Here is a 72,089-nt window from a genome sequence, read left to right on the forward strand (position 1 = left end):
TTCCAATTTCTCAATTCTCATTCATTTCTCAATCCACTGTAAACTGTCCTCCAGTCTCACCATCCCACTGAAAGTTCTGTTGCTAAATTCACCTCCTGCTTGCCAGACATTATTTCACTTGTCTTTCTGTAGAACTTAAAAATATTGGCTAATCTCTCCTCATTTGAAATTATTTTACCCCTTGAATGTCTTCATTTTATTCTTTATTGGTTTTCTTCCTGCTTTTTTTTTGCATTTTCTTGTTTCATTCCTCAAACCTTAAATCTTATCCTAACCAGAGTTTCATTCTCTTCTTACTCTCCAAATATGCATTCTTATCTTGTGTGATTGCATCAACTGTCAAAATTTAAATAATCATTTATATTCTAATAGTCTCCAGGTTTATATCTATAGCTCTAAGTACTCTGAACTACAGACTCATACAGTCAGTGCTGCTGTTAGGCATCCTTACCTAAATGTTCAAAGCTACATTAACAGCTTCCCCCTAAACCTGATTTACCTCTTTCCCGTATTTCCTGTCTTTTTATATGTTTCTTTACTTATTATGTCAGGCAGTGGCACCACTAACACCCCAAATTTATAAGTTAGTGACCATCAACTCGCCTTTCCTCCTCTTCTTCTCTGTATCGAATTCGTCACCACTTAGTTATATAACTTGGGGAAAATGCTTTAGTTTAGTTTTGTCATAACTTAAATATGTGTTAATAATACTTGCTGAGAAGACAATTCACATAAAGCACTTGGAACAGTGGCATCTATCATCTTAAATAAATTTAGCTTTTGTATTATTTATCTATGGAGGTTATAAACCATTTCTCGATTGAGGTATAAGCCACGCCATAACTTCACGGCTTAAAGCAATAGTCATTTATTTTGTTCATGAATCTGTAAATCGAGCAGGGCAAAGTAGAGGACATCTCATCTTTGTTCCATGCAGCATCAGGCTGGAAGGTACTTTCAAGAGGGCTCACCCAAAAGGTTGGCAAATGGGTGTTTGCTATGGCTGAGCTCAGCTTGGGTTGTGGCCCAGAGATCTACATTGTTCTCCAATCTGCACCTCTCTGTCAGTTGGGCTTCCTCACAGAAGGAGAAATGAGCACCATGAGGCAGGAAGTGAATTCGAAGAACAAGCATCCTGCAGGACAGAAAGCAGAAGCCATTTACTATATGGCAGGCACTGTTCTGGTCCCAGAAACTGACACTGTCACTTCCACTATATTCTGTTTTTCAAGCAGTCACAGAAGCCAGATTCAAGGAGAGGGGACAAAACACTTCTCAATGGGAAGACTGTCAATTTCTGGCTAAGTTACAAACCACCCCGGCTCTTTCCCTACATATCCCCACCATTCTCTCCATAACCACCTCCAGTACTTTGCATTTAGCCTTTAGTAAGTTCCTGAAGTGTTGTCATGAACTACTAACTTATCTCCTTGCCTCTTGTTTTACGTTCCTCCAGTAACTTCCCCACACTGATATTTCTAAGATTATGCTATGTTTACTTCCTTTAAAACCCTTTAATGGCTCCCTATAATATGAATAATACCCAAATTCTTTAGCATAGTACCCACAATTCCCAAACTGTTCACCAAATCGAATCAAACTCACAGTTGTGTGGTAGGATATTTAAAAGTTTTGAGGAAAAACAAAAGACATCTGTTAAGACACTGTGAGTTCTGTTACAGGCTTTCATAGATTGGGGACATTAACAGGTTCAATAACAGATCTAGATATATTTCTTTATATCTCTGCAAACCTGGGCTTGGGGTGATTTCTATGGTTAAATAAAAAGGTACTATGTGAAAATCAGTATGGAACAGGAAATGAGGATGATAGTATACAATCTAAATCTGGGATTCTAGAAGGTGCTCAGTGCCCAATAGCCATACACATTTCCTTAGTAAATATGATTTTAAAATACAATAGGAATATTGGCTTTTTTCAATTTACATATATTATTTTTCAAACAGCTAGCAAATTGTTAGAACATAACTACTTAATAAATTATTTGGGCCTATGTACTTAATAAACAGAATTGTTAAATAGCTTTTTTATTCTATAAATACTACGAAAGAATTTACAGAGTCACTAAGGACAATAAGAAGGTTTGGAAAAATTGTGCCATAATGTATGCAACAAAAATTTCAGAAAAGATACTTAAAAAAAAAGTGTTGGCCGTCTTCTCTTTTTAAAATATCTCCTCCAGCCACTGAGGTGTCTAGTGAGGAGGAAAGATGTTTGCTTGAGTTTGTCGGGATTACCTTAGTCTATGCCTCACATTCTATTTCCTCCATCTTTACCCAAAATGTCAACGCCTTTGGCCAACTTCATTCTTTAGTTTTCTATCTCGTAATGCTTTATGCTTTTCTCTAATCCAGATTCTCCCTTCTCACTTTTCATTGTACCCTCTGGAACTTCCTCCACCACCTAATCACTCTTCCATATCCTGAATGTTTTCACAGGGCACTTTAACCAAAATAAATTCCTCCCTAGAGTACGTGGCCAATGGAAGCTCTTGATTTTTTACTATAATGAATATTCCCTCATATATTGTCCTAGTGACTGACTTGCTTTTCAAAGGCAATACTAGATCTTTACTTTCTAGTCTTTTGAAACACTTGTGTTCTGGTGAGACCTGCCACCAGGTTATGTCTCCTCTTTCACCCCAGCCCCTTTCTGTCATGAAGAGCCTTTTGCTCCTCACCCCTCATGGTACCTTCCCCCATTCTTTAGTGGCTTTGCCCTCTGGCTCCAGACCTCTTTCTCCACCCTGTCTGGTCTCCATCCTGAGTGACCTCAGCAACTATTTGAATGAGTCACTCCACACCCAGGCCTCCTTGGTCTCCTCAGCTCCAATTACTGGTTCTTCCACTCCACATTAGCCGGCCCAGAGTCACAATCTAGCCCAGAGTTCTCAAAGTGTGGTCCAGGGACTGGCCGTGTCAGACTGATACTGGCTGTATCAGGCTAGGAGGCTTGGAAACCGCAGATTTCAAGGCCAATTACCCAGTGCTGTTGAATCGCTTTTTTTTTTTGATCGAAAGTCCTGAGAATGTAAATTTTAACAAGCTTCCCAGGTGATTCTTAGGTAAAGTAAACTTTGAAATTTACTGTGTAAGTGTAGTTATTTATCCTTAAAAACAACTCCACAGTTTAACTGAATAACTTAGAAATCATAGCCTTTAATGAGAATCTCCTATCTTTCTGCATTATAACTGCTTTTGATGTAATGTGGCCTCTCCCTTTGGATTGTTTTGTTTTTTAAGACAGGTTTGCTCTGTCACCCATGCTGCAGTTCAGTGGCACAATCTCAGTTCACTGCAACCTCCGCCTCCTGGGTTCAAGCAATTCTCCTGCCTCAGCCTCCTGAGTAGCTGGGACCACAGGTGCCCACCACCATGCCTGCCTAGGTTTTGAATTTTTAGTAGAGGCGTTCTCTCCTGATTTTACATCTCTCTGTTTTTTAGCTTAGATCTTAAAATTAATAATAATAATAATAATAATAATAATAATAAACTTTTCCTGAGCATTGACTATATGACAGGCACTATTCTAAGTCCTTTACTATATTACATATTAATTCATTTAATCCTCACAAGAACTCAGAAAGGCCAATACTCTTTGTAATCTCTCTGTTTTTCTTGCCAAAATGTTCAATTCCCTTGCCTCTCTGTATTTTTTTTGCTTCCATCTGGCAATACACCAACCCAAGATCTACATTCCAATGAATGCTCTCTCCCAGTCTTCAAACCTCCAATCCCAACCTCTCCTTTCCTTTCAACAGCAAACTTCCACTTTGACTTCTTATAGAATAGAAACTCTTGGATAAAAAGGATCTAAACTGAGCATCATCATATTGCAAAAACATCTACATTAGTACTCAAGCTTCTTTTATTTCCTCACATATTTAACATATAGTTATCAAGGGCTTACCACGTATGTACCATGCTGTACAGATTTCAAGGAGGAGAGACCTGGCCTTTCACTTGTACTTGTTACTCTGAGTCTCAGGTCCTTCTCCCTTCCCATACTCATGCCCAGTTGATGGTCTGCTTTTCCACAATTTCAGCATAATTACTTTTCAGACTTCTCATGTCATAACAAGACAAAAGCAGAAAACCTCACTCCCTTACTCTCACTTCTGTCTCCAGAGCCTAATTTCTCATGAAAAAAATATCATCTAGCCTTCTTTACTTACCTCCCACTTTCTCTTTAATTCGTGCCAACTTTGTTTTTGTCTCAACAACTGCTCAAGCATGATTTTTACTATGGCCATCAATCACATCATGTGACTAAATCTAGCGGCCATTTTGTTGGATCTCCCAGCAGCATTCATACAGCTAATCACTCATACTTTGTTAATGTCTCTTTTCTTCTTGGCTTCAACCACCCTATCCCCTCTGAGAATCCCCCATCCTGGCCTTTCCTGTTCTACCTAAACTTCAAATGCTGGACTGTCTCAGGTCTCTGTCCTACACATTCTTTCTTCTTCTCTACATTCTGTTCATAAGTAATGTCACCTGTTTTCAATTTCCATTTGCTTGCTGATTAAACCACATACTAGGCTGAGTGGTGGCTCATGCCTGTAATCCCAGTACTTTGGCAGAGGTGGGTGGATCATTTGAGGCCAGGGGTTCAAAACCAGCCTGGCCAATATGGTGAAACCCGCCTCTACTAAAAATTCAAAACCTAGGCAGGCATGGTGGTGGGCACCTGTAGTCCCAGCTACTCGGGAGGCTGAGGCAGGAGAATTGCTTGAACCCAGGAGGTGGAGGTTACAGCGAACCGAGATTGTGCCACTGAACTCCAGCATGGGTGACAGAGCAAACCTGTCTCAAAAAAACAAAACAAAACAAAACAAACAAAAAAACTAGCTGACACCCTGGGCAAGTCACTAAATTGAATTAATTTTCTACAGAATATCTACTTTTTAGCAGGCACTATCCTAGGCACGACAAATACAGACTAACCAAGGGATACTTTTTGCACTCAAGAAGATCAGTCTCATTTTTTTCTGAATGTTTTCCTTACTTAGGTAACAGGGGAAAAATACTATAAGGTTAGTAATAATTCTTAAAAATATATATATATAACAATGAAGGAGAAACATTTAATTTTCATAACCATGTCTGATAGACCACTATATCCCATTTCTCAAGGTCCCTTCAGAAAAAGCCACACATAACCTATTTCTCCTGAAGCTAAAACTAGAGGTTGGAAACAGCTTTGTTGATGCTGGGGAAATCTATTCACTTTCTCTTCCTGTCATTGAGAATTTAAGACCAAATTCCAACTCAGCCTGAATCTTGTAGCTTACTTATCTGTATTCTTTTTCTTTTTGGCATTAACTACCTTTTGTTTCCCCTCTATTGGTCCAGATGCTTTAAATTTTTGCATGTGTTTTCAGTAAGTTGATTTGGATTTTTTTTTTTTTAACAAGATCTGGTACAATCAGCGATAAATGTATATGAAACACTTGTAAACCATAAGTGTAAATGTGTAAACATAGGGAAATAAACACAAGAGTCGTAGTCTTCTTAACAACTGCCTTGTAGTCCAGATACGTTTCTCTCAGATATGGTGAAGTAGAAATTTGAAGAACTAGATAGAGTCCTGCAAGTCCTCACAACATTCAAAGGAAGGGAGGACCTACAGAAATGAAGTGTTCAATGTTCAGCAATTCAGAAAAAAAATGGAATTCCTCATTCATTAAGTGCTTATTCTTTAAAAAATTAGTTTACTACTCTCATATAGAAAGACTTCTGTTCTGAGGATTTTTCTCCAAATAACCAGCTTCATTTGATGTGTCTATAGGTTGTTAAAAAATAATATGTGCCTCTGTACAATTGACTGCTCATAATTTTGAAATGACCAAGTGCAGAGTTACATATTTACTTATACAAATTATATAGTCACAAAGAAAACAGTATAAAATAATACTTTGTTTTTTAAAAAGAAATTTAAAGTGGCATTAAATCAACTACCAAATATTTACTGAGTGCTGACATTCTACAGCAGGCACAGTTATAGGGACACTGAGAAAAACACAGGCAAGGCCTCTGTGACCTATAAGCGGGATCAACATTTTGCTCAAGTCCAAATATATTCCTGTTTTAGAAGGATGTATCCCATTTGAAAATTAGCTTATGTACATAGACTTATGTATTTAAAAGGATTTGTCTAGTAAGTATGTGTGTGACAAGAAAATGCTGTTAATATTATTAAAGAATAACTAATGCCTTTCAGTGACGTGTGAGATTCTCTACTAATATTCCTACTGGGTAGCTCAGTTTTGCCATGTGGATCATTGAGAATTTCCCTCAGTTATTTTTATTTTCTCAAAGGTATACAGGATAAGTTATTGAAATAAATCTGCTTTAAAGAATCAATCAATATTTAAATAGAAAGCATATGAGACTTTTTTGAAACTGAAGTTTTCTTTTTAAATGGCTTATATGAATAAAGGATTGTGTAGACTTGGAAACACTTGGGAGTGTTAAGATCACACATGACTATAAACTAGCTGCAAGAAGAAAAGAAGAGAGAACAAGTCTAGAAAATATTTCAGATGCAAGACAAGAGAACATATTTCCTTTAAATACAGAATAAAGAAAACAAGTATGCTTCAGCCACCTTTATCTGAACCACACAGTTTACTCCTTAGAAGTTTTGCTACTCTATTTCGTTTTTCTTTTTCTTTTTTTTTTTTAATTTTACTTTAAGTTCTCTGATACATGTGCAGAGATGTACATGTATACAGGATTGTTACACAGGTATACACATGCCATGGTGGTTTGCTGCCTCCATCCCCCCATTCCTATACATCTAAGTCATTTTTCTAATTTGACTTCATAGTCTTTTCTCTTTTTGATTTTTAGAACTTATTCCCTGACAAAATAAATAATTAAACTATAGATGAACTGTCAAAAGGGAACATTATTTTAGTGCAGCATTAACATTTTCATAATTAACATGGAAGTTAATGCTTTTAGCAGATGTAACAACATTAGACTTGTAAATTTTAATTAAAGTTAATGGTTCATGATAGCTGTAGGGAGTAGGCATCCTCTCTAGATACTGAAAACATGTCTAATATGATTAGAAATACTAATTTTAGAAAAAGGATAGTACTGGCAATGATGATGCTTCATTTTCTTACAAAATCAGTGACTTGAAAACCCTTTAAAATGAGGAATCTGGCAAGCAAATAGAAGTTAACAGAAGAGGTGGTAATAATATTTAAGGAACTGAATAAAAAAGCACCAACTGTTTATGTCTACTTCCCTTTCTCTACGTTGCTACCTGAGATATTTCTAAGAAAAGCAAGGAAGTTATTTAGTAATTTTAGACTACGGACTAATGTTTCATCTCAAATTTTCTCTGGAAAATGTTCTCTGTGAAAATCTTTAATTTTTGGAGAGTTGCCCTCCAAAACTGTATGCACATGGCTCAGTCTAGATTTCTTAAAACAGGAGAGTGAATTGCTTTGAACAGAAACAAACAACTTCTACATAAAAATGTTACTAAAATGATGAAAATGATGGCTTTATAGGTAGCCACATGTATTAGCCAGCAGAAAGTCTATGCAACTTTTAAATTCAGTGCCAATGATAGATGCCAAGTGCCTGTTTATTTACAAATAGGCATCAACATTCTTTTAATACTTTCCCAAGTATCTTCATTTCCACTAAGGTCTTATTAAGGCCACTAATTCTAAACAATTCAGTTAAAGGTTACTGTATTTCTTCAATTCTAAAACACATCTAAGGCACATCTAAGATACATCTATTTTCTAGAATGTGAGCTCCTTATCTATCTTGTTAATAAAATAACTCTTAAAGCAGTATTTGGCAAAAGTAGGAACTTAGTAAATACTAGCTGAATGGATAAACTTAACTTGATGAAATTAGAATAAATGTATAATTAATATATGCATTTAATAGTGTTTATTAATTACATATTACATATAGCATATATTTTACATGTAATTAATATTGTCTTGTTGTCTTAAAAGACAACCAAATGCTTTCTTAAAATCCCTAGTGTCTTATAATGGGTGGTAGAGTAGATTCAAGAAAATGTAGAAAGGTAAATGCTTCTATCACCTAAATATTTTTTTTGAGAATAAACTGAACTCTACAAATAATAAATTATGCTCTGTATTCAGATAGTTCTGAGCAAAAGGTTTTTGCAGATCTTCACTGAGAGTACAAAATGCAGGAGGCTCAAGCAGGATGAGCTTTAAATACCAGAGACTTTGGATGCTGGCACTCAACTACAGAAATCGCAGAGACTTCAGAGCTCACTTGTCACTGTCAAATTCCTCATAGTGTAAGGCATGGAACTGGTCATTGCTAAAAAAAATTCTTTCTCATTCTTTACTCGTAACAGTGGTGTGGTCTGTACTATAGAAATTATGGATTAAATAGAGGCCATTTCGACTTCTTTTAACTGTCAATTCTTGGCTTGGTTTCCAACCTGGATGTAGACAAGCTAATTTGCAGGCCTAGTGAAAAGTGGTAGTCCTGAGGTTTATTGTATATTATAAACCTAATGGAATGTTGAGAATTAAAACTTGCTTCCCAATTGGTTACTCTAGTAAACTTTCTAACTGGTTACTTTTTAAACTACTTACAAAAAAATCATGAGAACTACAAGCAGCACGGAATCTGCTGGCAAACGACAATTCAACGTCTCATGTTTCAACATATAAAACATTGATTATGTAATATTTTTGTTATGAATTTTGAGCTGCTTTCAATAATAACAGTGACCCATAGGTCAGGCATTTTCTGGTAATTAGTAACTAACCCAGTTAGGAGTCCAGGCCTCATAAAATATTGTTAAGACAATTTTATGTTTTATAATTTAGAAAGGTCAATCAGTAAAGTTAAGTAGTTCTCTGGCTATTTTCTAGTGCTAAATATGAACTTATATCTCAATATCACTCTTGTTTTATAAAACATAGACTTAATATCACTAGGGATAGAAACATAATTATAGAAATTAGAACTTTAAAACACAGAGAAGGTAAATAATAAATTTACTGGTGAGCAAGAATTTTAATTCAAAACATGATCTGTTACCCAATCTAGTATAAGCATAGTAAGTTTTTCCAACCATCAATGTTCAGGTATCTCCTAGCTTTAAAAAGAATGATAACAATATCTCATCCCAGCAAATAATTTTACATTCCAGTTGCCAGATTTAGCGAATTAAAAAATAGATACCCAATTAAATTTGAATTTCAAGCCAAACATGGTGGTTCACACTTGTAATCCTAGCACTTTGGGAGGCTGAGAGGGGTCGATCACTTGAGGCAAGGAGTTCAAGACCAGCCTGGCCAACATGGTAAAACCCCGTCTCTACTAAAAATACAAAAATTAGCAAGGCGTGGTGGCACACATTTGTAATCCCAGCTACTTGGGAGGCTGATGCATGAGAATCATTTGAACCTAGGAGGTAGAGACTGCAGTGAGCCAAGATCACACACCGTCTAGCCTGAGTGACAGAGCAAGACTGTCTCAAAAACAAAATTGAATTTCAAATAAACAACAAAGAACATTTTAATATACCTATGTCTTATGCAATACTCATATTTTAAAAACTGTTCTTTAACTAAAATTCATATTTAACTGATCATCCTGTATTTTACATGACAACCCTACCCGTTTTTCCAGATTTTAGGCTTCTTTCCCGCTGATTCTCTCTTCACTTGCTAGTTCCCCAAGGGTCAGAGTTGGGGGAGGGTGACTAGTGGCAGGTGTGGGAAGTGTGGAAGATGTATGCATGGCAGTCTCAACACCTCTCCTCCCAGGCCAGCAATACTGCTATTTTACTGGTTTGTCCCATGCTAACACAAAACACTTTGAGGTTCTTCCCAGAGCCCCAGACAGGAAGTAAGAACAAGCCCCTGTGTTCCAAGACACAAAATTGATCCGTGGTCTCTAATAGTACCCTTTCTTAGCATTTTCAACTGTGGGGCAGAAGGGAGTTCAGAATTCTTGATCCGCACACTCTACCCGCCATCCTCTTCCCTCTTTCTCCCTTTATCTTCCCTCTATCTCCTTTTTATCTCCCCTCTATCTCCAGGCTCCCATTCCCAACTCAGGAAGGACATTTCCCTCTTGTGAGGCAGTGCAGAAGTCCCCCATCAAGATTTGATTCACTTTGTGTCATAAACTACCTTGCTCTTGAATTGAAAAATCTGGACTTTCCATCTATTGTTCCTGATAGACTCCAGAGACATATTTTTAATAGAAAGACTGAAAATTGATGGCTATTTATTTTCACCTTTAATCTACCCTGAGGCAAAGGTAATGTGTGGTTAAATGGGGGAGAAAATTGCTATACAAAAAAGGACAAAAAAGTAAAAAAAATACACGATTGTGTTATTTCACAGTATTGTGTAGCTACTCTTAGAAGGTCACCGTGGCTGAATGTTTTGCTCAAAACTACTCCCTTATTTTCAGATTGAGCTAGTGGTCATATTTGTGAACTTACAAGTCCTTTAGTTATCTGAGTGATCTTATAAAAGTAGCTTACCTTTCTAGTTCTACCTTTTCTTCCTTATTCAAAAAATAAATTATGTTGGGGGAGACTTTAATATTTAATCAGGTGACCATTATTTGTTAGGCAATATGAAGTATATCATGATACACAATGCCAAATACAATTATTCCTAATCTACAAAAACATAACACTGCAAGATATGCATTTGAAATATAATGAATGGATACAGTATGTCCAAGGTCATTTCTTTTTTTTTTAAAATATATTTATATATATTATTGAATTTTATGTTCTGGGGTACATGTAGAGAAAGTGCAGGATTGTTGCATAGGTACATATGCAGCAATGTGGTTTGCTGCCTCCATCCCCATCACCGATATCTGGCATTTCTCCCCATGTTATCCCTCCCCAACTCCCTACCCCACACTGCCCTTCCCTAGTCCCCCACCACAGATCTCAGGATGTGACGCTACCCTCCCTGTGTCCATGTGTTCTCATTGTTCAACACCCATCTATGAGTGACAAAATGCAGTGTTTGATTTTCTGTTCTTGTGTCAGTTTACTGAGAATGATGGTTTCCAGAATCATCCATGACTCTGCAAAGGACACAAACTCATCATTTTTTATGGCTGCATAGTATTCCATGGTGTATATGTGCCACATTTTCCTTGTCCAGTCTATCATCAATGGGCATTTGGATTGGTTCCAGGTCTTTGCTATTGTAAAGTGCCACAATGAGCATATGTGTGCATGTGTCCTTATAATAGAATGATTTATAAGCCTTTGGATATACACCCAGTAATGGGATTGCTGGGCCAAATGGAATTTCTATTTCTAGGTCCTTGAGGAATCGCCATACTGTCTTCCACAATAGTTGAACTAATTTACACTCCCACCAACAGTGTAAATGTGTTCCTATTTCTCCATATCCTCTCCAGCATCTGTTGTCTCCAGATTTTTTAATGATCACCATTCTAATCGGTGTGAGATATTATCTCAATGTGGTTTTGATTCGCATTTCTCTAATGACCAGTGATAATGAGCATTTTTTCATATGTTTCTTAGCCTCATATATGTCTTTATTTGAAAAGCATCTGTTCATATCTTTGTCCATTTTTAAATAGGTTTGTTTGTTTCTTGTAAATCTGCTTTAGATCTTTGTAGATTTTGGTATAAGTCTTTTGTCAGATATGTAGATTGCAAAAATTTTTTCCCATTCTGTTGGTTGCTGGTTCATTATAATAATTGTTTCTTTTGCTGTGCAGAAGCTCTGGAGTTTAATTAGATCCCATTTGTCTATTTTGGCTTTTGTTGCCAATGCTTTTGGTGTTTTAGTCATGAAGTCCTTGCCTATGTCTATGTCCTGAATGGTTTTGCCTAGGTTTTCTTCTAAGGTTTTTTTTGGTGTTAAGTCTTATTTTTAAATCTTTAATCCATCTGGAGTTAATTTTAGTTTAAGGTGTCAGGAAGGGGCCTGGTTTCTGCGTTCTGCACATGGCTAGCCAGTTTTCCCAGGACCACTTATTGAACAGGAAATCCTTTCCCCATTGCTTGTTTTTGTCAGGTTTGTCAAAGTTCAGATGGTTGTAGATGTGTGGCGTTGCCTCTGAGGCCTGTGTTCTGTTCCATTGGTCTATATCTCTGTTTTGGTACCAGTACCATGCTTTTTTGATTACTGTAGCCTTGTAGTATAGTTTGAAGTCAGATAGTGTGATGTCTCCAGCTTTGTTCTTTTTGCTTGGGATTGTCTTGGCTATGTGGGTTTTTTTTTGGTTCCATATGAAGTTTAAGGTGGTTTTTTCCAGATCTGTGAAGAAGGTCATTGGTAGCTTGATGGGGATATCGTTGATTCTGTAAATTACTTTGGGCAGTATGGCCATTTTCACGATATTGATTCTTCCTAACCATGAACATGGAATGTTTCTCCATCTGTTTGTGTCCTCTCTTATTTCCTTGAGCAGTGGTTCATAGTTCTCCTTGAACAGGTCCTTTACATTCCTTATTGGTTGTATTCCTAGGTATTTTATTCTCTTTGTAGCGATTGTGAATGGGAGTTAGCTCTGTGATTTGGCTCTCTTTACGTCTGTTATTGATGTATAGGAAAGCTTGTAATTTTTGCACATTGATTTTGTATCCTGAGACTTGCTGAAGTTGCTTATCAGTTTAAGGAGATTTTGGGCTGAGATGATAAGGTCTTCTAAATATACAATCATGTTGTCTGCAAATGGAGACAATTTGACTTCCTCCTTTCCTAATTGAATACCCTTTATTTCTTTCTCTTGCCTGATTCCTCTGGCTAGAACTTCCAATAGTATATTGAATAGGAGTGGTGAGAGAGGGAATCCTTCTCTAGTGCCAGATTTCAAAGGGAATGCTTCCAGCTTTTGCCCATTCAGTATGATATTGGCTGTGGGTTTGTCATAAATAGCTTTTATTATTTTGACATATGTTCTGTCAGTACCGATTTTATTGAGAGTTTTTAGCATAAAGCGCTGTTGAATTTTGTGGAAGGCTTTCTCTGCGTCTTTTGAGATAATCATGTGGTTTTTGTCTTTGGTTCTGTTTATGTGGTGGATTACGTTTATAGACTTGCATATGTTGAACCAGCCTTGCATTACAGGAATGAAGCCTACTTGATCATGATGGATAAGCTTTTTGATGTGCTGTTGCAATCGGTTTGCCAGTATTTTATTGAAGAGTTTTGCATCTATGTTCATTATGGATATTGGCCTGAAGTTTTTTTTTCTTGTTGAGTCTTTGCCGGGTTTTGGTATCAGGGTGATGTTGGTTTTATAAAAAGATTTGGTGAGGATTCCCTCTTTTTCGATTGTTTGGAATAGTTTCAGAAGGAGTGGTACCAGTTCCTCTATGTATGTTTGGTAAAATTAGGCTGTGAACCCACCTGGACTTGGGCTTTCTTTTGGTTGGTAGGCTCTCAATTGCTGCCTCAACATCAGCCCTTGTTATTGGTTTATTCAGGGTTTCGACTTCTTCCTGATTTAGGCTTGGAAGGATGTAAGTGTCCAAGAATTCATCCATTTCTTCCAGGCTTACTGGTTTTTGTGCATAGAGCTGTTTGTAGTAATCTCTGATGGCGGTTTGTGTTTCTGTGGAATCTGTGGTGATATCCCCTTTATCATTTTTTATTGCATCTATTTGATAATTATTTCTTTTCTTTTTTATTAATCTGGCTAGTGGTCTATTTTGTTGATCTTTTCAAAAAACCAGCTCCTGAATTTATTGATTTTTTTGAAGGGGTTTTTGTGTCTCTCTCTCCTTTAGTTCTACTCTGATCTTGGTTATTTCTTGTCTTCTGCTAGCCTTTGAGTTTTTTTGATCTTGCTCCTCTAGCTCTTTTAAGTTTGATGATAGGGTGTTGATTTTAGATGTTTCCTTGCTTCTCATGTGGGCATTTATTGATATAAATTTTCCTCTAGACACTGCTTTAAATGTCTTCAAGAGATTTTGGTACGTTGTGTCTTCATTCTCATTGGTTTTGAAGAACATCTTTATTTCTGCCTTCATTTCATTGTTTATCCAGTCAACATTCAAGAGCCAGTTGTTCAGTTTCCATGAAGTTGTGCAGTTCTGAGTTAGTTTCTGAATTCTGAGTTCTCACTGTGGTCTGAGAGACTGTTATGATTTCCATTGTATTGCATTTGCTGAGGAGTGATTTACTTACAATTATGTGGTCAGTTTTAGAGTAGGTGTGATGTGGTGCTGAGAAGAATGTATATTCTGTGGATTTGGGGTGGAGGGTTCTATAAGTATCTATTAGGTTTGCTTGGTCCAGGTCTGAATTCAAGTCCTGTATATCCTTGTTAATTTTCTATCTTGTTGATATCTCTAATATTGACAGTGGAGTGTTAAAATCTCCCACTATTATTGTGTAGAAGTCTAAGTCTCTTTGTAGATCATTAAGAACTTGCTTTATGTATCTGGGTGCTCCTGTATTGGGTGCGTATATATTTAGGATCATTAGCTCTTCTTGTTGCATTGATCCTTTTACCATTATGTAATGCCCATTTGTCTCTTTTGATCTTTGTTGGTTTGAAGTCCATTTTATCAGAGACTAGGAATGCAACTCCTGGGTTTTTTTTGCTCTCCATTTGCTTGGTAAATCTTCCTTCCTCCCTTTATTTTGAGCCTATATGTGTCCTTGCATGTGAGATGGGTTTCCTGGATACAGCATATTGAAGGGTTTGAATCTTTATCCAATTTGCCAGTCTGTTTCTTTTGATTGGGGAATTTAGCCCATTTACATTTAAGGTTAATATTGTTATGTGTGAATTTGATCCTGCCATTTTGATGCTAGCTGGTTGTTTTGCCCATTTTTTGACACAGTTTCTTCATTGTGTCAATGCTTTTTACCATTTGGTACATTTTTGGAGTGGCTAGTACTTGTTGTTTCTTTCTATGTTTAGTTCTCCTTTTAGTAGCTCTTTCAAAGCAGGCCTGATGGTGATGAAATCTCTGAGCAATTGCTTTTTCATAAAGGATTTTATTTCTCCTTCACTTACGAAGCTTAGTTTGGCAGGATATGAAATTCTGGGTTGAAAGTCCTTTTCTTTAAGGATGTTGAATATTGGACCCCACTCTCTTCTGGCTTGTAGGGTTTCTCCTGAGTGATCCACTGTGAGTCTGATGGACTTCCCTTTGTGAGTAACCCAACCTTTCTCTAGCTGCCCTTAGCATTTTTTCCTTCATTTCGTCCCTGGTGAATCTGACGATTATGCGCCTTGGGGTTGCTCTTCTTGAGGAATATCTTTGTGGTGTTCTCTGTATTTCCTGGACTTGAATGTCGGCCTGCCTTGCTAGGTTGGCAAAATTCTTGTGGATAATCTGAAGAGTGTTTTCTGGCTCGGATTCATTCTCTCAGTCACATTCAGGCACACCTATCAAACATAGACTAGTTTTTTCACATAATCCTATATTTCTTGGAGTCTTTGTTCATTTCTTTTTACTCTTTTTCTCTAATCTTGCCTTCTCTTTTTACTTCATTGAGTTGATCTTCATTCTCTGATATCCTTTCTTCTACTTGGTTGATTTGGCTATTAAAACTTGTGTATGCTTTGTGAAGTCCTCACGTTGTGTTTTTCAGTTCTATCAATTCATTTATATTCCTCTCTAAGTTGTTTATTTTAGTTCGCATTTCATGAAACCTTTTTTCAGAGTTCTTGGTTTCTTTGTATTGGGTTAGAACATGATATTTTTGCTCAGATAAGTTTGTTATTACTCACCTTCTGAAGCCTGTTTCTGTCAATTCATCAGACTCATTGTCCATCCAGCCTTGTTCCCTTGCTGGTGAGTTGTGATCCCTCAGTGGAGGAGAGGCATTCTGGTTTTGTGTATTTGCATCCTTTTTGCACTGGTTTCTTCCCATCTTTGTGAATTTATCTATCTGTGGTCTTTGTGGTTGGTGATTTTCAGATGGGGTCTCTGAATGAATATCCTTTTTGTTGCTGATGAAGTTATTTCTTTCTGTTTCTTAGTTTTCCTTCTAATAGTCAGGCCCCCTGCTATAGAACTGCTGAGGTCCACTCAGATTCTGCTTGCCTGGGGATCACCTGCATTGGCTGCAGAACAGTAAGGGTTGCTGCCAGTTTCTTCTTCTGTAATCTTTGTCCCAGAAGTACACCTGCCCAATGTCAGCCTGAGCTCTCCTTTATTAGGTGACTCTTTGGATATACAGGGGTCAGGGAGCTGCTTGCAGAGACAGTCTGTTCCTTATAGGAGCTCAAGTGCTGAGCTGTGAGCTCTGTTGTTCTGTTCAGAGCTGCTGGGCAGGTACGTTTAAGTCTGCTGCAGTGGAACTCATAACTGCCTTTTTTCCCCAGGTGCTCTGTCCTGTGAAGATGGGGCTTTATTTATAAGTTCCTGTTATTCTGCTGCCTTTTTTCAGTGATGCCCTTCCCAAAAAGGAGGTAGCCTAGTCACAGTGTGAGCTGCTGTGGGCTCTGCCCAGCTGCTGTGTGGACTTCCTTGCAGTTTTTTAATAGGGGTATAGTTAGAACTGCCTTGGTAATTGTGGTCTGCTTCAGTAATGACAGACTGTCTCTATAATGGCGGATTGCCTTGGTCATGGCGGATTGTTTCAGTAATGGCAGACCACCTCAGTAATGTCAGACAACCTTGATAATGGCAGAATGCCTCTGTAGTGGTGGACTCCTTCAGTAATGGTAGACACTCTTCCCCCCACAGAGCTAGACTGTCCTCCTGGGTCCAGCTGTGCTTGCTGTGAAACTCTCAATCCAGAACATTTCAGATTGCTGGTCTTTGTGATCACCTGGCTCCCTGTTTCGGTCCCCTTATTTTCAGTTGAGTGGGCAACTCTGTCTCCCAGGCATTCCAGTCACCAGTTGAAACAGCACCCGGATTTGTGTGAGTTTTTAATGCGGAGACCTGCTGCACCATCTGAAACAGCCACACTGGAGACTCATGGTGCTTTTCTGTCCACGAATCTCCTGGTCTGTGGGCAGTAAAAATTTGGAAATGTGGTGATCACTCACCCTCTGCATTTTTGCTGGGATCTGCAATCCAGAGCTATTCCTATTTGGCCATCTTGGTTCCTGTCCCTCCAACATCATTTCTTATTATAAAGTGTATGATTCTATGTGGTAATGTGATTACATTATTTTGTGAGTGAATCACAGGGTTTCAAAGTTACAAGCATTCTTAGATTGCTTATTTAATCAAATTTCCTAATTTCATAAAAGTACAACTGCCTTTTTCCATTAATAGATGTGGTCAGGAAGTTTTAGAAATAGTTCCGCTGTCCTTTGAAATGTGTATCTTTACATTTCACATTCATCACACTTACCATTTCATATCTGTCTTGTCAGTAGAATGTGTTACCTTTTAGATGGATAACTTTAAATAAAAAAATTATTTATCTGAGGTTGAATTTATCTTTACCAGGTACTTATACTCATGCTCATTTCTCTCTTAGCTCAGAACAATTTAAAAAACAGAACTGGAACAGATGATTCTATGGTAAAAATGCATATTAATTATTGATAAACAAGTATACAATTTTACAAGCAATCAAAGAACTACAAATGAAAACAATTATAATCTTTTTTCCTTTTAAACTGCCAATACTTATAACAATTAGGATATTCTGTGTACATTGAAAAATATTAAAGTGAATCAGAAAAATAAGCCTTGCTCTAAAATGTTGGCATTCTTCAATGGGATTATCCTATTCCTGCTTCTCTCTTTCCCTTAGCAATGTTGTCCACTCTCCTGGCTTTATTTGCCATCTTTACACCTATATTTTATAATCAGTATCACCTATATGTTGTTAAATAAAATTTATAGGAGGTCCTTTGTTTGGACTGAGCTTTTGCACTAGGCCCAACAGGTCAAACCAAAATGGCTAAATGGAGTCACTAATTCTGTAATTCCAGGACACCAACGTGGAACTAAGTTATTCTAAGGAATCAGGAGAGAGATAATGACCAACTCTCCTAACAGATCAGTTTTAGCTGGGATGATATGGAAGTCTCCTCTGCTTTAACCTTTACAAGGAAAGTAACTTTGAACCAACCAATCCACATTTTGTTCCATTTCTGCTTTTTCAGTTCTTTTCTGCCTATAAAGCCAAATCTCCTCTGCTTGTCTCATCAAATGAATCACGAATAAAAGCCAATTGGATCTTTAAGCTAAATTTGTTGTAATTTTGTTTTTGACAATATTCAGACTGCATATTCAATGAGTTACTTGATAGCAACTTGGAGAGCTCACAGGTACCTCAAACTTCGAACAACAGTGTTGTCAGTCATTGTCCTACACTTTTTATAATATTTTATTGTGTTTTTTCATGATGGTACATTTATATCATTAAAAAATCATATCTCAATCTGTCTATTTTCTCTCTCCATTCTCACTGTTAATGCTGTAGTTCAGGCTGTCATCACATGTAGCCTGGATTGTTGCTAAGTCTTCCTTACTGGTCTCCTTGTATCCACTCTTGGCTATTCTCAATCTATTTTTTTTCTTTTTTCTAATTAGTCAAAGTTATCTTTTAAAAACATGAAATTTAGATCTTTTAAGTTTTAGCTGTATGACCTGAAAGACCTAGTTGTCCCTGGAAAAAAGTTTAAGTTTTATTCCAAATGAAAAGGAAAGCCATTAAACAGTTTTGGGGGTAAGGAAGTTACATCCAAAGACTCACACTTTCAAGATTTCCCTGACTGTTGTGTGGAAAATGGATTGTAGGGGAGCATGAGTGGAATCAGAGAGACTAATGAGAAAGCTTTAGTGGTGGTGCCAGGGGGAGGTGATGGAGGCTTGGACTGAGGTAATAGCAGTGATGAGAAGTGGATGAATTTTAGAAATATCTTGTAGGTTTAATTAACAAGACTTGCTGATGGATTACATGTAGAAAGTGAGGAAAAGAGAATAATAGAGAATTATGGATAGTGGGGAAAGAAATTAGTTTAAGAAAGCAATCAGAAATTTCATTTTGTGTATGTTAATTTTGAGATGCCTTCAATACATTCAAGTAGAAAATCATAAGTAGACACTTGGATAAATCAATCTGGAGCTTAGCAAAAGAGTTTAGTATAAAGAAAGAAACTTGAGATTCAGCAGGATATTTCTAGCATAAAAATGGAAGAAGGAGATAATATAGGTAGAGAAATGGACACAGGAATGAGTCTAAGGAACGTCTACATTTAGAGACTGAGTAATGGAGGAGAAGCCAGCAAAGTAAACTAAGCAGGAATTATCAGGGAAGTAGGAGAAAAACCAGGAGAATGAGGTATTACAGAAGTCAAGAAATGACAGTGTTTTAAGAAAGAGGAGGTGCTGCTAATAGGTTAAGTAAATATGACAGAAAGTACTGTTAGACCTGGCAACCCAGAAGTCAAGGGTAATTTTGATATGTGGTGTTATTACTATTATTTACCAATCATTACACATAAGCCACCTGCTTAAAACCATTCAGTGGGCTTCCTTTGGCCTTATAATGCTGTTCAAATACTTCCTGGCCGGGCGTGGTGGCTCAAGCCTGTAATCCCAGCACTTTGGGAGGCCGAGGCGGGTGGATCACGAGGTCAACAGATCGAGACCATCCTGGTCAACATGGCGAAACCCCGTCTCTACTAAAAATTACAAAAAATTAGCTGGGCATGGTGGCGCGTGCCTGTAATCCCAGCTACTCAGGAGGCTGAGGCAGGAGAATTGCCTGAACACAGGAGGCGGAGGTTGTGGTGAGCCGAGATTGCGCCATTACACTCCAGCCTGGGTAACAAGAGTGAAACTCCATCTCAAAAAAAAAAAAAAAAAAAACTTCCTATGCTTTGTAAACCACTCTACCTTGTGCCTAGTGCCTTGTCTCCTGACATCTATCTCTGCAGTTCTGGAAACATGCTATGCTCTCTCCTCTCAATGTTCTCACACAGGTTTGAACCAACAGTAACTTACAACTGTATGATGTATGAGAAGCAGCATAGTGTGGTGGTTAGAAATGCAGTCTCTGGAGCCAGACTGCCTGGGTTTAAATTCTAGCTTTTGCTTTTATGTATGTACAATCTTAGGCAAGTTCCTTTTTCTGCTTTCACTTTTCTCATTTATAAAAATAGGGACATAAGAATACCTATCTCACAGGATTATTATTATAGGAAAAAAATGTTACATTTGAAAGAATGAAAATTACAAGGTGTCAGACAATAGATGCTAAAAGGTAACTGAATAATGCCTTCAAAATCATGAAGGAAAATTACTTATTATCTACATTTCTATATCTGGAAAAAATCAATACTAAGGACAAAATAAAAATATCTTTTCAGACATGTAAACATTTAGAAAATTATGTTGTACATCACCTTTCTTAGGAAATTATTTGAGTATGTATTCTTAAAAATAAGGGAATTAAACAAAAAAGGCAGGGCCAAGGAATGCAAGAATTAGTGATTATGACAATAAAAAGTGATAAAGGGAAATCTGAAAAACAGCTGTGGCTTAGACGACAATTAGTCCTGTTTGGAACCAGAAAACAGAAAACTTTGAAAAGTTCCTAGGAAAAAATATGGAATCCAGAGATTTGATCATATTCTGAGACTTAAGCTGTTGGCTGATTGAAACTGTGAAATAAATGCTGACAGTGCAAAAATTAAACATTGGTAATAAGACCCTCTGGGATAAACAAAAAAGGTATATAATATAGTTATGCTATACTAGCTGAATTTGAAATAAATCGGATTTATATGGTTAAATCATAGTTTAAATTTAATTGACTATTTTTACTTCTAGAATTATAGACAAAGCATACAAGATTTGGTTTTGATTATAGGATTAAATATAAGTGCCATTGTTATGGGCTGAATGTTTGGGTTATGTGATGAAATTGTAACCCTCAATTTGAAGGTATTAGGAGTTGGAGCCTTTGGGAGGTTATTAAGTCAAGAGGGAGTGGAGCTTTCATGAATGGGATTACTGCCCTTATAAAGAGACCCTAGAGATCATGCTGATATGGTTTGTCTGTGTCCCTGGCCAAATCTCACCTTGAATTGTAGCTCTCATAATTCCTACATGTTGTAGGAAGGACCCAGTGGGAGATAATTGAATCATAGTGGTGGTTTCCTTCATACTATTCTTGTGGTACTGAATAAGTCTCACAAGATCTGATGGTTTTATAAGGGGAAACCACTTTTGCTTGGCTCTCATTCTCTCTCACCTGCCACCATGTAAGACATGCCTTTGCCTCCCACCATGATTGTGATGCTTCTCCAGCCACGTGGAACTGTGAATCCATTAAAATGTCTTTTTCTTTATAAATTTCTCAGTCATAGGTATGTCTTTATCAGTAGTGTAAAAATGGACTAATACATTCTCTTTGCTTTCTGCCATTTGAGGGCACAAGGAAAGTCTGCAATCTACAACCTGGAAAAACGTTCTCACGAGACCCAGCCATGCTGGCACTTGGATCTCAGACGTCCAGACTCCAGAACTGTGAGAAATAAATTTCTGTTGTTTAAAAGTCACCCCGTATGGTATTTTGTTATAGTACCCTGAGCTAAGACAGAATCAACCATTTATTCTCTAAAATTTCAATTTTAGATTGTTGATGTTGGAAGAGAATAAAACTGATGGTAAAGACAGAGACACCAGCATCCTTATCCAACAAATGCAGAATAAAAAGATACTGCTATGATTTGAATATGTCCTCCAAAATTCCTGTGTTGGAAAGTTAATGTTCAGTCTAACTGCGTCTTCTGAAGGGTTTAGATTACGAGAGTGGAGTCCTTTTGAATTGAGTCTCACTATAAAAAGGGCTTTCAGGAGTGGGTTGGCTCCTTCTGCTTTTCTGTCATGTTTGGACTCAACATTCCTCCTCTCCAGAGGTGTGGCAACACGGTGCCATCTTTGAACCAGAGTCCAAACCTGCCAGTGTCTTGATATTGAACTTCCCAGCCTCTGGAACCATGAGAAATAAATTTCTGTTCTTCATAAATTACCCAGTCTGTTGTATTTTGTTATAGTCGCACAACATGTACTAAGATGGAGACTGTCTCTAGTTGCTGGCATTCATCAAGGGTGTTAGTTGCAAGCAATGGAAGGTGACTTCGACTTTATTATGTAGAAAGAAGACTACCAGAATTAGATTGGAAAGCTAGCAATAGGAGTTGAGCTATAGCAGAGCTATCGAAAAACAAGTTCAAGGCTGAGTCTAAGAATAACACCCAAAAGCATGTTGCAGAACAGGTCTTGGTTGCTTTCTACTGACCACTAGAAGAAATGACCTCTGCTGCCCAAGCAGTTACACTTATGTGCCTAGAACTTGATCTTGTAACACTGGGAAACCATTATCAGTATTGTTGCTACCACCAAAAGTCTCACACCCACTGCCACCCACACACCTGTACAAGTGGAATTTCCAGAGAAGCCTGTTTCTTTTCCTTCATGTTCTTGTATGAATGAAACTTTGCATAGATTGCTGGAAACTAGGTCACATGCTTCTGTTATAGATGAAAGGGAAATGGGACTTGGAGTCTGACTCAAATTGGGGAGGAAGGAGTCACATTAGGTTTTCCCCAAATATGATACTCAATATGTTACTTAGAGGCAATGACAGATGTCTACTACAACAATTCATAAAAGTATATTATTTAAAGTTACAAGAATAATTAAAAGAGAGACTAAAATTATTGCATTACCATTTACTCCTTCCTCTTTCTGACAACTTGAATCCAATTTATCAGGAAATTCTGTCGGCTTTAATTTCAAAATATATTTAGCAAATGACTCCTCAATGCTTCTACTGCTTTCACGTTCATCCAACTACTGTAGTCTCTGCCCTAAATTATTGCAATAGCTTCCCAGCTCGTCCCTCTGCTTCATGCTTTGTCCATTTACAGAATATTCAAACTCAGGAGCAAGAGAGATCTTTTTAAGATGTAAGAAAGATCCTGTCATGTCTCCTCAAACCATGCAACGATTTCACAGATGACTCAAGAGTAGAAACCTAAAGCGTTTTAAGAGCTTGCCATGACTTCATGGTCCTTTTTGTCTCCCACTGTAAGCTCACCTGCCCCTTCACTAGCTGTTCTCACCAATGTGGCCCCTTGTTGTTCATAAAACATGAGTGGTAAACTTTGTCCCTTACATTGGTTGGTTGCTCTGGGGAAGAGCACTCTTCTCCCAGATAGTAGCATGGCTATTCGCTCATACCTCCAAGAGCTTACTATTTAATACCATTCACCTTGCCCTTAGCACTCCCAGTCTCACCTGCTGCTTTATCTTTTTTCTATAACACACATCACCCCTATAACATACTATAATATAATTTACTTAATTATCATGCTGATTTTCTGTCTCAAGAATGGGAATGATTTTGTCTTTTTTATTAGTTGGTATATCCAGGCACACAGAAAGCTCCCTGGAATAGGAAAATAATAAGTAATTGTTAAATGAACGAATGGATGGATGAGTGGATAACTGATATAAACATTTCTAGAGAAGAGTAGAGAAAGTTAGTTTACTTAAATCCTTGTTTATTGGAGCAGAAAGCTAATAGATAGAGTCTAAAATTGATCAAAATATATCAACTTATTATTTAGAATTATAGTACTAACTGCCAGAAGAGCTAAAAACAGAAATATTGTAAGATGATTACATCTGTTTTTAATGAGTCTGTGAAGGAAGAAGTAGGGCAGAAGACTGAGGTTTTTTTTTACTGTAAACCTTTCTGAACTTTGATTTATAAAGCCATGTGTATGCAATACTTCGATAAAAACTTACTGTGTTTTCAATATAATCAATTAACAACGAAAATATAGTGGATTATGTAAACATTTAAAATACAAAATAAAAATTTTATTGTATTTTTCCTTATTGGTAGGAGACAGAATTTACAATGAGAAATGGAAATTATGAATAATGAAAATAATACAATGACTTAGATATTCTTTTAAAAAAACCTTGCTAAATTTATTGATTTTTGTAGTGACAGATTTCAAGCTAAGAATGCTTTGCCTATATACATAGGCATACCTCTTAGCTTTGTCAAATCTTAACATTAAACTTATTCTTAGGTTCCTATTCTTTGGTTTCCCCTTTGGATGATGTGACTCCCAAGCATGATACAGTTGATTCATGAGCTGAGAGGTTTGCTTTTGAAATATTGACAGATTGCTCTACAAATTCTTAAAAAATATATATATTATATACGTATATATATTTTTTCAGCAATTAGCATATGCCTATATATATATATCTATATATATACACCTATGTATATATAGGAATTATATATAATATATTAATTATAATTATTTAATATTATATATACATAATCAATTATAATTATGTATGTGTGTATTATAAATTAATATATATTTATTATTATTATTTTCTAATTTTTTATTGAATTTTAGGTTTTGGGGTACATGTGCAAAACATGCAAGACAGTTGCATAGGTACATACATGGCAGTGTGTTTTACTTCCTTTCTCCCGTTCACCCACATTTGGCATTTCTCCCCAGGCTATCCCTCCCCAGCTCCCCCACCCCCGACTGGCCCTCCCCTTTTCCCCCCAATAAACCCCAGTGTTTAGTACTCCCTCCCGTGTCCATGTGTTCTCATTTTTCATCACCCGCCTATGAGTGAGAATATGCGGTATTTCATTTTCTGTTCTTGTGTCAGTTTGCTGAGAATGATGTCCTCCAGATTCATCCATGTCCCTAAAAACAACACGAACTCATCATTTCTGATTGCTGCATAATACTCCATGGTGTATATGTGCCACATTTTGCCAATCCAGTCTATCATCGGTGGGCATTTGGGTTGGTTCCAGGTCTTTGCTATTGTAAACAGTGCTGCAATGAACATTCGTGTGCATGTGTCCTTATAGTAGAATGATTTATAGTCCTTTGGATATATACCCAGTAATGGGATTGCTGGGTCAAATGGAATTTCTATTTCTAAGGCCTTGAGGAATCGCCACACTGTCTTCCACAATGGTTGAACTAATTTACACTGCCACCAACAGTGTAAAAGTGTTCCTTTTTCTCCACAGCCTCTCCAGCATCTGTTGTCTCCAGATATTTTAATGATCACCATTCTAACTGGCGTGAGATGGTATCTCAATGTGGTTTTGATTTGCATCTCTCTAATGACCAGTGATGATGAGCATTTTTCCATATGATTGTTGGCCTCATATATGTCTTCTTTTGTAAAGTGTCTGTTCATATCCTTTGCCCATTTTTGAATGGGCTTGTTTGTTTCTTTCCTGTAAATCTGGTTGAGTTCTTTGTAAATTCTGAATATCAGCCCTTCGTCAGATGGGTAAACTGCAAAATTTTTTTCCCATTCTGTTGGTTGCCGATTCACTCTGTGACTGTTTCTTTTGCTGTGCAGAAGCTGTGGAGTTTCATTAGGTCCCATTTGTCTATTTTGTCTTTTGTTGCCAATGCTTTTGGTGTTTTGTTCATGAAATCCTTGCCTACTCCTATGTCCTGAATGGTTTTGCCTAGATTTTCTTCTAGGGCTTTTATGGTGCCAGGTCTTATGTTTAAGTCTTTAATCCATCTGGAGTTAATTTTAGTGTAAGGTGTCAGGAAGGGGTCCAGTTTCTGCTTTCTGCACATGGCTAACCAGTTTTCCCAACACCATTTGTTAAACAGGGAATCCTTTCCCCATTGCTTGTTTTTGTCAGGTTTATCAAAGATTGTATGGTTGTAGATATGTTGTGTTGCCTCCAATGCCTCTGTTTTGTTCCATTGGTCTATATCTCTGTTTTGGTACCAGTACCATGCTGTTTTGATTACTGTAGCCTTGTAGTATAGTTTGAAATCTGGTAGTGTGATGCCCCCCACTGTGTTCTTTTTGCTTAGAATTGACTTGGCTATGCAGGCTCTCTTTTGGTTCCATATGAAGTTCATGGTGGTTTTTTCCAGTTCTGTGAAGAAAGTCAACGGTAGCTTGATGGGGATAGCATTCATTCTGTAAATGACTTTGGGCAGTGTAGCCATTTTCACGATATTAATTCTTCCTAACCATGAACATGGAATATTTCTCCATCTGTGTGTGTCCTCTCTTATTTCGTTGAGCAGTGGTTTGTAGTTTTCCTTGAAGAGGTCCCTTACGTTCCTTGTGAGTTGTATTCCAAGGTATTTTATTCTTTTTGTAGTAATTTTGAATGGCGGTTCGTTCCTGATTTGGCTTTCCTTAAGTCTGTTATTGGTATAGAAGAATGCTTATGATTTTTGCACATTGATTTAATATCCTAAGACTTTGCTGAAGATGCTTATCAGTTTCAGGAGTTTTGGGGCTGAGGCGATGGGGTCTTCTAGGTATACTATCATGTCGTCTGCAAATAGAGACAATTTGGCTTCCACCTTTCCTATTTGAATACCCTTTATTTCTTTTTCTTGCCTGATTGCTGTGGCTAGAACTTCCAGTACTATATTGAATAGGAGTGGTGAGAGAAGGCATCCTTGTCTAGTGCCGGATTTCAAAGGGAATGCTTCCAGTTTTTGCCCATTCAGTATGATAGTGGCTGTTGGTTTGTCATAAATAGCTTTTATTACTTTGAGATATGTTCCATCGATACCGAGTTTATTGAGGGTTTTTAGCATAAAGGCCTGTTGAATTTTGTCAAATGCCTTCTCTGCGTCAATTGAGATAATCATGTGGTTTTTGTTTTTGGTTCTGTTTATGTGGTGAATTACGTTGATAGACTTGCATATGTTAAACCAGCCTTGCATCCCCGGGATGAATCCTACTTAATCATGATGGATAAGTTTTTTGATTTGCTGTTGCAATCGGCTTGCCAATATTTTATTGAAGATTTTTGCATCTATGTTCATCATGGATATTGGCCTGAAGTTTTCTTTTCTTGTTGGGTCTCTGCCAGGTTTTGGTATCAGGATGATGTTGGTCTCATAAAATGATTTGGGAAGGATTCCCTCTTTTTGGATTATTTGGAATAGTTTCAGAAGGAATGGTACCAGCTCCTCTTTGTGTGTCTGGTAGAATTCGGCTGTGAACCCATCTGGACCTGGGCTTTTTTTGTGTGGTAGGCTCTTAATTGCTGCCTCAACTTCTGACCTTGTTATTGGTCTATTCATAGTTTCAGCTTCCTCCTGGTTTAGGTTTGGGAGGACACAGGAGTCCAGGAATTTATCCATTTCTTCTAGGTTTACTAGTTTATGTGCATAGAGTTGTTTATAATATTCTCTGATGATGGTCTGAATTTCTGTGGAATCTGTGGTGATTTCCCCTTTATCATTTTTTATTGCATCTATTTGGTTGTTCTCTCTTTTCTTTTTTATCAATCTGGCTATTGGTTTGTCTATTTTGTTGATCTTTTCAAAAAATCAGCTCTTGGATTTATTGATTTTTTTGAAGGGTTTTTCGTGTCTCAATCTCCTTCAGTTCAGCTCTGATCTTAGTTATTTCTTGTCTGCCCTTAGTATTTTCTCCTTTATTTCAACCCCGGTGAATCTGACGATTATGTGCCTTGGGGTTGCTCTTCTTGCAGAATATCTTTGTGGTGTTCTCTGTATTTCCTGCATTTGAGTGTTGGCCTGTCTTGCTAGGTGGGGGAAATTTTCCTGGATAATATCCTGAAAAGTATTTTCCAGGTTGGATTCATTCTCTTCATCACATTCTGGTACACCTATCAAACATAGGTTAGGTCTCTTCACACAGTCCCACATTTCTTGGAGACTTTGTTCATTCCTTTTTGCGCTTCTTTCTCTAATCTTCGTTTCTCGTTTTATTTCATCGAGTTGATCTTTGACTTCTGATATTCTTTCTTCTGCTTGGTCAATTCGGCTGTTAAAACTTGTGCATGCTTCGCGAAGTTCTCGTGTTGTGTTTTTCAGCTCCTTCAATTCATTCACATTCCTCTCTAAGTTATCCATTCTTGTTATCATTTCCTCGAATCGTTTTTCAAATCTTTTCTCAAGGTTCTTAGTTTCTTTGCATTGATTTAAAACATGTTCTTTTAGTTCACAAAAGTTTCTCATTATCCACCTTCTGAAGTCTAATTCCGTCATTTCGTCACAGTCATTCTCCGTCCAGCTTTGTTCCCTTGCTGGTGAGGAGTTTTGGTCCTTTGTAGGAGGCGAGGTGTTCTGGTTTCGGGTGTTTTCCTCCTTTTTGTGCTGGTTTCTCCCCATCTTTGTGGATTTACCCACCTGTCGTCTGAGTAGTTGCTGACTTTTCGATTGGGTCTCTGAGTGGACGCCCAGATTATTGATGATGAAGTATTTTTGTTACTTGGTTTCCCTTCTACCAGTCTAGCCCCTCCACTGTATGACTGCTGAAGTCCACTCCAGGCCTTGCTTATCTGGAGTGCACCTATAGCAGCTGTGGAACAGTGAGGGATGCTACCAGTTTCTTTTTCTGCTATCTTTGTCCCAGAATGATGCCTGCCAAATGTCAGTCTTCTGGATATAGAGGGGTCAGGGAGCTGCTTGAGGAGACAGTCTGTACTTTATAGCAGCTCAAGTGCTGAGCTGTGAGCTCTGTTGTTCATTCAGGGCTGTGAGGCTGCTACGTTTAATTATGCTGCAGCAGAAGTCATTAAAAAACCTTTTTTTCTCAGATGCTCTGTCTCGGGGGGGTTGGGGCTTTCTTTATGAGTGTCCATTGTGCTGTCCTGCCCAGCTAGGAGGCAGGCTAGTCACTATTTGCCTGCCGAGGCTCCGCCCTGCTGGTGTGAGGTCTGCCCTGTTGCTGCAGGCTCTGCCCTGCTGCTGCGGTCTCCGCCCTGCTGCCACGGGCTACACCCTGTGGCGGAGTCTTTCTGTTGTGGTGGGTTGCCTCAGCAATGGCAGGCTGCGTCGGCAATGGGAGTTTACCTCAGTAGGTGCGGATTGCCTTGGTAATGGTGGATGCCCCTCCCCCATTGAGTTGCACCATCCTGGGTTCAGCTGTGCCTGCAGTGAAACTCTCCACCTGGAGCATTTGGAATCACCATTTTGTTTGTCGCACTGCGCTGGCCCAAACGCCATTTCCCTGGAATCTCCTGACCTGGCTCACTGTCCATGTCCCTTTCAATTAGATGGATATGCCAATCTGCCCTCTCAAGTCTCAGATTGCCAGTTCAACAGGGCACCTGGACCTGTGCGCTTTGTGCGGAGCACTGTAGAGCACTGCTGCTGAGCTGCAGTGCCGGCCGCTGGCTGCACCAGCCGCCGGCTGCGCTGCGCTGGCGCCCCGCATCTCTTTTATACCTGGGAATTTCCCCGTTCTGTGGGCAACAAAGATCCATCTGGAAATGCGGCCCTGACTCACCCTCCGCACATTCACTGAGAGCTTCAATCCTGGGTTATTCTCACCACGCCATCTTGAGTCCGTCCTCCTAATATATATTATATAAATTATGATTATATTAATATTATAAACATATACGCACCTATATATATATAAAATATATAAATTAGCATACACCTGTGTGTGTACACACACACACACACAAACACACAGGTGTATGCTAATTTCTGAAATCTCATAGTATAGGTTTTCACTTTTTGAAAATTACTTTTAAATTCTTTTTTATTTTCATAGGTTTTTGGGGAACAGGTGGTGTTTGGTTTCATGAATAAGTTATTTAGTCTTTAGTGGTGATTACTGAGATTTTGGTGCACTCATAACTCAAGCGGTATACACTTTACCCAATGTGCAGTCTTATATGCCTCACCCTGCGCCCACCCATTCCCCTGACTTCCAAAAGTCTTAGGCCTTCGCATCATTTATATACATATATATGATGAGATACATAATTGTGAGATATATGTATCTTATAATTTTTTTATCCACTAATTGATTGATGGGCATTTGGGAGCTGGGTCCATATTTTTGCAATTGTAAATTGTGCTGCTACAAACATGTATGCAAGTATCTTTTTTGCATAATGAATCCTTTTCCTCTAGGTAGACAACCAGTAGTGGGATTGCTGGATCAACTGGTCGTTCTACTTTCAGTTCTTTAAGGAATCTCCACACTGTTTTCCATAGTGGTTGTACTAGTTTACATTCCCACCAGCAGTGTAAAAGTATTCCCTTTTCATTACAGCCCCACCAACATCTATTAGCTTCTGATTTTTGGATTATGGCCATGCTTGCGGGATTAAGGTGGTATCACATTGGGCTTTTCATTTGCATTTCACTGATCATTATCGATGTTGAACATTTTTTCATGTTTGTTGACCATTTGTATATCTTCTTTTGACAACGGTCTTTTCATATCCTTAGCACACTTTTTTTTGATGGGATTGTTTTCTTTTTGCTTATTTGTTTGAGTTCCTTGTAGATTCTGGATATTAGTCATTTGTTGGATGTATAAATGGTGAATATTTTGCCCACTCTGTGGGTTGTCTGTTTACTCTGCTGATTGTTTCTTTTGCTGTGCAGAAGATTTTTAGTTGAATCAAATCCCATCTATTTCTCTTTGTTTTTGCTGCATTAGCTTTTGGGTACTTGATCATAAAGCCTTTGCCTAAGCCAATGTCTAGAAGGGTTTTTCCAAAGTTATCTTCTAGAATTTTTATGGTTTCAGGCCTTAAATTTAAGTCCTTGATCCATCTTGTATTGATTTTTGTATAAGATTGATTGATGAGGATCTAATTTCATTCTCTACATGTGGCTTGCCAATTATCCCAGCACTATTTGTTAGTGTGTCCCTTCCCCACTTTATGTTTTTGTTTCCTTTGCTGAAGGTAAGTAGGTTGTAAGTATTTGGCTTTATTTCTGGGTTCTTTATTCTGTCCAGTTGGTCTATGTGCCTATTTTTATACCAGTACCATGCTGTTTTGGAGACTATGGCCTTATAGTATAGTTTGATGTCAGGTTATAGTATAGTTTGATGTCTGGATTTTTTTCCCCCTTAGTCTTGCTTTTGCTATGTGGGCTCTTTTTTGGTTCCATAGGAATTTTAGATTTTTTTTTCTAGTTCTGTGAAGAATGCTGGTGCTATTTTGATAAGAATTGTATTGAATTTATAGATTGCTTTTGGCAGTATGGTCATTTTCACAATAACAATGCCACCAATCCATGAGGATGGGATGTGTTTCCATTTGTGATGTCTATGAATTCTTTCTGCAGTGTTTTACAGTTTTCCTTGTAGAAGTCTTTCACCTCCTTAGGTAGGTACATTCCTAAGTATTTTATTTTTTGGCAGCTATTGTAAAAGAGTTTGAGTTCTTTATTTGATTCTCAGCTTGGTTGCTTTTGGTGCATAGCAAAGCTACTGATTAGTGTCCATTAATTTTGTATTCTGACACTTTGCTGAATTCATTTATCAGTTCTAGAAGCTTTTTTGGAGGAATCTTTATGGTTTTCTAGGTATATAATCATATCATCTGCAAACAGTGACAGTTTGACTTCCTCTTTACTGATCTGGATGCCCTTTATTTCTTTCTGTTGTCTGACTGCTCTGGCTAGGAATTCCAGTACTTTGCTGAATAGAAGTGGTCAAAGTGGACATCCTTGTCTTATTTCAGTTCTTAGGGGGAATGCTTTCAACTTTTCCATGTTCAGTATTATGATGACTGTGGGTTTCTCATAGATGGTTTTATTAGATTAAAGTATGTCTCTTCTATGCTGATTTGGCTGAGGGTGTTAATTATAAAGGGATTCCGATTTTGTTAAATGCTTTTTCTGTGTCTATTGAGATAATCATGTGATTTTTATTTTCAATTCTGTTTATGTGCTGCATCAAATTTATTGACTTGTATATTTTAAACCATCCATTCTGCATCCCTGGTATAAAACTCATTGGATCATGGCGGATTATCTTTTTAATATGCTATTGGATTTGGTTAGCTATTATTTTGTTGAGGATTTTTGCATCTATGTTCATCAGGGATGTTGATGTATACTTTCTTTTTTTTTTTTGTCACATCCTTTCCTGGTTTTGTATTAGGGTGATACTGGCTTCATAGGATGATTTAGGGAGGATTCTCTCTTTATCTTGTGAAATAGTGTCAATAGGATTGGTACCCATTTTTCTTTGAATGTCTGAAAGAATTCAGCTGTGAATCTGGCTGGTCCTTTTTTGTGGGGTGGCAATTTTTAAATTGCCATTTCACCCTCACTGCTTGTTATTGGTCTGTTCAGAGTTTCTATTTCTTCCTGGTTTAATCTAGGAGTGTTGTATATTTCCAGGATTTTATCCATCTCTTCCAGTTTTTCTAGTTTATGCATGTAAAGGTGTTCATAGTAGCCTTGTAGGATCTTTTGTATTTCTGTGGTATTGATTGCAGTATCTCGCATTTCGTTTCTAATTGAGCTTATTTGGATCTTCTCTCTTCTTTTCTTGGTTAATCTCACTAATGGTCTATCAATTTTATTTATCTTTAAAGAACTAGCTTTTTTGTTTCATTTATCTTTTGTATTTTGTTTGTTTGTTTGTTTCAATTTCTTCTAGTCCTTCTCTGATCTTTGTTATTTCTCTTCTTCTGCTGGGTTTGGGTTTGGTTTGTTCTTTTTTATCCAGTTCCTTGAGATGTGACCTTAGATTGTCTATTTGTGCTCTTTCAGACTTTTCAATGTAGCCATTTAAGGATATGAACTTTCCTGTTAGCACTGCCTTTACTGTATCCCAGAGGCTTTGATTGGTTATGTCTCTATTATCATTCACTTCAAAGAATTTTTAAATTTCCACCTTGATTTCATTGTTTACCCAATGATCATTCAGGAGCAGGTTACTTAATTTCCATGGGTTTTCTGGGTTCCTTTTGGAGTTGATTTCCAATTTTATTCCACTGTGTTCTTAGAGAGTACTTGATATAATTTCAATTTTCTTAAATTTATTGAGATGTGTTTTGTGCCCTTTTATGTTCTTCTTTGGAGAATGTTCCAGGTACTAATGAATAAAATGGAGTTATTGCATAGAATGTTCTGTAAGTATCTGTTAAGTCCATTTGTTCTAGAGTATAGTTTAAATCCATTGTTTCTTTGTTGACTTTATCTTGATGACCTAATGCTGTCAGTGGAGTACTGAATTCCCCCACTATTATTGTGTTGCTGTCTCTTATTTCCTAGGTCTAGTAATAATTGTTTTATGAATTTAGGAGCTCCAGTGTTGGGCGCATAAATATTTAGGACAGTCATATTTTCCTGTTGGACAATTCCTTTTATCATTATGTAATATATTTTATATATAATATTAATATTTAATATTTGTCTTTTTAATTGCTGTTGCATTAAAGTTTGTTTTGTCTGATATAAAAATACCTGGTCTGGCTCACTTTTGGTGTCCATTTGCATGGAATAGCTTTTCCCACCCCCCTTACCTTAAGTTTATGTGAGTCCTTATGTGTTAAATGAGTCTCTGTCAGTTGTTGAATTATTATCCATTCTGCCATATGTATATTTTAAAGTGGAGCATTTAGGCCATTTATATTTAACATTATTATTGAAATGGTTTCTATACACTCTTGATACAAGAGTAAAGGTAACGGCACATGTGCTGCTCTGGAAGGTATCTTATAAATTACAAGTGAAATAATTTTGCTGAATTTGGATAGGCAAAATAATGGTTCATATTTGTATTTGTGGAGATTTTTACACAATAAGACATAGCAGTTGAATCCTAAAGACAATTTTTTTCTGATAACTCCAAAATATGCATAGAATTGTGTGTGTGTGTGTGTGTGTGTGTGTGTGTGTGTGTCAAAGAGTAAGATCTGAACATTCTTTTATGATGCTATGTACTCTTGTGCATAAGTGAAACTCAACTTAGGACTCTGAAAATCTGTCGAGTTCATCCTTTGAGTAATAAATCTCAGTTGTTTCCATTGAAATTTGCAACTGTATCTCTAATCTGTGATGTAGAATGCCATTTTGGTAAGAAATATGTAATAATCCTATTCTCACTTTACGGTAAGTTTCAAATTGCTCTCTAATGACTTTTAAAAGCACTTCTCTTACCTGGTTATAATTTACCACTCAGTGAAGACAGTGAGTGTCAGGTGACTGACTTGAGGAAGAAGAAAGCCATATCACTCTTGAATCTGTCCTACTCACCAAATTAATGAGCTGTACTACCACCTGCCGCGGGGAAGAGTGTGTGATCAGCTCTCCTATTCCTGATGATGCTGTCATGGTGATGAATGGCTGAGAGATAGATTTTGGGGAAAGAAATCTAGTTTAGTCATAAAAGAAGAGCACAGCCTGTTTTAATAAGAAAAAAATTAGTATTAACACCCTTAACCATTTTGACCAACTGTAATTCTTAAAAGTATTAACAGGAAAATCTTAACAAGTTAACTCTTTCTACATGTTTTTTCGTCCTTGCTAATGACTGATTCTGAGAGACAGCCAGGTTTCAAGCTGCCAGTCAAATATAGAATCTATATAAACAAAGAAGGTAGTTACTAAGCACAGTCATCCTGTAGACTCTCCTGTGAGCTCTCAGCAGAAAAGTATTAACATAATATTATTGGGACTCAAGATTTTACTAAAGTTATATTAGGAACCAAAATTTGGTTACAGAAATGAGAAAACATTTATTTTCTTCATGTGGAATCCTTAATGCTTAATAGTCACGTTAATGTGAACATAATATTTTTAATATTTACATTTTTTTTGCCAATTACAAAGTACAAACTTTAGGAATTATTTTTATTGAAATGGATGTAAGCACTCCATAGACAAAGATCTATAAAGATGTTTTCTTTTCTAAGCATTTCATTTCCTGAGGAGAACACCAAGAAATCAATCAGAATTAATATGAACATAAGTTTTGTAAATATACATTGGTTTAAGAGCACATTTTGCAATACTAGGTTCAAATTTCAACTTGTTAACAATGGTAAATTCTGCTTATTCCAATTACCTTGTAGGTACACACACACACACACACACTCTCTCTCTTTCTCTTCCTCATCTTTCTTTTCCTTCTCTCCTCCCTCCTGCTTTTGTCATTTTCCTGATAACTCAAGAATTCAAAGTTCAGTTAGAGAATAATGGAGAAAAATAGGAGCAGATGTTTTAAACAGTATAAGGCTTTTTTTCCAGTATTTTTCTTTAAGTCCAAATCTGTCTCATTGAAAAAAATCACAATGAATTTTGTAATGGTACAAAACTTCCAGCTAGAAATGTTGACATATTTGAGGGCCTGAATTTTTTCAGTGCCCCCTTGGCAAGTGTTCACAGTGGCATTGTATTTCTGGCTATTAGGTTAAGTATAAGATAATAGTTTCTAAAACTACTTTAAAATTTCTTATATTAAAATTTTATCAATTTACTCAGGTATTTGTGGTCTCCCTGTTCAAAATACAAGAAGTATTATTCAGTTTTTAAAAAAGAAAAAACGAATAGAACTTTCCCATGACTTTATTATCCTGTGGGATAGATTGTTTCAGAAGTTAAATTCTCCTTCCTTGTTTCCCAATACATCCAGGGGGATCTCTCTTAAAGGTGAGGTGACTAATCTTTTACCCTTGAAGGAAAATGATCATGTTAGTGAATGCTGACTCTGCCGTTCAGTTTCTTAGCCACAAATGTCATTTTGCTACTGTGTCTGAAGCTATTGCTCTGACAGCTTCAAACTGTCTAGTACAGTGCATAGGAAGTTTTCTTGAATTATTGATAAATCTGCATAATTTGGAGAAGTAGAAAATGGCAACTCAGGAGAATTAATAGTTGTTCTAATTCTTTATTCAGGGATATGGCATTTTTACATGTGTTGCAGAGAAGGAAGATCTCATAACTAAATAGCTAATTTTGTAAAAGAATATTTATATAGGGAGATATAAAGGACATTTGGAAGGGAAATCTTATTCATCAGTGTATGCCCTGGATACTCTGTACTTTATAGTGAATATTCAACAAATGTTTATTGACCCCTATAAAGTACATTTGTTGAAGAATCTCTCTCTCTCTCTATATATATATATATATATACACACACACACACACACACACACACACATATATATATATATATATATATACATACATACATATATATATTTGGGCACTACATAACTTCCCAAAATTCAGAATCACACTGAACACATCCATCTCATTTCTGGTTTGAAGCTGGTTTCCTCATGATACTTGCTTTCAATCTCAGCAGTTCCCTAAAATTCAGTTTCATGATATGATGTCAACAAAAAGAATGTAGCTTGATCTAATGTTAAAACTGTAAACTACCTCAAGGTAGTAGTTCATAAGATGTCTGAAACAATTATTACAATAATTCCTTCAAATATTTAAAATATTATAAAATATTCCTACGTGAGGCCCTTTTGGCAATCTCATTCACAGTTTGAGCAAATAATGTGTTAACGGTGAGACTACTGAAGTGTTAGTCTGTTTCCACATTGCTATAAAGATACTACCTGAGACTGTGGTATAAAGGAAAGAGGTTTAATTGACTCATAGTTCCACATGGATGGGGAGGCCTCAGGAAACTTTCAGTCATGGTGGAAGGTGAAGAGGCAGCAAGGGCCTTCTTCACATGGTGGCAGGAGAGAGAAGTGTAAAAATGCAGTGAAAACTGCCATTCATAAAACCAGTAGACCTCCTGAGAACTCCCTCACTATCATGAGAATAGCATGGGGAAACGACTCCCATGATCGAGTCACCTCCCACGGGGACCCTCCCTCCACATGTGACAATTAAAACTCTAGATGATATTTGAGTGGGGACATAGAGCCAAACCATATCATGAAGGCACTAATAATTTTCTTAAGAATAACAGATATGTTAAGTTATATTTTAGAATAACATCTATCACTCATTCACTTTCTGATATGTTTTTTGGAGTTGGAGGAAAAGCGATGGCTGTAACAACTGGGATATGGGAATTGAACATAACCAAAGCTTATCTAATCTGTGCCCCAGATAGTCTGAAAATGACTATCACTCATATGTTTGGCAATTATGACTTAAGGCACTATTTCTGTCACAGGAAAATTTATGTATGTGTGCATTTCAGTATCCGGATATACTATTACTCTCTTCCCTTATGTCACAAAGGTGGGCATCATCCCCAGAAGGGGAAATAAATTGGTCAAGACAGTGGGTTTGAACTTTTCTGTATATTATAACCACCTGGGAACTCATTAAAAATGTAGATTTCTGGAATCCTAGGACCAATCTCTGAAATTGTACAGTCTTGGGATTTGGCAATGATAGTTTTAAAAAGTTCTTCCAATGATCTGATACAGACCATCTTTTGAGAACACGGATACAGGGGACTACTTGTTTGTACAGTGAAAGAAGTAACAATATAAAGTCTCAATCTTTTATATATGTCTTATCAATGTGCTGTTTGGCATGTGTGTATGCATACAGAAGGTTCACATGCATTCTTCTAATACCTAAAGATGATGTTATTAATCCAATACCAGTTGCACAAGCACTTAGCATGACAGTGGTAGAACTGATGGTGATTCAAAATCGTATTATTGAACGTTCTTTATATATTTTATTTTTTATATCCCCAGAGGACTTAACTTTATGCCCCTTAGCCCTTTATATCACCTGGAGTAGTTCATACGAAGTGTTAGCCATAAGTAAAAACTCAATAAATATTAATTAGTAATGGTTCTTAACCTAGGTGGAACATTAAGATCACCTGGAAAACACTGAAAAGATATTAATGTCAAGGACACTCCCCAAACCAATAGAATAAGAATATCTGCAGATTGGGGTCTGTTATAGCTAGGTCTAAGAATCATAGAGCAATATCCTTTCTCTAGATCTCAGTGTTACCCATTGCATACATTTTAAATCTCTATGACTGGGCTTATGAGTGTATGTGCACAGGGGCTTACATGTTTTTTTCCCCCCAAAATACACAATGACAGACACATAAAACAGTATTTTTTTCTTTTTCTTGGATGCTTGAGGCAAGCTTTCTCCAATTTAGCCACATCTCTGTCATTTAAATTAAAAATTTTGGTCCAGAAACCATGACTTAGTTAACAGTAAGTATCTCAAAAGATCTTTCCTGAAATACATACATTGCTTAAAATGAAATATTCACCTTTGAATTTAGAATTTAAGAAATTATAATTCATTGTTTTAATAACTGATATAATGATTGAATGGGATGAGTTTACTGATGAAAATATGATGACCTGAGGAATAAAAATAAATATTAAATTAAAAACACAATGAAATATCACTAGCAAAAATCCTGGGGGTGCCATTCATTAAGCTAGCTTGAATTACAATTGTTTGTTACTCCCATCAGTTCTGGGCACATCCACCAGAGTGGCCAAAAATAAAGACTGAAAATGTCAAATGTTAGTTCGAATGTGGAGCAACAGTGCTGGTGAGAGACACAAAAGTGTACATATTGTAAAATCCAAAATACATAACATTAATTTATGGTGACAGAAACCACCTGGGGTAAGAGAATTGGCTGGGAAGAAACTTTCCAGGCTGATGAAATCTATATTTTGGTTAAACTGGTATACACATTTGTCAAAAATAATCACTTATAATCTGTACAGTAATTGTCTGTATAATTAATATTAGTATAGTAAATAATCATATTTCAATATAGTACTCTTAGACAGATTACATGAGCCAAGTTCTAACTATTTCATAAAGTAAAAAAGTAATAATTTCTAAGATTTAAAACTGGGGAAACCCAGTATGTCTATTTTCTTTTATAATCATAATATTGATTGGGCACTTTACATGTTATTCAGTACTCATAGAAACAATTCGTGTTAAGTATCATTAAGCATATTTTAGAGATGAGAAAACTAAGACTTGATGAATGTTCCAGAAGGCCATGAATTGTCTAGAAGGAGAAGAAATGGAGTCCCTGATTTAATGGTTATGATATTTAACAGCAGAGGAAGGCAGTACATGTGATCCCTGAAGAACTCTTGGGCAGGCTGAAACTTCAGGATATTTCTCTGCTCCGGTCTGCTGCCTAGGCCAGGTATAAGCTGCTGTAGGGCTGTAGGTTCCTCTGGAGTTTTAGATTTTAGGAGGGCTCAAGAAACTTTCATCTTGTTCTCACTAGGTCACATTACCAAAGGCTTAAGTCTTAGAACTGATTTTAAGTGTATGAAATTGTCTAAGTACTCCTGCAGAAGAAGCTTTTACATTTCTTCTGAATCTATCTGTTTCAATAGCACACAACATTCACTCTGAAAGCAGAGACTTGCAAGAGGAGCTAAGCACACAGAAGGATCAAGTGGGACAGTCTACCATCCTATTTAAAATGACAAATTAAAATGGTAAACCAGTGTACTGACTTGTGTAACTGGGAAGTCCACTGGAGTCTGACTTCAGGCATGGCAGAATCGAGGGTCAGGAATCCATTTTCCTCCAACTTTCAGGTCTTTTCCTGTGCATCATGTTGTTTTCAGGAAGGCTTCTCCGGTTCTATGGCTGAGAAGGCACTGAGGAATTCTAGGATTACAATATATTCTTTCTGGATGGTTCCAGCAAAAGTCCTGGGACCCACATTCATTGAGCTAGCTCAAATGACAATTATTTGATATTCCTATCTATTTGGGGAATATTTTTTCTATTTCATTTACTATTTTTCTCACTTCACCTATTGGAAATGTGGAGGTATACTGTGTCTCATTCCTCCCTATTTGCTATCACCTGGAAGAGAGTCTGTTTGGCAATTATTACCATTTTGTTGTTTTCCTATGTATGCATCTTCATAATTAAGCTACACAGCCATTTGGTAGTGAAAGGTGCTTTATTCATAATGACCAGATTATAAGGTGTGCTTTATGAAGTGTTATTTTTTTGATTAATGACTTTCCATTATTTCAGATTTTTAAAATTATAACAATGAATACAGCAAATATTGAGTTGTAAAGCATATAAGTCTAAATAGAACAGCTTGTACAAAAATAGGTAGATTGAATTTAGTGCCTTTTTCACTAATCCTTATAGAAAATTTACTTAAAATTTGTAATTGATGCCTAGATTTTGATTAAAATGTTTGTTTCTCTTAAAGTAGATTTATTGTTATGTACCATTGTATCATAGTTCATTGATTCTAAGATACCATTGAACATAAAGTGCATTCTAACCGCACAGATGTTAAAAGTTAAAAAAATATTGACTTAGAAACAATGAAATGCTGTATTTGCAGATTCCAGTGGATTCTCAATGCATGGGAATAACACAATAATTATGTCTGGGGAAAGAAAGAAGGAAAGAAGGACAGAAGAAGAAAGGGAAGGAGATTGTGGAGAGGGAGGAGTAGGAAGGAAGGAAAGTTAAAAAGGCAGAAAAGAATAAAGCATAGGCATAATTCTGAGGCTTTCTTGGTGGAAAATTTTTCCAACTTTTCTTTTTACAGATGGAAACTTTATTAGGTCAACAGTAATTTGGATGCTTCCAAGTTAATAAAAATGAAGCCACTGAGTAGACATCTTTGTATGCCCAGGCCTATGAGCTCCTGCATGCTTTTCTTCTATGTGGAAGGAAGGAAAACCAGATGTAGCTGCCTCTGGAATTCAGTGTAGGTGCTGTACCATGCCGATTTCTTTATACCCTTCAGATATTACTTTAAATGTCACTTCCTAAGAGAAGCATTCCTGGACTACCCTATTTAAAGTATGTCCCTTCTTGTTATTTCCTCTTAGACAAGCTTATCCTTTGTTCTCTTCAGACTGTCTACTTATCCCCATAGGGGGCTCATTAAGTAGGCTTAGAGTATAACTCATTTCCAAAAGCAGATATAATTTGACAGAGATATAAAAGATCAAAAAACATTTAAGAACCAAAGGAATGAAAACCTACATGCAAATTTCAGATTGAAAAACAAAAACATGTACTAACAGTTATTAACCTTAAAAACAGAAAACTATAATTTTACCATTACTACATGATAGTAAATGAGAATAAAACTCTGTACCTAGCACGATGAGAGTGAAGGAAACATGGATAAACTTGACTTACCTACATGTTTTCCTGGTGCTGTACTGCTGGTAAGTTGTATGTAAGATTATACGATGCTGGCCCATCTTCCTACTTCTGGACAGGTTACTTTTAAACCAGGCCAGAGAGATGAGCTGTATTCCTTTAAATATTTTATTAGATAAGGATATTTGAGAGTCTACCCTGCAAATTTAGGAACTCTTTCTTAGACTAAATTCAAAGCCCTATCTTTTGTAAATTTTTCATGTTTCACTTTAAGACACTTTATCACGCTGTCTTTACTGATGAAGGAAAAAAGTGAATTTATTAGTACATAAATTTGTTCTCCCCTTGCTATCACAGGACATTATATCTGGGAAAACACCCATGTAGTTTGTGATAGTTGGCACCTCTGTTCTTGACTTCAGTCCCTTTCCTTTGCATCAGTTACAATCAGTCATCCTAGGTAAAACCTAGAGGCAAAACACTCCCGAAATTCCACCCCAAAGCTGCACTGCCTCTAGAACTGATTCATGAGGTATTGCCTCATCATAGCGTGAACATCTCTACATAAAGCAACACAATATGTGACACATACTGAGATTATCTCAGTATGTGTCAGGAAACAAATGGGGTTATTGGCATTTATTTTTGTGTAGTTTATGTAAACATAATTTTAAAGAATCATGAAACAAAAAATACATAGACTATCCATAAAAGAAATTAAATATTAGGTTCTGAAAGAAATAGAATTAGGTTCCAGCTCTCAGGATCTCTCTATGTATTTCAAGAAAGCATGATAACCTCACTAATCACGTATTAATAATAAAGGTTTGGTTATGTAGCAACTATAGGCATGTATCTAAAAAAATTTATATAGAAATTAAAATTAACTGACATGACTTAGTTCATTTTCATGTTTTTTCCAGTCATCTCTACATTATCTTTTCAAACATCCTATTGTAAATTAGTAAAACATACCCGAATATAATCTTAGATAGGAGTCATAGGACGTAGACCTGATAAAATATTAATTTCATTTAATTTAGAACATAAAGAAGTAATATTTTTGTTATTTGCCTTCAAAAAAAGTTTTTTTCTTTATCTTTCAATTTGTGCAAGGAGAGGACAAATAAAAACAGAAGTTTAAACAGTTACATATCTTGGTTGCTCAAATGGTACATTATATGAATATATAGAAGGTATTTTAGAAACATATATAAACATTGTTAAAATAATTTAAACGTTCTACAGATTAAACATTATATGTAATAGGTAATATTATATAGTAAAAAACAGTACTGATTGGCAAACGTAACAGTATTGTCCAATCGGGATTGTTTGCAGTTTCCATGGAGTGGCATTCTGTTTGTCTTCTACCCCTTGAAAGAACAGATTATCCCATAAGCCTATAGATAAATATTGCCTGGCCTCTCCAGTGCTTGAAGGCCTTATGAATTTAAAGGTTCTTGCCCTTACTTTTAAGGAAGAGGTAGAACGTCATGAAGTTTGTAATCATACCTCTCACTTCCCCGCACAGATTCTCAAGCTTTGGAAATGACACTGTGTTAATTCTGGAAAATGTTGTTCCTGGTGCTTCCTCTACACAATGCCAACATTTGCATGGAAAAGCCGACTGAGTGATGTAATAACTAAAATATCTCCATAATGTGAACCTTATTAGTAATGGTGAATTCCATGGCAGAATTATGAGGGGTGCCAAGGCTGTTTATGATTAACTAGGCTTGTTGCTATCGTGTAGAGCCTGCTTTCAGTATGTCTTTGGATTTGATGTGGCATGATTCCAAATCTGGTTTTACTCACATCCTTCTTGCATTTTCAAATAGACTGAACATTAAAACTGCAATTGAATGGCTGAAGAAATATTTACTAAGGTGTTTTAAAGAGCACTTCTGCCATTTAGTGGAACAACTGAAAAAAAAGATGGAAGAGATGTGTGTTTTAAGCAATAAAGGCTTAAGTATGAACAAAGAAGGTTCAAAAGATGAAAGCAATACCACTGCAACTTTTCACTTCTGGTATTTTTTGGGGTATACTTTTGACTCTGTAGTTGAAGGATAGCCTCTAGATTTAACTATGAGGGAATACTAAAAGTAAACAGAACCTTATTATCTTCTATTTTCTTTCCTATTAAGAAATAGGCAATTGCCTCTAATGCACAGACCTGAGTGGATCTGGTGCAACCCAAGACTGAACTGAAGAGCACAGAAAAGGATATGTCAGGAGGGGGAAAGAGAGAGAGAGAGAGAGAGAGAGAGAGAGAGAGAGAGAGAGAGAGACAGAATAGAGAGATGATACAGGATTCTGAAATCTTTACGTTTAGCTTTGTGAAATCACAAGATTTTTGTAACATCTCTTCTAGGTAGCCACATGCACATGTACCAAATATTCCAAAGAAACCTATAATTTAAAATGTTATCTTTGGGATTTGATTACTGCATCATCACAGCTGTTAGCATAGATAATTGAGAGGTACTTGTGAATACCTGTGACTGAAAATGCCACCATTGTTGAGGAAATGAGGTCCTGAGAAATGGCTTCACAGTTTGGCTCCACATCAAGGATGGGGTGTACAAGAATAAAAAGGAAAATAATTTCTGAATATATTTCCTTCACTGCTGTGACTTCTTGCTTACTGCATATTGGCTCTTTGGCTTTTCTACTATAAAGAAACATAAATCCAGTTGTATTCTGTTGACCAAAGGAAATCATGACATAAACTGCCAGTTGTACTGTCTCTTTCCTGTTTTGCAACCGATATAAAACATTACATTTCCCTACATTAAACATATGCATAGTATATTGAAATGTTTCCTCAGTTTTATAACTACTATAAAAATAGTCGGGAAAAGCCACTGGTGGTAATGCCACTATTTTTAACCACAAACTATTCTCAAAATACCATAACTAGATAATTGGGACACAGGAGAGTTGTCTTTCTGTGATTTTGAATTCTAGGGATTTTATGTGAGAATAAAATTTAGGCCAATTTTATCATTTTCATGGGAAGTTCATCTGCATGATCCATTAACAATGAAATGTAAAAACGCAGAGGTAAAAATGTAACTTTCTTACTCTTTTTCATGGGTGTTTTCAAAGTAAGATCAAGATTTATTTTCTGACACTGTATTGTGACCACAGCCAGGGCCAGAGAAAAGTGATCTTCCTTTAGTTGTCTGTAGTCTGCACTTTGACTTCCTCCTCTTGGCCCAGTTTAGTCCAGACATTTCAACAGCTTGACTAAGCCTCATCACCATTTAGCTGCCAAAATCAGTGGCTGCCAATACCACTAGTAGCTTTTTAAATACACCTGTTGCCAGCACTATGTTTGAGTCAAGAAGGCTAGACCTTTCTGGTACCCCAGTGGCTAAGATCTCTTTCAAAGGAGAATTATTTTTAGTATTACATCATCATTTTTCCTTAAGAAAATGTTTTTCTAGCAAGATTCTCTCCTTACAGAGAAATTGCATTTACACTGATCCCGGCAAATAACATCTCATCTGGATTAGCCTAAGGAGAAACATTAGTTTCAATAATTGATATTACCTCTAATTTTATTTTTAATTGTATGGGGCCAGTAAGGTGTATGAAGAACAAAACATAAAAACTTATGTACACTGAGAGATTTCAATTTTAATAATCAAATATCACTTACAGCAAAGTTAATCTGATAATGGTATGTATTGCATGGTAATTAGGGATAAACACATTAATTGTGCTTCATGAAGTCAAACAAGCATTTTTGGAGCAAGCTTGATGGGGAAATGAATAGAAAAGCCGTTAAAGCTAGATTCTGCTCTAAGGATCCCTGGACCAGAGATCCTCTTTGGCCAGGTATCTCTGTGTTTCAGTTAGCATTTGCTCCCAGCCAGGAGGCCAGTGGCTACGAACAAGTTCCCTATCCACCACAAAGGTGAGAAAAAGCTAAAGAGAATAAGTGTGTTGGATTCAGTTCTGACAACCTTCCCAACCTCTGAAATACTGTATAACTATTTAGCTGCAGCTTAGCAGTACTTTAAGGTGAAGAAAGAGTACATATCAGCCTATTTCAATACTCTGGGCACCATACAGCCATTGATAAGGATTCTTCCTAGACAGTCTTTTCAGCTACTAGGGCTTCATGAGCTCTTTTTGATCCATTTGACTATGAGTCAGTGTTCACAAGGTATATGTGTTTTGCTTTTACCAATGGAATATTTGGTTATAGATAAATCTGTAGTTTATTTAAAAAAAAGAAAAGAAAAACCTGAAGGGTGCTGTGGCTCACGCCTGTAATCCCAGCACTCTGGGGGACTGAGATGGGCAGATCATTTGAGTTCAGGATTTGAGACCAGCCTGGACAACATGGTGAAACCCTGTCTACTAAGAATACAAAAATTACCCAGGCATGGCAGTACACGCCTGTAATCCTAGCTACTCAGGAGGCTGAGGCAGGAAAATCACTTGAACCGGGAGGCAGAGGTTGCAGTGAGCTGAGATCATGCCACTGCACTCCAGCCTGGGTGATTAGAGCAGCAAGATGCCGTATCAAAAAAAAACCCAAACAAACAAAAAAACCTTACATATACGTCTGGTCTGAGGTTGACATGTCTTTACCCTGAAGATATCTGGTGATTTTTTTCCTGCAGTGCTGCAGTGTGTGCCTGTGTATGACACAAGTGACATTGTTTCTATTTGACTAACAGATTTGATTTGCTGTGACCTGATAAAATGATCTGGTTCAAATGCGAGTTTCACTGGCTTTATTGTTGACTCCTTTCTTACCCCGCATTCAGTACATCAGCAAATCCTGTTTTCTCTATCTTAGAAATTTATCTGGACTCTCACTATTTTTACCACCTGCCCTCTGGTCTGTCAGCAGTCTATTTACTTGGATCATTACAACAGGCTTCTAATGTCTAGTTGCCCTTACGCTCAATCTGTTCTCTGCAGTGCAGCTCTCCTCTCCCAACTCAAATCAGATTTGGCCACTCCTCCAATGGCTCTCCTTTTCGTTCAGAATAAATTGAAAGGTTACAAGGTTCTACAACTATACCCTTCTAGTACCCTACTCCCTCTTCTGATTTAGTCAGCTACTCTCCCACCGCTCACTGAATTCCAGCCTACACTGACCTCCTGCCTATTTCTCAAACATGCCAAGCCCACTTCCACTTAGGGTCTTTGCATTTGCTGATGATTCTGTGTAAAATATTTTAACCCTGGGTAGCTAAATGGCTCATTTTCTCACTTTCTTAGTTCTCTGCTCAAATGTCAGAGAGGCATTCCCACACCAACATATTTAAAATAGCATTCTCCCTCCCCATGTCTCCTTACTCTGCTTTAGTTTTCTATGACTCACCATCTGGCATAGTAGATATTTATTTATTTTTTGGCCTTTCCCACTACAATGTGAACTCTATGAGAGCAGGCACTATATTTTGGTGAGCTGCTACAGCCTCATTCCTTAGAACACTGCCTAGCCCAATTATAAATACTTGTTGAGCCACGTTAATCAAGGCCTCATCTTGAGATCTTGAACGTTTTTCTTTTTTTGGGACGGAGATTGGCTGTCTCACCCAGGCTGGAGTGAAGTGGCGCAATCTCTGCTCACTGCAACCTCTGTCCCCTGGGTTCAAGCAATTCTCCTATCTCAGCCTCCCCAGTAGCTGGGATTATACGCTCCTGCCACCCCGCGCGGCTAGTTTTTGTATTTTTAGTAGAGACAGCGTTTTGCCATGTTGGCCAGCTGGTCTCAAACTCCTAACCTCAGGTGATCCACCCCTCCCCCCACTTCGGCCTCCCAAAGTGCTAGGATTACAGCTGTGAGCCACCGCGCCCAGCCGTTTTAATTTCTAAAAATAGACTTTCCGGATCTTAATTTCATGGCTTTAACATTTTAAATGAGCTATAATCTCATTGTTGGCTCGAATCGTTTTGGCAGGAAAGTTAAACTACTGAGAGACCTATGAAAAACAGCAATAATTTAATGAGCACGTCTAATATGCCAAGCTTTGGGCTTAAGCACTTTGTTTTATCTCACTTAATTCCAACTATGGTCCTAGACGTTGGTAGTGTGACTATTCTCCCTTTACAGAGTTACTGAGACTTGGAGAGGTTAAGTAACTTGCAGTCAGGTCACAAAATTAACCACGGAGCTGAGATGAGAATTTAGATATGACCGACTCCCCACTGCCTCCTAGCAGTCTCCTCGAGTAGTTCATGTCCTGTTACCGAAGTAGTGAAGCTGCTGGTGTCAAAACATTCCTTCTGCAGTTTCAGTTTCCTGTACTAGGGTTCTGGGTGATTTTGCACATATTTATTTCAAAGATCCTCGGTACCACACCAGGTAGTTTACCTTTCGGAATGTAAAAGCCACTGTCCTCTATGCTGGGACACTTTCACGCAACGCTGGCTTAGTCAGACTCAGGAAAACGCCTTGTTTCTCATTTCCCTGCACTCCACATTAAACGCAGAGGTAGTTTACACCACCTGGTAAAAGAGGACTGGATGACAAACGCTGTGGTCCAGAAGAAAGGGCACGTCACCAAGTCGGTTCACCGCTTGCTAGCGGGGACGCTTACATATAAACGAAGAGAAAACAAGTTCTTAAAAAGCAGCCGACCCCGGGTTTGGTGGGAAGCTGGCCTGAAGCTGGGAAGAGGGCTCAGAGGACCGGACGCCGTGCCCCGCACCCCGCTAGCCCTGACAGCGGCAAGAGACCGGCCAGGAGGAGTTCTTCCAGAGCGGCCTCGGCTCTAGTAGGCAAGCCGCCGAGGCTCTCCCAACTGCCGGGCTCGCGGGAGGACGCAGACGGGAAGCCTCCGCCGGACAGCCGGCCGGGACCCCGCGGAGCGGGGAGTGGCCGGCGCCCGCCCCGCCCCTCTCCTCGGGGATGCCGGGATGTTTACACTCCAGACAGCCGCGGCCGCAGGAGGAGGAGCAGGAGCCGCGGGAGGATGGGCCGCCACTAGGCTCGCACTCGGGACGCGCCTCGGAGTGCGCAGGGTGGGTGCCCGCGCCTGCAGTGTCCGCGGGGACGGCGCGGCAGGAGGTGGCTGATAGCTTCCGGGCCTCGCAGCCACAGCTCCCGGCCCAGCGCGGTTTCCGACGGCGGCGCCGGGCCGAGCCACCCCGTCTGCCCAAGGTCCCTCGCGAGCGGGAGAACGGAAAACTCCTAACTTCCTGGTGAGTCGCTGCTCAGGGCTCAGGCGCCCGGCCTGGGTAGCTCCTGCCGGGTGGGGCGGCCTGCGGGAGTCGGGCCGGGGGAGTGGGAGGTCGGCACCGCGCGGGGCGGCCTCCGGGATCCCCTTGCTCGGGGTAGGTGGGGCGGGGCGCGCCGCGCTTCAGTCGTCCGGGGTTTTCGGTCCTATTCGTCCGCATTGGTGGGAGGCGGCGGCGGCGGGAAACTTCATACCTGGCACCGACTCTGGCGGGCCGAGGCCGCCAAGGGCGCCGCGGTAACTAAGAAACTCCGCGGCCAGCGCCGCGGCGGCTGCAACAGGTCTTTGGTTTCTGGACCGGAGGAACTTAAGCGAAGTCCCGCCTCCCGGCGGATGCTCATTGGCGACGTCGGTTATTTATCCCTCGCGGATTGGCGAGGTCCGTCTGTCAGGATTCGGTCGCAGCCCGACCTAGGAAAGTGAAGTGCGCTGGAGAGAGTGGGTGGTGGGAGCCAGCAGACGGGAGATTCCGAAGTGGCCTGAGAAGTACAGGGAGCGTGAGAGGTCTGTTGGAGAATGAACTTGGGAGGGGCTGGAGATGACAAAATGTCGGCCAGAGGGATCGAGAGGCAATAGCGAACATTGCCGGTGATGGTGGCAGTGGAAAAGAAATTGAAAACTGAGGCCACAGTCAGAGAAGGGGAGCCAGATGAAGACGGAGAAAAGTGACATGACCGTATGACCGCAGAACAGTGCAAAGACGCGAACACAACCTAGAGGATGCTACCTTGAGAGCTAAAGAACTTCCTTGCCTCCTTTGCGCTGTAGGCCTTCACTCTTAAAACCGCAGCATCCGCTATTTAGTCTTGCACTTGGAGCGTAGTGGGGTGGTAGAGATGATGCATCAACCAATGAATCGTGTTCTCGCATAGCTGTAGTCCTCATTGGGGAGAAATACTAAAAATATACTTAGTTTACAGTAAGATACATGCTGCCATCCTTGCGCAATTCTGGTGACTGAACTGAAAATCTGAAATAAAATTATTTTTTCTCCTTTGAGGTTACTGAGCTCAAGGATGCGGTTGAAAACATCAAATTTCCGTTGTTTGTAGGGCCTTATGTACCTATCATAATTGGAACTACTATTTTTAATTCCTCCTCCAAGGAATTACAGTTTCAGGAGTATGCACACTCCCTCCAAGCGACAGCAGTATGTCTGGTCAGGTTGCATTAGAGAATAAAGTACAGAGCATGTGTGTTATAAATATGTTCTGTTAAGGACCTTGAGGTGCTGCTGATGTGGTCGAAGAATGACACAGTACTTGCACTAAAAAACTACAGTATGCTTAGGACAATCGGTCAAACCTTGCAAATGGCGAACAGTTAAACGACACATACAATTAACCCATGCTTTGTGGCAAGTCTTGTTCAATGGCCGCTATTTTTGATTTGTAACACGTGGCGATGGCCAAGTGCTCTTGAAACAGTTAACTTAAAATCTCAGCAGTTATTTCCAGAGAAAGTAAGCCTGTCTCCCTTGGCGAGATCCAGTCCACAGCTCGCTTCCCTCCTAAAACCGCGGCATCCTCTGTTGGGTCTTGCACCGGGAGTTTGCTGGGGTAGGGGGAGAGGTGTTGGAGCTTTGAAAACGCTTTGCCCCTCGGAGGAGTCAAAGGGGCAGAAACTGCATGGGGTGAGAGGAAGGCCTGAGAAATAAAGGCAGAGGAACCCTTTGAGGAGGCTAGTTGCCTTCTCGGGGCCGGTGTGTGTGCGTGTGCCTGGCTAGTGTTAAGGGTGAGGAAGGAGCCCGGGAGCCTGCGGTACCCTCCCGGAGGTGCGGGCCTGAGATTCCGCTGGGTGGCGAGAGTCTCCGCCCTCCGGAGCACTGACGGCCTTCGCAGCCAATGGGCGGCGAGGACATCGCGTTTGAGAGGGCGGGTACTTCCTACTCCGGCCCTGGGCTCGTAGAAGGACGCGCAAGTTGTTTCTCCAGGGATGTCTGCAGGAGGGATGCCAGGCTGAGGTCCGGCGTCGAGAAATAAATAAATAAAAGGTAGCGGGCTTCGGTTTCCCCTGAGCCGTCCTAGGTGTCCTGTTTCGTGATTCAGCTGTACCTCGAACTTAACTACTTCTACTGAAAGTTTATAGTAGATAAGTGAAATTGGTCAGCAAACTGAATGTAGTCCATGTGACTGACGGGGGTTTACTCTGAAATTATAAGAAAATGAAAACCAAGAAATGTCAGAATCTAGATCGTTAGCTGTTTTACAACTTTTGGGGAATCTTTCCATGGTTAAAACTCTTACCAATTTAACAAGACTATTTTCAAGCATACAGGCTCATTTTATAACCTGAACTATTTGGGTTTATTTATTTAGCTAATACATGTAGCACCCAGCATTCCTTTCCCCCTTCCATATTTTCCTGGCTAGACAATTTCAAGAGTTCATTTTCGTCCCAGTAAAACAGCACTTACCCCAAGAATGGGAAAAGCATGTCTGGTATAATAGCAGCGTCCTAGCGGAGGAGGGGAGATTTGATGCCCCCGTAACTAACGTACCTGATTAATAAGCAAAAAACCAGCATTGTATTGTAATGACCAGTGCAGTTACAGTTTGTGTAAATAAGTACTTAAACTCATAACCACCCATCCCCAAATCTTCCTGGAGTTTGCAGTTGATAGTTTTGGGCTCTGACTTATTGTAAACATTCAAGTATTCCTTTTTTTGTTTTCTCTTGATTATTTCACATTTACTGAAATGTAGACTTATTTTTTTTACTTAACTATATGGTCCGAGGTAATCATTAGAGACTTCTACGGTGTTTCCAGAACCAAACACTATTTTATCCTAGGAACTATCTGGTGTTTTAAGAATGTATCTTTGTAGTATTACAAATGTCACCACCTTTAAGGGCACCTGAGAACGAGGTAATAGTGATTATGCAGTTTTGGGAAAAAGAAAGGTAGATAATTACAAAATTTCGTTCAGGTTTTCTTTCTCTTGATTTTTATTGTTTTTTTAGAAAGTCGGCTTTGGTATTTTTAAAATGCATGGTGTAGTGTTTAAAAAATGCACACAACTCTTCGTCCTCATTCCCGGCTTCATCCAAATTAAAGTATTTGCCCTTTCGAATATTTGTTGGAAGACTTCTAGGGTAGGTATTTCAGGGCGTCGTCTATAAAACATGATACCAAACTTAATGTACTACTTAAGGGTGTCTTGGAAATGACATGTATGATTACTGTTTGCTCTGAATTGTTGTGTCAGCACTTTATCAGCATTTATATAAATATATAGCAAGATGTTTTAAGACGCATTTCTTTACCCTTTTGAGAGTTTCAATTTAATTCTCCCCCCTTGCCCATTTTTATAGGGAATATGGATGAATAACATTTGGTGGTATAATTGTAAGCAAATGTATACATTTATAAGATATAATGGCAGTTCAGAATTTTTAAATTGATGCAATTTAATGTCAGAGTTATAAAACTTCTAAACTGCTGATTTCTCCTTTGGTAATTAATAGTTTGATTAGTCCTAGATTTCTCCTTTGGTAATTAATAGTTTGATTATTCCTAGGTATTATATATTTTCACAAAATATTTTTTTATTCTGAAGAAAACACTTAGAGAATGCATTTCATGTTTTCTAGTGGGTAGTGGGAATGAGAAGGACAGACGATCATGAAGCATTCCTTAATTAATACTTTTGAGCAGGATAACTTCTTTTTTAACCTTTGTCAAAATAACCTCCCTGTCATACGATTTATGTAACGCGATTATACAATGAGTGGTTTTGTTGTAATAGCTATCAAAGTGTTAAGAAGAACAGTGTATACATGAACGAAACTGATTATAGTGGTCTGTAAAAATTTACAAATATATATTTTCTGTTACATAACAGAAATAGGCCTTTTTGTAAATCTTGCCACTAGTGTTTTGCCGATAGTAGGTAAGAGCTAGTTTTTCAATCCAGTGTGCTTTTGTGTTGAACAGTGGTTCACAAATTTTTTTCTCTGAAGGGTCAGATAGTAAATATTTCTGGCTTTGTGAGCCATGTAGTTGCATTTGCTGCTGTTGTAGCCAAAGACAGTACCTGACAAAGTGGCCATAGGTGTGTTCAAATAAAACTTTATTTATACAAATAGGTTGGTGGCTTTCCCCTGCTCAGAAGATAATACCAAAGGTCTAAATGGTTCTATGCCATTGATATTTGGGTTGATGTGGAATTCTCCACAACAGAGTTTTATAATTTTTTTGGTCCTTAGACTCTTGTGACAATTTGTTGATCTTCTACACTTCCCTCAGAATAATGCCTAGCTATCCATTCCCAAATTTTGTGTTTCATTTCAGAGTTTGTCAACATATGAACCTCTTTTAGGTTCATTCACCTTTTCAGGTTTCTTCACCATTCTTTGCTTCCGGGGGTTCCTTCTTCTATCCTTTGACATTGAATGAAAGCCTCTCTGTGGCTCCCTGCTTCTTACTAAACTGACATAGAATCTAATGTCAGTCATTTGTCTTTACTAAATGAAAACTACTAGACAAAGAAACATACCAAAACTCACTCATGTTTCTTTGTCTAGTAGTTTTTTATTTTTGTATTTCTGTATTTTTTTGGCTTTTTAATATGAGAATATTCTGTATACTCTAGTTTATATTATTATTATTTTTTTACTTTTTTTAAATCTTTGATTGCATTTTAGGTTTTGGGGTACCTGTGAAGAACATGCAGGATTGTTGCATAGGTATATACATGGCAATGTGGTTTGCTGCCTTCCTCCCCGTCACTATCTGGCGTTTCTCCCCATGTTACTGGTAGGACTGCCTTTGTCTCCTTTAGAGGGAATTTTTGACATGAGCTATAGGGTGGGCACATTGTTGGTCTTTTAGGAAACATTAACTTAGTCTTTCATAAAAAGGCTCCCCCCACAACCCCCCACCCAGTAAAAGAATACTGGAAAGAGCCTGTGCTTCGGTAGAGGGCCTACAGTCAAGGTGTTTTTGGCCTGGGGTAGAGGTACCTCTGACTTTTGCTCTGAGAAGAATTAGCTGTAGGCTTACCTGGGTGTAGCTACTGAGCAGCATAGAGCAGAATGGAAAATACAACGGCTTTGTAGTTACACAGTGACTTTCTCAGCTCTAGCCAGGAGTGGGTTTTGTGTGTGCCAGACTTTTGACCCCTTAGCCTTTGGGGAAACCCAGGTGGGACCTGGGACAATCAGACTTCCTGTCTAGTTGCCACCAGCTACAAGCAGTCTCTTCTCTTTATCTGACTCTGCTGCGCATATATTATCATTATCTGTGTTTACCATGATGTGGAAAAGACTAGGCACCAAGCCCCAGGGTCCTCGCTTCCTGCTTTGTAACCTTGGTTGAGCTGCTTATTTTGTTCAGACTGTAGTTGTCCCAACTCATAAAGTTGCCTTGAGAAGTAAATGAAAACATCTTCATAAATTTATTGTAGCAGGTCCAGTAAGTGTTAGTTTCATTTCACTTTTTTCTCTATTCTTTGGACGTTCAGGGGTGGGAAATACATCTCCTGTTGTCAGTTTCTTCTGATGACAGACCCTGTCACCCACTCTGCCTAGGCCCAGTTTTGTCTTAATGGACTACTTCCCACTTGTGCCATTTCTGCTTCCTCTGCTTGAATGCTCCTTTTCATTTGTCCTGTGATTTTTATATTCAAAATTTAATTTTTCCCACATTTGGGTTAGTTTTTTTGACTTTTTGGAGCATGGGGAGAGTCAGCAATCCTTAGTTTCTCAGGCAGGAAAAGCCACAGGAGGCTTGGGGGGTTATGTTATGGACTACAAATAATGTGAGTTGCAAAAAGATCTTTAAATATTGATTTTAAAAAATGGTGAAATTAAAAATATTCTTCCTAGCATGCTTAAAATTGTTTCTTTTTTTATTGTTGAAATATTTCCCCTATATCCTTATATTTACCTAAATGAATTACTACACATTTATTATGGTATAATCATAATAAAGCTGTATGTCCTTTATTATATTATGGTTGGAAAAATTGAGTAGATGTGTTTATGAAAAATTGTTATACTTTTAAAATGTAAGGAATGCCTAATCTTATACTGCCTTTATATCTAACTTCTGGACCATATAATGAAATAATATGATACGGGCACAGTGGCTCATACTTGTAATCTCAGCACTTTGGAAGGCGAAGGCAGGAAGATTGCTGGAGGCCTGGAGTTCAAGGCTAGCCTGGTCAACATAGTGAAACCCTCGTCTCTACCAAAAAAAAAAAAAATTGGGCTTGGTGGCATGCACCTGTAATCCCAGCTAAGGCAGGAGGATTGCTTGATCCTGGAGGATGGCTTGAGCCTACAATTTCAAGGCTGCAGTGAGCTGTGATGATGCCACTGCACTCCAGCCTGGTGACAAGAGTGAGACCCTATCCCCACAAAAAATTTAAAAATAAATAAAGACACCTAGAATAGGCTATTTGTTTTAGGCAAATAGTATATCTTTATTCCAAACAGTTTATTTCTAGGCATGGTTTGTTAGTCAGTAAATCATGTAAATGGAAAGGTCTTATACAAGAAGATTTTGCCAGGGGAGGATTGGTTTATGGAAAGAATTATTTATTTTTCACGGCAACTTACAAATTGACTTCCTTTGTTTTCATCATCGTCTTTGGTGTTAAAATACGTTTAGAATAGTCTGGTGGCAGGTATGGTATTCAGTGAAAACTGCCATTTTTTTCCATTTTCAAATACATTTAAAATAAAGTTTTAATAAGGTATTTACATTTGAGAAATATTTTTTATTGTTGAATGACATTATTTTCACCTTCACTTTCTTATTTTATGGCTTTGAGTATTTACAATATCAGCTGTTAGCTGGGCACTGTGGCTCACACCTGTAATCCCAGCGCTTTGGTGGCCGAGGTTGAGTGGATTACTTGAGCCCAAGAGTTTGAGACCAGCCTGGGGAAAACACGATGAAACCCCATCTCTACAAAAAATACAACAACAACAACAACAACAAATCAGCTGTCGATAACGATTGTCTTTACATAGTTCTTCCTTTTACTCCTCTAATCACTTTTTTTAAAGTGGAAAGGAATTTGTTACTGAACATTTTATAGTATTTAATGGTTGTGGGGAGCTTGAGTTTCCAGGAAAATGTCCCAATACCAGGTCCCCAAGGGAGTTACTGCCTCTTCTGTGATTGATCAGAAAGCCACCAGTCTAGGGCCATATAGCCACTGCTCTGATCAAGACACAGTAACAGTAAAAAAAATGCTATTTGGGGGACTCTAGAACCATACCCTGCCTGTTACAGTTCAGGAAATGATGCTCTAGGCCCTGACTCTATACAGACACAATTCAGAGATACTGCAGGTTCTATTCTAGACCACTGCCATAAAGTGAATCTTGCAATAAAGTAAGCCAGATGAATTTTTTGGTTTCCAAGTGCATATAAAAATTAGCTTTACACTATACTGTAGTCTATGAAGTATGCAATAGTAAATGTCTAACAATATACATATCTAAATTGAAAATATTTTTTTACCAAAAAGTGCTAATGATCATCTGAACTTTCAGCAGTTAGTAATATTTTTTGTTGGTAGAGGGTCTTGCCTCAGTGTTGATGGCTGCCAAATGATCAGGGTGATGGTCGCTGAACACTGGTGGCTGTGCCATTTTATTAAAATTAGACAACCATAAAGCTAGCCGTATCAATTGACTCTTTCATGAAAGATTTTTCTGTAGCATATGATGCTGTTTGATAGTATTTTACCCAAAGTAGAACATCTTTTACAGTTAGAGTCATTCCTCTCAAACCCTGCTGCTGCCTATAAGTTTGTGGAATATTCTAATCCTTTGTTGTCATTTTGGCCACGTTCACAGCGTCTTCACCAGGAGTAGATTCCACCTCAAGACATCATTTTCTTTGCTCATTTGTAAAAAGCGACTCCTCATTCATTAAAGTTTACCATGGGATTGTAGCAATTCAGTTACATCTTCACGTTCACTTTAAATTGTAGTTCTCACTGTTTCCACCATGTTTGTAGTGACTTCCTTCACTGAAATCTTGAATCCCTTCAAGTCACCCATGAGGGTTGGAACCAACATCTTCCAAACTCCTATCGATGTTGATATTTTGACTTTCTCCCCTGAAGGCCAATTGTTTTTAATGGCATCTAGAGTGGTGAATTCTTTTCAGAAGATTTTCAGTTTACTTTGGCCAGATCTATCGGGAGTAATCACTGTTTATGGCAGCTATAGACTTAGGAAATGTATTTCTTATTTTTAGATAAGAAGACTTGAAAGTAGAAATTATTCTTTGATTCATAGGCTGTAGAATGGATGTTGTGTCAGTAGGCATGAAAACAACATTAATGATCTTGTATATTTCCATTGGAGCTCTTGGTGACTAGGTACATTGTTAGTAGTTATATTTTGAAAGAAGTCTTTTTCTGAGCAGTTGGTCTCAACAGTGGGCTTAAAATACTCAAAAAACCATGCTGTAAACAGATGTGCTGTTGTCCAGGCTTTGTTTTTTCACTTATAGTGCATAGAGTAGTTTTAGCATAATACTTAAGGGCCCTATGATTTTCAGGGGTTGTTAAATGAGCATTGGCTTCACCAGCTCTGTCAGCATCTATCGAGACCCTGTTCTTGAAGGGTTGAAGCTTTTTTTTTTTGAGACGGAGTTTCGCTCTTGTTACCCAGGCTGGAGTGCAATGGTGTGATCTTGGCTCACCGCAACCTCCGCCTCCTGGGTTCAGGCAATTCTCCTGCCTCAGCCTCCTGAGTAGCTGGGATTACAGGCACGCGCCACCAGGCCCAGCTAATTGAAGCGTTGAAGCTTTGAAGCCAGTTACTGGGTTCTCTCTAGTTATGAACATCCTAGATGGCATCTTTTTCAAATAGAAGGCTGTTTTATCTATATTGGAACTATGTTGTTTAGTGTAGCCACCTTTATCAATGATCTTAGCTAGATATTCTAGATAACTTGTTGTAGCTTCTACTTCAACAATTGCTGCTTTCAACTTGCATTTTTATATGATAGAGTTGGCATATTTCCTTGAATTTCCTGGACCAACCACTGTTAACTCCAACATTTCTTCTGCAGCTTCCTTACCACTCGCAGCCTTTGTAGAGTTGAAGGGAGTTAGGGCCTGGCCCTGAATTAGGCTTTGGTTTAAGGAAATGTGACTGGTTTGGTCTATCCAGACCACTGAAACTTACTGTTATTCATGTATTCACTGTGTTTTACTTTTTTCTTTGTCTTTTTTTTATTTTTTGAGACGGAGTTTCGCTTTTGTTACCCAGGCTGGAGTGCAATGGCACGATCTCAGCTCACCGCAACCTCCGCCTCCTGGATTCAGGCATTTCTCCTGCCTCAGCCTCCTGAGTAGCTGGGATTACAGGCACCCGCCACCATGCCCAGCCACTTTTTTTTGTATCTTTAGTAGAGATGGGGTTTCACCATTTTGACCAGGATGGTCTCAATCTCTTGACCTCGTGATCCACCCGCTTTGGCCTCCCAAAGTGCTGGGATTACAGGCTTGAGCCACCACACCCGGCCCCCTTTGTCTTTTTATACAGATGTTTTACTCATAGAAGATTTTAAACGTGTATAATAAACAAAATAGTGTAATAGACTAGCACTGAGCTTCAGCAACCACCGATAATGTACCGTTTTGGACTAGCACTTTTAATTTCCTCAAGAACTTCTCTTTTGCATTCACAGCTTGGCTGTTTGGCTCCAGAGCTTCTGACCTACTAGCTTCTGACCTGTCTTGGCCTTTGACATGCCTTTCTCACTAAGCTTAATCATTTCTACCTTTTGATTTAAAGTGAGAGATGTGTGACTCTTCCTTTTACTTGAACTCTTGGAGGCCATTGTAGGGTTATTAATTGACTTAAATTTCATTATTGTTGTGTCTCAGGGAATAGTGAGGCCCAAGGAGAGGGAGAAAGATGGGAACAGCTGGTGCAGCAAAGCAGTAACAACACACATACCATGTATCATTAAGTTTACTGTTTTATATGGACGTGATTCATGGTGCCCTAAAACAATTACAGTAGCATCAAAGATTCTGATCACAGACCACCATAAAAGATATAATAATAGTGAAATAGTTTGAATTATTGCAAGAATTACCAAAATGTTGCCACAAACCTTCAGTTTGTAAAAAACACAATGTGTGAAGCACAATAAAATGAGACATGCTGTTAGTTTTAATACACTGTGTTAATTTCCTGTAACTGCTGTATCAAAGTATTGCAAACTGAATGGTTTAAAACAATAGAAATTTATTCTGTCACAATTTGCAGGTCAGAGGTCAGAAGTCAGGGTGTTGACAGTGCTGTGTTCTCTGACGGCTTAAGAGAGAATGTGGCTCATGCCTTAAGGGAGAATGTGGCTCATGCCTTTCTCTTAGCTTCTGGGGTTGGCAGCAATCCTTGTCTTTCCTTGGCTTGTAGACATATCACTTCCTTCTCTGCCTCTGACATGCAGGTTCTTCCTATGTGTTTTCCATTTGTGTCTCTTCTCTTATAAGGACAGCATGACCTCATCTCTGCTTATTATCATGCTTATACTTAAAATTCAACAAGCAGAATCTATGCTTTTCTGTTCAGATTCTTTACTTAGGAAAGATTTTTAAATTTCTGATGTTTTTGTTCTTAACAGCAGATTTTAAGATTGTGCAGGGGTTGTGGTCTGGGAGATAAAGGCACCCAAGACATCTTTTACATGTATGATATGCAGTCATTAACATGATAATGATAATAACAGGAGAGAAACTGCCACTTCAAGCAAGGTGAAAGAAAATAGTACATCTAAGTGTTAGTTTTAGTTCCTTCTCAACCAAACCGTCCCTTGTTATTGGACTGCTTAGGCTGTGTGCTGTTCTCACCATTTTTGGCATTTTTACAGAATTTCTCTCATCTGGGTGTGAAAGCTTACCACTTCCCTTGCTTCTGAGGTGCTTTTTTGCACAGGGGCAGAAGCTCTTTGCCTTGCCACTTGGGGTTTTTGCCTCTGGTTGCCATTACCTACCTGTAGTTCTCTGTCTTGTTTCACAGCTCGACTGCACCAAACTTTCCTGTCTTGCATGTCGACATTGGCCAAGAACATTATGATGAGTAACCTGTTCCTTTTTCCATGACTGTCTTATTTCCATCTGGGACTTTGATAACAAGTCACAGGCACTTGAGTCCCTTCTAACTTCCTTCCTTGTCATTAGATAGATACAAGCCTCTGCATTGCAAGTGATGCTTTTTATTCAAAAGCCTGTTGGGCAATTTTAAAACTGTTTTCTATCAGCAATTTGTTTTCACCTTTTTAAAAAATTTGGAGTTTATAAACAGCACAAGCCCTTGCTGTTCATGACCATTTTCCCGTCTCTCTTTTTTTTTGTTTTTTTGAGGCAGAATCTTGCTCTGTCACCAGGCACCAGGCTGGAATGCAGTGGTGCAATCTTGGCTCACTGCAGTCTCTGCCTCCTGGATTCAAGCAGTTCTTCTGCCTCAGCCTCCCGAGTAGCTGGGACTACAGGTGTTCGCCACAATGCCCAGCTAATTTTTGTATTTTGTAGTAGAGACAGGGTTTCACCGTGTTGGCCAGGATAGTCTTGATCTCTTGACCTCCTGATCTGCCTGCCTTGGCCTCCCAAAGTGCTGGAATTACAGGCGTGTGCCACTGCGCCCAGCCCTCTTTTATTTATTTTAAGAAGGTGCAGCTTGACATAGAGGGGTCAAGTTGTGGGTCAAGTCAAGGTGTATTTTTTTTTTTTCAAATACCAAACATAAGTTCTGACACTTAGTGTGAGCTAAATCTAATATATATGGTACTCAGTTTAGGAGTTGAATGCCTGGCCTAGGGGAGAGTAATGATGGTGTGGTTAATGATTAAGATAATAGAAGAAGCATAGGCTGTAATAATGTACTAACAGTATCTGGTTAGAAAATGTTGAGACTTTTGTCTCTTAGAGTGTGGTCCCTGGCAGGGCAGTACTACCATTCCTACACCTTTTTTTGTTTGTATAGTGAGTTGTCATCCCTAGCATTTCCACATTTTTTAACTTGTGAACTTTGTGGGGTATTTGCATATGCATTTTGAGAATGTTTAAAAGATTATCCAGTTGACTGGGCAGACTTGGTATAAAATCAGTTTCAAATCGAGGCGAGCCCTCTCTGAACTTGGGAGGCATACTTGCCTGAAATTGGAGGACAGACCATGTGGATCTTTGGAGCCTTCTGGCAGCTATAAGATGAATGACTCTGTGATTATTGTTAGATATAGTGAACCCCAAGTTTCTCCTCAAAGAATTAGTATGTCAATATGTTCAGCTGTCTTATTCTTTAATTCTCCATTTTAAAATTTAACTTCCTTGTAGTTTCAGTAAACAATCTTTTCCACAGTCCTAATCAGTAGTTTGTATCTCTTCCCCTGGTCCCCTGCTCAGTCCTGACTCATTCTAGTCACCTGCTTTGACCTCTGGTTACCTGCTCTGACCTGCCCGTATCTCTCCTTCCCACCAAACTGCCCACCGCACCACTCCGGCTCGTTCCCCTGCTCCCTTTAAAATATACAGTTGGAATAAGACTAGACTGTGTGGTCTATCCCTAGCCAATAGGGGAACGACACAGCAGTAGTGGTGACCTCTGTCAGGAGTAAGTACCACTTCCCCTCCCTTGTCCAGGTGTGCACTTGCTATTGTTCTGTCTGTGAACCTCACCCTTCTATAGAAATAAATTGCCTTGCTGAGGAAATTTATATTCGAGTGCTACTGCTTTTGTGGCACCAAAAATTTTATATATAACATGACTTTCCTTTGTAATCCATCTTTTTCTATTTCTTTATGTTTCTTCCCATTTTCCTACTTGGTCTCATCAATTCACAGACCAAAGAAAGAGAAATTTGGGAGGTAGCTGAAAGTGAGTGAAATGATTACAATTAAGGAAGGTACCGTAACAGGAGTGAGAGAGAAAAACCTAGATAGCAGTGTCAAGTTCAAGGAAGATGTAAGGGCTGGAATAAAGTAGGAGGAAGAAAAGAAACTTTTAAAAACAAAGAAGAGGAGTAGGCAGAACATATGGGAAAGGAATATGGGGAAGTAGCTTTCTGTAATGTTCACTCATTTGAAAAGATTATTCTGAGGTTTCTCTGTATTATAAAATTAGTATATAGGTCGTACAGCTGATTCATGTGCATAATTTATAGTTTAGAAGTAAGGTGGGCCGGGCACGGTGGCTCACGCCTGTAATCCCAGCACTTTGGGAGGCCGAGGCGGGTGAATCACGAGGTCCAGAGATCGAGACCATCCTGGTCAACACGGTGAAACCCCGTCTCTACTAAAAATACAGAAAATTAGCTGGGCACGGTGGCGCGTGTCTGTAATCCCAGCTACTCAGGAGGCTGAGGCAGGAGAATTGCCTGAACCCAGGAGGCGGAGGTTGCGGTGAGCCGAGATCGTGCCATTGCACTCCAGCCTGGGTAACAAGAGTGAAACTCCGTCTCAAAAAAAAAAAAAGAAGTAAGGTGGTCCATACATGTGGCTTAGATTTATGTGTTAGTTTTTAAAAAATATATTGTTTTTTGTGTTTGTTTATGAATGGATTATGGATATAACTGCTGCTCAGTAACTCGTTCATCTACTGGTTGAGCATGGAAGGAAGATCAATTTTTCAATCAATAGAAATAGGTAGCTAAATGAGATGCTTCATATTTTTGTTTGGAGATGCCAGGTGTATTTGCCAACTTTCCACAGTTAGAAACCACTTTGGATCATGACTGTCAGATATTTAAATTTATTTTTGAGTCTGGAGGATTGTGTTTCATATCAAAACATATATCCAACTTTATGCTTTAAAATACTTTAGTTTTTATTAATTGCAGAATATGAGAATAAAGGAATGATCAAATGCTGTAGCATATTGCCTGGCTCGCCTATCTTGGCGGCTCCTCTGCCAGTAAATGGAGCCCCACTTGCTCCTGACCTGCCTTTCTAGATTATTTATTTCCCATATATTCCCCTACATATTAGTCACATCTAACAAACAACTGGGGTTTTTTTGGATGAATTTTGTACCCTTTTCTGGCTTCTCCACTCTATGCTTTTCTCACCACTTTAAATGTCTATTTTCTATACTTCACTGTCCAATCTCAGTGCATTAAAATAATCTTTTTTCTTTAAGGTCCTGCTCAAGTACTATACAAAAAAATACAAATCAACCTCTTTCTTCTGCTTCTTTAAGCCTTTAGTATATATTGATTCTTGCTGCAGTTATACTTATCTTAGCTTCCTCGCTGGAGCATAAGCTTCTGGAAGGTATGAATCATGTCTGTACAGATTTGTGTTTTCTGTAGGACCTAGGACCATTCTTGTCAGAACTGGCCATTTAAAGAATCTCAGATGACTGCTTCCCAGAGACTACACTTGGCAGAAGGTCTTAGGTAGGTCTTAGCAGTAAGAGAATGTCCAGAACAATTGAGCTGTTGGTTTCAGGGAAGGTCTAGGATGCATGCCAGGTACATGTCTCTGCCAGGCCCATAGAACATGGTATGAAGGAGGTCTTACTGTTTGAAATAGGTAAAAGTCTAATCTGCGAATGGCCGCTGTCAGGATATTCAGGCATCTAGTCTGAGATGCTTGGTTTTGTATCTGAATTCTGAATTCCAGGTTCTGAAAGATCTCAGAGTGGAGTGAGATGGGAATCAGGACTAGGAAAAACAGGGGTGTGTCAGGCATGAACTTGATGTGAGTGGGGAGCCATGTGGAGACCAGACAGAGACCGGTTTGGCAATTAAGTCTAAGTTAGAGGCTTGAGCAACAGGTCATAAAGTGAGAGAGAAGTTCGTAGTATTAAGACATGATACTAAAACATGACCAGCAGTTAGATTAAATTGACTTGAAGCTGATTTACTAAGCTGTTCACTGAGTATACTTACATTTCCTTTCCTTAGAGGCCAGTTCATTCCTAGTTCAAGTTGAGTGGTGGCTTTGCGTAAAGGGGTAGGAACCTTTTACTCATTAAACGTATGACGATCTCTTTGCCAGTTAATTCTATGTTCCAAGAATCCCCTCATGGAGAAAATGTTGCACTGAGTTAAACAAAGAATGACTAGATCAATACTTGAGATAATTCCCTTCATAAGAATAATTACTAATTGTGAATTGATGGTTTTAACACCATGCTAAAAAGATTGAACTCTTCTCTTGGGAAGTGATTGTGAAGTTACTTATAGCTTTATGTTTTCAAAATTTGGTGGTAATAACAATAAAAGCTTTAATGCTTTATGATCTCTTTATTTGGTTGGTAGTTATGGCACATGAGAAACTTGCTTCAAAACAGAATCAAGATTATTGTTAAGGGGACCTCAAAGGTAGATTTCTTTAAAAAATGGTTTTTATTTTCTGGGAGGCTGAGGCAGGAGAATTCCTTCAACCCAGGAAGCAGAGGTTGCAGTGAGCTGAGATTGCGCCACTCCTTTTCAAGATGGAGTCTTGCTGTGTTGCTCAGGCTAGTCTTAAACTCTTGGCCTCAAACTGCCCTCCCCACCTTACCCTTCTGAAGTGTTGAGATTACAGGCATGAGCCACTGCAGCTGGCCAAAACACGTATTAAAATAAGTTTGATTTATGAGGTATATGAAGGAATTAAGTTCAGACTTGAAAATTCATATTTCAGTGAGACTACAGTGTATTTAAAAATTACCAAAAAAAGGAGTTATGTCTTTTTTATAAATAGAACTCTCTGTAATGTCTTTTCTTTTTTTCTCCTTTATGTTTAAAATTGAGTTGGATTTATTTCTGCTTTTTAATTTTTTTTTAAAGAAATGCCCCCTAGCCAATTCTAACTTGGTTTTTTCCTTGCTTAAAGTCCTTTGGTTACTGCTTTCAGAGTAACTTCTAACCACTTAGTCTCTTAAAAATACTTTGTTATTTGGGCCTTGGCACTTTCCTCTGCTTCGTCCCATGCTCCTGTGTTAGGGCATTGCTTGTAGTTCCCTAGTTATTCCATGATTGAGTCTGGAATGCACCTCCTCTTCTCCTTTGCCTGGTTAGCTCCCACATGTCCCTAAGACTCACCTTGGGTGTCTTTTCTGCAAGGCCTGCCTGACCCTGATGGCTTGCTTAGACCCTGACATCCTTCCTGTGAACTCTTGTAGTAGCAATACCCAGTGATGGTGTCTGTCATCGTACTTGCTTCCTTATATTGTAAAAGTCGGTTTTTGTATGTCTCCCCTGGGAATAACTTGAGCTATCAGAATTGCCTTGGTTCTTTTTGTATTCCTAGCAGCTCAGTGGTAGACATATCAGTAGTACTGAAAAAAAAAAATGAGTTAATGAATGAGCTGGAGAAGATAAGAGAGGCAGGAGTCTAGGATAGCCCACAGTGTTTTAGCTGGGGTGTGGATTGGTGCTCTGAGTAGATGATATCAGCACTCTTTTCTCCCTCTCCTTCTCCCCTATCTTTGAGTAGCTGTGACTTTTTATTGAAATGGCATGAAATAAATTAGAAACTTAACTGTGTTGCAGATTCCTTGGACCTTTAATTTATGTCAGGGTGTTTACTGCCTCATTGAGGACAAGGATGTCTTTTCACCAGAGATAAAGAGCTCTGTTCTTTCCTGTTGGAATATTTTCTAACTCTTTTTCAGTTTTGACACTCTAGTCTTTCATGAGCAGTAGGAGCATTATCATGAGACTTAGGAGGAACAAACTTTGTCCCAATGTAGTTTAAGAAATCTCCTATCTTTATATAAAATATGTTTACAGCTGGCCTTGGCAAACCATCTTGGTGCTCAGTCAGTCAGATAGGTCCTCCTCTGTACAGTGCCTACAAATCCCAGGAATGTCAAAATTGTTCGGATTCCTAGCCTCTGTATTCCTAGTATTTCAACTAGGGAAGTGAGAGTTGAAATACTCTTTTCCCTTAGTTACAGATGAAGTTGTCATCTTAGAGCCTAGTGCTGAAGAGCAAAGGAGAAGAAATATTAACCAGTTCAGCTTAGAATTTAGAGTCCTATTTAAGCAGATAGTTTAGAATTATACCCTCAATTCTTGATTAAACCTATATTGATCGTAACTAAGTTAATAAGTAACAGTTTCTTTGCGTGGTGGTAAGACGATGCATCTGTGATGCTGAGTTTGGAATATCATGGGATATGTAGGTGACACTGTCTAACAGGCAATTGATTGTGCGTCTTAGGCTCAGCAGAGAGGTGTGTTCCTGGAGTAGAGCTCTGGTGTCATCCGTAGAGAGACTCGTGTAGCAGCAGAGGAGTCTGTCTAGAGAAGGTGTGTTGGGGGTCTTGTTCATTAACTCCCACTTAAAAGGGCAGTTTTTCGGATGTTGTGGCTCATGCCTTTAATTCTACCACTTTGGGAGGCTGAAGTGGGAGGATCACTTGAGAATGGGGGTTCAAGATTAGCTTGAATAGCATAGGGAGACCCCATCTCTACAAAAAAAAAAAAATGAGCCAGGCATGGTTTGGTTACTTGGGAGGCTGAGGTGGGAGGATTGCTTGAGCTCAGGAGTTTGAGGTTTTAGTGATTGTGCCATTTTACTCTGGCCTGGATGTCAAAGGGAGACCGTCTTTACAAAAAAAAAAAAAAAAAAAAAAAAGGACAGTTTTATTGAAAGATAAATGAATACCCAATGAATCAGTGAATACTGGGGGAAAGTAAAATTTACCTGTTACTTGCTGCCTAAGTATAATATGTAAGGTATTTTTCTTGTCAACCTAACATAATCACATTTCCAGTCTTAATAAATCTGTTTTTAAAGCCTCTTATTGTAGACCATCTTTCTGACACTTGACCATTCTCTAGTTGGAATATGGTCAACTATTCAACTAGTTGAAACAGATTCAGAAGATTTCACAAAACAAAATTTAACAGTCTATCAATTATATAATTTCATTTTGAAAGCCTATAGTCAGTATTAATTAGGTTTTCATTTATTTGGTCAGAGTCCTTTATATTTAAAGACTTTATAGAACATCCTAGATAGCTTCATCAGTATAACATTATGTTATTCCTACGTTTAATTTTTCTTATTCTTTGGATAGTATTTCCGTAAAATAATAATTTTACATGTAAGTATGCCAGAGAAAGCACATTAGTTTCAAGTATATGTTTATGTATGTTAAAAGACATTCACATAGAGTTTGGCATGATTTTATGGTCTGTGCTCAAAAGAGCAAGAGAGGAATTCCAAGATAGTGCAGGTCAGGATTGAAATAATTTGACAGAGTTTGGTGAGAAAGTTTGCTTAGCAGCTGCCTAAGTTAACTTTGCACAGTCCATTCAAAGCATAGTTTAGCTCTGAGATATAAAGAATATATAACCAATTAAATTTAGTTTCCCAGAAGGTAAATTTTCAAACATAAAATATAGCTTTGATTTACGTTGCAAATCCAGCACGTAAGGTATTTTTTTTGTCAACCTAAAATAATCTTATTTCCATTCTTAATAAGACTTTTTAAAACCTCTTATTATAGACCATCTTTCTGACACTTGACCATTTTTAATTTGGAATATGGAGTTTCACAGATTCAGAAAGTTTGTGAAAACAAAATTTAACTGGCTATCAATTATATAATTTCACTTTGAAAGTCTGTAGTCAGTATTACTTTGTACATTGAAAAATCTTGTTATTAAGTACAAGGATAGTTTTTTGTAACTATTAGGTAGTGGCTTTCATATACTTGATTTTTTTCCTTCCTTAATTTTACCTTTTTGAAATCTTAATTTGCATTGACGTTTATGCTTGGTTAAAAAAAAAAAAGAGAGAGGAAACAAAGGTATAAGTGTTATGCCTCTTTGTTTTTTGTTCACGTGGAGATGTAGGTGGGAAGAGGAAGAAGGCAATGAGTTTTCCAAGAAGCAACAGACTTAGTTTCTTTTGCGAAACATTCATTGTGTCCTGCTAACCGAATTATACATTAAATCGACTCTTGTTCTGACTAACTCAGGTCTTAAGAATTCATCCAGGGCCTAAGTAAGGGATAGTGAAAAAGTTCATTGTAGAGGACATCAGAAGACCTGAGTAGCTCTCGGAGTCAGACATTGCTTTACCACTGAGATCAAGTTTCCTTGCCCAGTTTTTAGCAGCATCAAGAAGAGTAATTGATAGGAGAGCTTTTTTTTTCTGAGGCAGAGTCTTGCTCTTTTGCCCAGGCTGGAGTAGTAGTATTGTTGCAGGATCATAGTTTGCTGCAGCTTCAACCTCCTGGGCTCAAGTGCTCCTCCTAACTACCTCCCAGGTAGCTGGGACCACAGGTGCAAACCACCATACTGGGCTAATAGTTTAATATTTTGTAGAGATGGGGTCTCGCTATGTTGTTTAGGCTGGTCTCAAACTCCAGGACTCAAGTGAGCCTCTTATTATAGGCATGAGGCACCATACCCACATGATAGGAAAAGCTTTTAAAACTACTTTATATTACACAGACTTTTAGTAAGTAACTCATGACTAGAAAATAAACTGGATGCTTAGGAGAGAGTGTCAGATTTGTAAGATGCTAATAAAACCTGTTTAACATTTTTAAAAAACTACGATTTATTTAAACTAGTATGTAAAGAAAGCATTTTGAAAGTTCAGGAATAATCAATACATAGAACGGTGTCTGCAATAGATTAGGCATTCAAAAAATATTTGTTAATGAATAAATATGAGCAGTTGATAAGTCTTTCTGTAAGGATTAAATATATTTTCTAAATTAATTTAGAAAATTTCATTAAAATTTTCTTTTATTTAAATGTGTTTTTCATTTTTGGTGTGTGATTTTTCTGTTAGTGAGTACTTGTTACAGACCAAAGGCTCTTAAAAATGAAGACTTCATTATAACCTTACCATAAATAATTCATACTAACGAAAGTATTTCCAGGTACTAGCCTGTATTCCATAGGGTCTTATCAACTTTGTTATGATAGAATTCATACTATGACTTAGTTAGTACAAGGAATGCAGTAGAATGCTTTTTAAAATCTGGTTTTGAAAATGGTTCCAAGCTGTTTATCTCAGCTCTTGGCATCAGTTTGGTGGTCATGATTTTTCTAGTATTGCCCTGAATGATTAGCTTAGTGAGCATGTGCTTTGGCCAGACTTTAGTTGTTGCTCTGTGAGTAACTGAAGGGCATATACAAACACAAGGGGAATTTGTCGTAGCATTCTGTGTCCACAGTTAACCTAAACAAATACAGAGTGCATCAAAAGCTTTTTGGATATACTTTAAAAGGGCTGAATAAGTATCACTTGTCTTTCACATCCTTGTAGGGAAGCTCTTCTGTAAAGCTAAACAGAAGAAATAATACCATCTTGCATTTGCATGCCACTTAACACTCTTGAGAACTGTTAATACTTGATTCTTCCAGCCATTCTTTTACAGTAGAAAGTGCCCTGTTTTGATTTATTTCAGAGATAATGATGTGAGACATGAGATGTCTTCTCATGCTGTGTACTCATTATGAACTTTCCATAAGAGGGAGGGAACTGAGACACAGGGCGGATATGTTGTCCTTAATCGAAAGTAGGTGCTCATGTGAATTTGAACTAAGGTTTCCTGATGGTTGGACCTGTAGTCTTTTAATCTCTCGTTTTGTTTTCTAAATGTGTTTAGTTATTCAACAAATATTTATGGGATCTTCATGTGTGCTGGAGGTATAAAAATGAAGAACAAACAGATTCAGCCCTTGAGTAGTAGTTGCTAATCTGTAGGTAATGGGTAGAGCCTAAGATCGACAGACAACTGATTCATTGAAATACATGAGACAGATGCTTAAAATAAGTATTTTACGGAGGGCTACCTGAGTACCAAGCAAGATTGACCAGGCCGACTAGCTGGGTTGAGTATTTCAGTAAGATGTCATAGTCAGTGTCAGAGGCACATAGATATGAAATAATTTGGCATTTGGAGGAATTATAAATGGTTCACATTAAGGCCAGAGCATGGTACTTATGTGGGGGAAAGTGCTGGCAAGTAAAGAGTGAGGCCGAGGAAATTACGTTTTATTCATTAAAGGGTTTTAAGGAGGCTTATGACATAGATTTTCATCTTAGATTTATCTCATGTGTGTGTATATATATAAAATGGGTATTAAAGGATTTCATTACTAACATCAGGAAGGGCAGTTAATAGCAAGGATCACGAGGGTCTGGGATAAGCAGAGTGATGAAGTTTGTGAGGTAGAATTAGTAGTTGAGGACTTATGTGGAGGTAAAGGAGTATAAGAATCTGGTATGGGGCCGGGCGCGGTGGCTCAAGCCTGTCATCCCAGCACTTTGGGAGGCCGAGGCGGGTGGATCACGAGGTCAAGAGATCGAGACCATCCTTGTCAACATGGTAAAACCCCATCTCTACTAAAAATACAAAAAAAATTAGCTGGGCATAGTGGCGCGTGCCTGTAATCCCAGCTACTCAGGAGGCTGAGGCAGGAGAATTGCCCGAACCCAGGAGGCGGAGGTTGCGGTGAGCTGAGATTGCTCCATTGCACTCCAGCCTGGGTAACAAGAGCGAAACTCCATCAAAAAAAAAAAAAAAAAAAAAAAAGCATCTGGTATGACCTAGGGACTATAGGGGATGACTGGATGAAAATGTCATTCAGTAAGAAAAGAAATACAGAGTAGAAACAGTTTACAGTGTTCAAGATTTTACACATGTTGGGTTTGAGATATCAGGCGGAAAGAAGAGTTAGAAATGAGATTCTGGAGCTACACGTTTATAAATCATTGGTATGTATGACACAGGTTATGTGCCAGCTGAAAATGGGTGATTATTGATTTAAATAACCAAGGGACTTACTATTAAAGGAAACTTCAGAGAATCAGCAGACTTGTTTATCGATCACAGAGCAAAAGACTCATTTTTTTGTAGAAATAATAAAAGTAGATAAAATAATTTCCTTATCGTATTCTTTATTTAGTGATTCATATTGCTAGCTTGATTTACTTCAAGCAAGTACTAGATTAAGTAGTAGTAGGTAAACACACAGTTCTGAACCAGTAATTGATGAAAGTAAATTACTGTTCTTCAGCCAAGAAATGGAAGGGATCAAAGTATTCTCTTCAATATCATGAAATGCCAGAAGTCATGGAACAATTACTTCAGAGATCTAACAAAATTAAAGTTGAGGATTGTGGCTAAAAAAGGGCATACACAGCCAAATTATCGTTCATGTATCATGGCAACAGAATATTTTTTTATTTTCAACTTTCAGAGAAAATGTATCACATATGAGCTTTATAAAAAATTACTTAAAGATATACTATTAAGAGTTTGGGAAGGGGACATGTTTGTACAAAAGCATTGAGAAAAAGCATTGAAATAAATGTAGAAGCAAGACTAAACAGTTTGTTATGCAAGATGGGAAATAGTACTAAATGTCAGAATAACTTAGGTTATGGTTATAAAATCTATAATCTGAGAACTGGGAATGGAGTGCCAGGGAAAGGGAAAAGTGATGGCATGATTAGTTCCTCACCTAACCTCGGATTGTGTGCCAGAAGAAGGAAACCAAAATCTTGTTAAAGGAGGCCTTTAAGCAGCTTGGAATCGCCATTAGTGGAATTAAGATAAGGAAAGATATGTTTGTTTTTCAAATGGCTAGACAAAATCAAGCAAGCAAACATCCTCCATGTGGCAAGAGGTGAAAAAAAAATAGCAAGGAAACATAAGAAATAAGAATATAAAAGACAAGTGTCAACAAAACAATGTGTAGACGGTATATTAAATTTTCATTTAAAAGAAGGACTCAGATTAAAGAGAGGTCCTCAACTATGTGCTACTTTCAAAAGATGTTCTTAGAAAAAATCAACCTAGAAAGGTTAAAAATAAAAAAGTAGCCAAGATTTATAAGGAAAATACATCAGAAAACACAGAGGAGTAGCAATATAAATTTCAGAGTAGATTTTAATGAAGAAAAGCACTAAATAAGATAAAGAACAACTTTATAAATCAGCTCAAGCCCTCATAAGGAATAGACTGACTATGGAAGAATTAAATTAATATGAGTTGCCTTCCCAATCAGACTGGTAATCCTGTTTTCAACATTTTTTACTTTTAAATTGAGATGAATAGGAATCTTTGAATTCATGCTCTTGAGTTACTACATTAATACCAAAGCCTGGTATTAATACCAAAGCCTGGTATTGGCCCAAAGGAGGATATTTTGGTCAAATATTGACCAGACTATGTTCAATAGATTACCAGACTTTTCCAAGCTAATATAAATTCTATAGGAGAATTTTGTGGTTAGACAAGTTTGGAAAAATCTGCATACGGTACTCTTTGGGGGTTTATAGTGCACTTTAGTGTAATTGAATCCCTAAGAAGTGTTACAGCAAAGAAACCAACTTGACTTTATTCTACAGATTCATTTGACCATGGACCTTCTACCTGCTACTTTTTTTTTTTTTTCTTTTTTTGTCATGGAAGACAGATTAACAACTTCTGGAATTCTAATGTTTTCAAGAGCAGAGTTTGAAGAGCACTTTTGGATATAGATATAGAATGCTTCAATAAAATTAAAAGGAATGGTACAGTTAAAGAGTCATTAGTCATTGCCAACCAAGGTTTATCTGAGTATGTAAAGATGATGCAGTGGAAGAGATCTAGTTATTTGATTCATTATCTCATTTGGTTCAGTAAGAAAATTTGTGAGATAAGATTAGTAGAGCAGAAAAGCATTTGATATCATTTGATACATACCCCCTCCTTTTTTTTTTTCTTTTTTAAAGGAAGAGCCTCTTAGAAAAATGAGACTTGTTTGATATGGAACATGGTCACTATAAAAACATACTGTAATTTCATATAAGTTTGTCCTTATTTCTTCTCAGCTGCTATAATTTAAACTCACTGAATACAGGAAATTTATTAATTTTTACATTTTCTGTTGCCAATTCTAATATAAAGCCTTGCATTTTTAGGCATTCTATACTATAGTGATTCTTAGATGAAAACATTATTTGGAAACATATCCTTATGTGGTTTTTAGATTACAGTGGATTTTAGGAAGTGTGTGTGTGTGTGTGTGTGTGTTGTGTGTGTGTGTGTGTGTTGTGTGTGTGTGTGTGTGAAACTTTTTTTTAAATGTAAAACGTACATGGCTTTT

At 38.1% G+C, this 72,089-nt stretch overlaps 1 protein-coding gene and 1 long non-coding RNA gene across 12 annotated transcripts in view; one reads left to right on the forward strand and one right to left on the reverse strand.

Moving 5' to 3' along the window:
- Nucleotides 1-997: 997 nt before the first annotated feature.
- On the reverse strand, nt 998-39,335 carry LOC118149538 (uncharacterized). Its single transcript, XR_004737080.3, has 3 exons — nt 39,197-39,335; nt 33,993-34,082; nt 998-1,135 (listed from the first exon to the last, which is right to left on the reverse strand). It is a non-coding gene; the product is annotated as an uncharacterized LOC118149538 (long non-coding RNA).
- An 8,404-nt stretch (nt 39,336-47,739) lies between these two features.
- NEK7 (NIMA related kinase 7) overlaps nt 47,740-72,089 on the forward strand; it is a 151,703-nt gene continuing 127,353 nt past the window's right edge. For 6 of the 11 annotated variants that reach the window (XM_054248271.2, XM_017966515.4, XM_054248269.2 and 3 more), the window contains exon 1: nt 47,740-48,011. The gene's annotated coding sequence lies outside the window, so the exon portion shown is untranslated. Of the gene's footprint in view, nt 48,012-49,938; nt 50,040-72,089 lie in introns of those variants that run through there. The other 5 variants (XM_078356779.1, XM_035281255.3, XM_054248270.2 and 2 more) reach the window with 1 other exon arrangement.

This window comes from Callithrix jacchus, chromosome 19 (genome assembly GCF_049354715.1).
Source record: "Callithrix jacchus isolate 240 chromosome 19, calJac240_pri, whole genome shotgun sequence".
NCBI lineage: Eukaryota > Metazoa > Chordata > Mammalia > Primates > Cebidae > Callithrix > Callithrix jacchus.